At 42.6% G+C, this 72,089-nt stretch overlaps 2 protein-coding genes across 5 annotated transcripts; one reads left to right on the forward strand and one right to left on the reverse strand.

Annotated features, from left to right (window-relative positions):
• The first annotated feature begins 2,381 nt into the window (after nucleotides 1-2,381).
• Nucleotides 2,382-29,191, forward strand: LOC111979659 (receptor-interacting serine/threonine-protein kinase 1). 4 transcript variants are annotated; one of them, XM_024010277.2, is made up of 12 exons: nucleotides 2,382-2,451; nucleotides 2,805-2,999; nucleotides 3,987-4,143; nucleotides 4,375-4,512; nucleotides 7,675-7,918; nucleotides 13,735-13,884; nucleotides 15,576-15,652; nucleotides 15,948-16,023; nucleotides 21,443-22,153; nucleotides 22,325-22,477; nucleotides 23,700-26,797; nucleotides 28,017-29,191. In XM_024010277.2, the coding sequence occupies exons 2-11, from the start codon at nucleotides 2,842-2,844 to the stop codon at nucleotides 23,993-23,995; spliced, it is 2,160 nt and encodes a 719-aa protein (XP_023866045.1). In that variant the 5' UTR covers nucleotides 2,382-2,451; nucleotides 2,805-2,841; the 3' UTR covers nucleotides 23,996-26,797; nucleotides 28,017-29,191. The 4 variants fall into 4 exon arrangements, with proteins under 4 accessions (XP_023866045.1, XP_023866046.1, XP_023866044.1 ...); XM_024010278.2 differs by having other exon boundaries at nucleotides 2,411-2,544; XM_024010276.2 differs by having other exon boundaries at nucleotides 2,411-2,999.
• A 5,429-nt stretch (nucleotides 29,192-34,620) lies between these two features.
• LOC111979610 (opsin-5-like) lies at nucleotides 34,621-57,045 on the reverse strand. The gene is made up of 5 exons (XM_070449089.1): nucleotides 56,952-57,045; nucleotides 44,203-44,365; nucleotides 43,242-43,369; nucleotides 39,614-39,948; nucleotides 34,621-35,334 (listed from the first exon to the last, which is right to left on the reverse strand). The coding sequence occupies exons 1-5, from the start codon at nucleotides 57,043-57,045 to the stop codon at nucleotides 34,621-34,623; spliced, it is 1,434 nt and encodes a 477-aa protein (XP_070305190.1).
• Nucleotides 57,046-72,089: the final 15,044 nt, after the last annotated feature.

Consider the following 72,089-nt stretch of genomic DNA (forward strand, 5'->3'; position numbering starts at 1 on the left):
CATGGCAGATGTGTTGCTAACTACCCTCACCACCTGGGGCGGCCCGTCAGGAAGTCCAGTCCAGGATCCAGTTGCAGAGGGAGGTGTTTAGTCCCAGGATCCTTAGCTTAGTGATGAGCTTTGAGTGTACTATGGTGTTGAACTCTGAGCTGTAGTCAATGAATAGCATTCTCACATAAGTGTTCCTTTTGTCCAGGTGGGAAAGGGCAGTGTGGAGTGCAATAGAGATTGCATCATCTGTTGTATTTGAGGTTGTATTTGCATAGTATTTAMGTTTCAGTAAATCAAATAAGTTAGGAAAAAAATTACGTTTAAGTTTTACAGAGGCAAATTGTTAATTTGATTGTAATCAAATAATACAAGTGTCATTGACCTAATAATTACATTTAATCTAAAYTGTTTATTTGACCTGAAAAAATTCAACTAATTTGCTTGTTACCAGTTGAAGTAATTCAATTAAGTGGATACAACTAATCACTTTTTACAGTGTTGAGACAGGCATTTTTAGTTCTTTATGATAGCTACATTAGCAGGCAATTYGTATTTCATTTTGGGGGGGTAAATACAGGCGACTATATTGATAAAAGTGACCTTGTCCGAGAAAGATTTACATGGTTATCAAAACGTCACGCCAGGGTAAGCCTACACAAAACACAGCCCTTTTTTAAAGTGTTTCTGAAATTCACTATGGYAAAAATGAATGGTGGAAAAACGATTGGAACCATTTCCGTGTTTGACCGCTATAATTTATAGGTATTTTGACTCAAATCKAATTTCATTTGTCACATGTGCCGAATACAACAGGTTCACCTTACAGTMAAATGCTTACTTACAAGTGCTTAACCAACAATGCATTAAGACGTTAAGAAAAGTTAATTAAAATAAGAGTTAAGACTCATACTATGGTASTCTATAGCTGAGCCTGTGTAGGGATGTGTTTTGGATTGGTCTGTGACCAGAGAAGAAGAGCCTAAGTGAGAGGTACTGTACTGTATAATCTGTCCATGAAAATAAGCACACGAAGTGAGGAATTTTTGTACGGAGGGCAATGAGAGGGTGTCGAATTTGGTCAACAAAAAATGTAATTGCTAATTTGCTACATGAGGCTTATTTGATCGAATAGAAGTTTTTAAGTTGGTTAAGTTGTCACGAATGCACCGATATAAGTGGACGAACGTGGCATTTAGGTGTAACGGATGTGAAATGGCTAGCTAGTTAGCGGGTACGCGCTAKTAGCGTTTCAATCAGTMACGTCACTTGCTCTGAAACCTAGAAGTAGTGGTTCCCCTTGCTCTGCAAGGGCCGCGGCTTTTGTASAGCGATGGGTAACGYCGCTTCGTGGGTGACTGTTGTTGATGTGTGCAGAGGGTCCCTGGTTCGCACCCGTGTCGGGGCGAGGGGACGTCTAAAGTTATACTGTTACATAGGCATCTTTGAAAAAACTACTTTACATAGTATAATATGTATATATTAGAGATACTTCATTTTACTAGTTGTAGCAGTAGGTTTCATTAGTTGTAAGCCTATTAGTATCTGTACATCTTTTTTATGCAGTTAATGTACTTTTTTTTAAATTACTATTATTTCATTYTTATTATTAGACAGTAGTTGGCATATTATTGTTACTATGTATTTTTTCATTTGTTTTTTTCATTTGGACACTCTTGAAAACGAGATGGTGCATCTCAAGGGATTTCATCCTGCAAAATGTCAAATAGATATAGACTTGTGCCTGTTGTCATAGAATTAGATAGAGGCCTCATGATGGCTATAACACGTTTTAGCATGGACCTTGCCATTGAGGGCTTCCACCATTTTAAAGTAGTCAACTGGGTGGGGATTCCTATGAGTTGGGAGCAATCAGAGAATGAAGAAAATGTACTACTTTAAAATGGAGAAAGCCTCAATGGCACTGCCTATTCTGTCACAGACTCTAAAATGGCACAGATACAATGATACATTCTCTATCTATCTCAGTGGCCTGTTGTTCACACGTGTATCTGCCCTCACAATGGCTAGAATGGTTACACATCTCACCTCCCATCTTCCTTCCATTTCCGAGGACATGTATTTCCATTGTTAGAGCGGTCAWTTTAATATATTGTAACGACCCTGGGTTTATYAGCYCAGAAATCGACTCTGCCGCATGAGRATGCTRTTGCGGCAGTCGATAGCGCGCCGGACTTCGGGCTAGAAGGTCGAGGGTTCSAGARCTGCTCCCTGCTGTTTCAWTACAATATAATATTTGTTGTGAKTGGATGGGTTTTGTTTATGGATATGTCTATTTTTGTATGTCGTTTTCCACCTTTTTCCATTTTTTTTCTCGTTCACTATCCTTTCCAGTTGGTGGCGGTAATGCACCAACAACATTGYATGCCAACCGCCCTTAAACCCTGTCGAAGAAGAAAAAGCGAGCTTGACAAATCCCGGAACTATGCGTGGATTGTGAAAGTAGGATATTTCTCTATAATTTWAAGTTTTGTCCAACATTTTTTTATCATAGTGCATACATAGGCATAACCAATTTACATCGAATGTTAAACGGTATGCGTMCTTCATTTTGTGTACTTTATAAGTTGACAACATTGTTGGTAAATTTGTTGAAGTTAACGTTACAGTCTATTGGATTTCCGACTAACGTAACGTCTCAYTTCCAGATTCAGTTCTGTATTTCAATTCAACGCCGCTGAATCTCATTAGCCTACTGCTCCTTTCGTTCGGAAATCAACTATTGATACTTTTTCATAATGAGATATTGCGCTTTATTATTAACAATGTATGCGCTGCTCTCATCTCAATGCTAGAGGGATATACCGAGGTCGGACCAGGTAGACAGCCACCATGGCTGCTGTGCAGGACTCTATCTACATGAAATCCTCTGACCTTATCAAAAAGGAGCCGCTGGACTACGGCGGCTTCGGTACCGTGTACCTGTGCTATCACAAAACCCTCGGTCAGGTGGTTCTGAAGACCGTCTACACCGGGCCACCGCGCAATGAGTGAGTAGAGGGCCATGGTGGGGATTCCCCAGTGTCCATGACCAGTGTTGTGACTGTCACGCTCCAAAAGTTTCATATTGTCTTCTAATTTAAAGAAGCAACTTTAAAGTATATTTTTCTATGTGATCCATGAAGTAAAGTTTGTTTCATAATATTTTATTTTTAATTATATTWAAAAWATATATATATATGTTTGAATGGTATGCTACTTACTTGCATGGTTTAACATAACTTTTAGATCAGGGATTCCCCTTCCTGCATTGGGGAACATCCRGCGCCACGTCTATTTCTATGCGCACAGCAMTGTTCATGACACAYACTGTTCACACACCTCTTGTTGMTGGAGAGAATTGTGCAGGTTTAAAGCTTATTTCCTGCAATTCTACACATTTTGTTATGGGGTGCAAAGAAAATGTTGCAGTTTTAAAGCTAATTGTCTTGCAAATCTATACATTTTGTCATGTCTAATGTGTATTTGTGTTATTTTCGTGACTAAAAAGTTACAACAATATGGGCAAAAAAAAACAAAATGAATAAACATTAGCTGACATGGACTAATTGATTTGGACATTTCAGGGATAGTTATAAATAGCTCTCTAAGGTATGTAATGACTAATGTAATGACWAACATGACAAGAGGAACTGATGATGCCCTACCCAATTTCGGGATTGCAACTTCAAGAGTAAGTTTAAAGTCGGACTGAGTTTCTTTAAAAACGAACGGGCGTGCCCCACAGTTTGGTAACCACTGTTTTAGATKATGTTTTATGAGTTCACACAGAAAAAGAACCAGTCCGGTGGGTAGGCTACACTTCTCTTTTCCTGTTACACAAAGGATGATAAAAACAGAGAAAATGGGTGTCTGTAGTGTGTATAGTGCTCAAGTAGCCTACAGTTGGCTTAGTTATTACATAGTAATACATCTCCAAATTAACACATTTTTCGAACTGGTAGTCTTGACTAAGCCTTCCTCCCTGTCTTCCCCAGGGGCAATAAGCAGTCCCTGCTAGAGGAGGGCAGCCTGATGACCAGACTGAACCATGAGCGGGTGGTCAAGCTGCTGGGGGTGATCCTGGAGGATGGGGACTACTCTCTGGTCATGGAGCTCATCCCTAAAGGCAACCTACTGGCCATGCTGGACCAGGTGAGAGGAGATCACAACAAAAACAATGACAACTACATTAACAACAATATCTAACTTAGTCTACAGTGTCACTTTAGGTTAGTTCCTGAACTCACAGGCTAGCCTCCTTCCTCACTGCAGAGGTGGAAGGTCTTCACGGAGACCTCTGCATCACACTTTGGTCTGTGTAATATCAACAAGCTGTTTTCTCTTTGGGAAAACAACTTTTATATATTCCTGTCTTTTCTCCAGGTTTCTGTGCCGATATCTATCAAGGGCAGGATCATATTGGAGATTCTGGAGGGGATGGTGTACCTGATGAAGAACTGTGTCATACACAAGGATCTCAAACCAGAAAACATACTGGTGGACAAGGATTTTCATATTAAGGTACAGCACACACTGTATAATATATGTCGTGACTAGACTTTAACATTAATTTGAAGACTGTTATCTAATTAACTATGTTTAATTGTTACCTGATTTAAATGAATCATGTAACTAACTCATTAGGCTCTGGGGCACCACGAGWGCGGTTCTTTAAAGAGTTACCATCTCCCGAATMAAACTCTAAAAGGTCTTTACCMATCACATCTATAAACAGTCAACGTATTAATCAGATCCTCGTATCATGTCATTCTGAACAGTCGTAACCTCCTTGCATCTGCAAAAACTGGAGTCTTAATTATGATTCAGTACTACACAAATTGGTTTAATTATTTATTTACTAGCTAATTAAGTGGGAACACAGAATAAACATACACACACTGCACCGGTTATTGACTGGAGATGTAATACGCTGAAAACGTATCCCTAGCGGAATGACAACAACATGGATGCTGGTTAAAAAAGAGAGGGAGAGGGACAGAGACACTTAACATCGCGAAATTCAGAAACTACTCTCACCTACAATAACTATATACTTTGTACACGAACCGCCYCCCGCTTTGAGCAAGAAATCAGGAATGTATTTACGTGAAATGCCTGGGTTCGCCGGGGATCTTTCGGTGAACGGAGCAGCCTTGGAAAGGGGGTTGGGCCTTTTCTCGGGACGCTTGTAAGGCTCTGATTGTRCMAAATGGTTCCAACTACTCTTCTACTGTTGTCCTTCTTCGTAGTTATCCCGTATCCGGTGACTTGTCGTGTAGTCCTGAGCAGAACTACTGAGTTCATTTTCCTTCCATTCGCTCTTGAAGATGCTTCTTTTGAAGATAAGCTGCCAGTTGAGGACTTGTGAGGTGTCTGTTTCTCAAACTGAACTCTAATGTACTTGTCCTCTTGCTCAGTTGTGCACCGGCCTTCCCACTCCTTCTTTACTCTGGTTAGAGACAGTTTGCGCTGTTCTGTGAAGGGAGTAGTACACACGTTGTACGAGTTCATCAGTTTCTTGGCAATTTCTTGACATGGAATAGCCTTCTTTTCTCAGAACAAGAAATAGACTGACGAGTTTCAGAAGAAAGTTCTTTGTTTCTGGACAATTTTGAGCCTGTAATCGAACCCACAATGCTGATGCTCCAGATACCTCAACTAGTCTAAAGAAGGCCAGTTTTTTGATTCTTTAATCAGAACAACAGTTTTCAGCTGTGCTAACATAATTGTAAAAGGGTTTTCTAATGATCAATTAGCCTTTTAAAATGATAAACTTGAATTAGCTAACACAACGTGCCATTGGAACACATGAGTGATGGTTGCTGATAATGGGCATCTTGTACACCTACAGTTGAAGTCGGAAGTTTACATACACTTAGGTTGGAGGCATAAAACTAATTTTTCAACCACCCACAAATTTCTTGTTAACAAACTATAGTTTTGGCAAGTCATTTCCAAAATTATTTACAGGCAGATTATTTACTTATAATCACTGTATCACATTCCAGTGGGTCAAAGTTTACATACACTAAGTTGACTGTGCCTTTAATAACTTGGAAATTCCAGAAATGAGTCATGGCTTTAGAAGCTTCGATAGGCTAATTGACATCATTTGAGTCAATTGGAGGTTTACCTGTGGATGTATTTCAAGGCCTACCTTCAAACTAGTGCGCTCTTTGCTTGACATCATGGGAAAATCAAAGAAATCGGCCAATACCTTTTTTTTTTTAACCTCCACAAGTCTGGTTCATCCTTGGGAGTCATTTCCAAATGCCTAAAGGTACCACGTTCATCTGTACAAACAATAGTACGCAAGAATATAAACACCATGGCACACGCAGCCTCATACTGCTCAGAAGGAGACGCCTTCTGTCTCTAGAGATGAACGTAACTTTGGTGCGAGAAGTGCAAATCAATCCCAGAACAACAGCAAAGGACCTTGTGAAGATGCTAGAGGAAACAGGTAAAAAGGTATCTATATCCACAGTAAAAACGAGTCCATATTGACATAACCTGAAAGGCCGCTCAGGGCCATCTGCTCCAATACCGCCATAAAAAAAACAGACTACGGTTTGCAACTGCACATGGGTAACAAAGATCGTACTTTTTGGAGAAATGTCCTCTGGTCTGATGAATCAAAAATTAGAACTGTTTGGCCATAATGTCATCGTCTATGTTTGGGGAGGCTTGCAAGACGAAGAACAGCATCCCAACCGTGAAGCACGGGAGGTGGTGGCAGCATCATGTTGTAGGTGGTGGTTTTGCTGCAGGAGGGACTGGTGCACTTCACAAATAGACGCATCATGAGGGAAGAAAATTATGTCGATTACTATGAAGCAACATCTCAAGAAATCAGTCAAGAAGTTAAAGCTTGGTCGCAAATGGGTCTTCCACAAATGGACAATGACCCCAAGCATACTTTCCAAAGTGTGTTCAAAATGGCTTAAGGACAACAAAGTCAAGGTCATTGGAGTGGCCGTCACAAAGCTCTACCTCAATTCCTAAGAAATTTGTGGGCAGAAACTGAAAAAGGCGTGTGCGAGCAAGGAGGCCTACAAACCTGACTCAGTTACGCCAGCTCTGTCAGGAGGAATGGGCCAAAATTCACCAACATTATGTGTGGGAAGCTTTTGGAAGGCTACCCGAACGTTTGACCCAAGTTAAACAATTTTAAAGCAATGCTACCAAATACTAATGTGAGTGTATGTAAACATTCTGACCCATTGGGAATGTGATGGGAAGGAGTAAAAGCTGAAATAATCATTCTCTCTACTATTATTCTGACATTTCACCATTCTTAAAATAAAATGAGTGATTCCTTAAATGACCAAGACACAGGAATTTTTACTCTGGAGTAAATGTCAGGAATTGTGAAAAACTGAGCTCAAATGTATTTGGCTAAGGTGTACAGTATGTAAACTTCCGACTTCAACTGTATGTAGATAATCCATAAAAAAATAGTCATTAACAACGTTAACAATGTCTACACTGTATTTCTGATCAATTTGATGTTATTTTAATGGACAAAAAATACAATTTTCTTTCAAAAAACAAGGACATTTCTAGGTGACCCCAAACTTTTGAACGGTAGTGTATGAGTATYGATGTGTGTGTGAAATCCATGTATGCGTGTGCGTAATGCATGTAATTGTATGAATATGCATGTCTGTATCTGTGCTCCAGATTGCAGACCTGGGCCTGGCCACCTGTCAGACGTGGAGCAGACTGACTAAGGAGGAGTCTCGCAGGCAGAGCCGGCTAGGACGTATGGGGGCTGGGGGAGGGGGGGCCAGGGCAGCTGGTACTCTGTGCTACATGGCTCCMGAGCACCTTGACAGCATCCATACACGCTCCTCTGAGAAGTCTGACATCTATAGCTTCGCTATTGTCGTCTGGGTCATCCTCACTGCCAGTGAGCCCTTTGAAAGTGAGTGTTGCTCACTCAGTCTACAGAGGCCTGTTGGGGTTATAGTAATCGGATGTGATTTCAGCCATATACTGTGAGCTCCAAAAGTGTTGGGACAGTGACAATTTTGTTGTTGTTTCGGCTCTTCTCCAGCACTTTGGATTTGAAGTGATACAATGACTATGAGGTTAAAGTGCAGACTGTCAGCTTTAATTTGAGGATATTTTCATCATATTGGGTAGTGCTGAGAGCTATTAGTGCTTTTTGAGGTCGGTTGTATTCTAAATCATGGTTTTTAATTTCGGTTTCGATAATCTTTTAAAACTTTATGCACTATGCATTATGTCGGTTGTAAATGCTGTAACAACACAGAATAAAACAGTAAATATCCCTCATCAAGCCGATAGCACGACGGCCCTCAAGGAATTTCACAYGACTTTATGCAACTGGAAACCATATATCCTGAGGTTGCATTTATTGTAGCTGGGGATTTTAACAAAGCAAATTTGAGGAAAAGGCTGCCTAAATTCTATCAGCATATCGACTGCAGTACTCACGCTGCTAAAACACTCAACCACTGTTACTCCAACTTCCGGGATGCATACAAGGCCCTCCCTCTCCCTCKTTTCAGCAAATCTGACCACGATTCCATTTTGCTCCTCCCTTCCTATAGGCAAAAACTCAAACAGGAAGTACCCGTGCTAAGGACTATTCAACGCTGATCTGWTCAAACGGAATCCACACTTTAAGATTCTTTTGATCACGCGTACTGGGATATGTTCCGGGTTGCTTCCGAGAATAATTTTGACWAATACACTGAGACGGTGACTGAGTTTATCAGGAAGTGTCAGGAGATGTTGTACCCACTGTGACTATTAAAACCTACCCTAAACAGAAAACATGTATAGATGGCAGAATTCGCAGAAAACTGAAAGCGCGAACCATTGCATTTAACCATGGCAAGCTGACTGGGAATATGGCAGAATACAAACGGAGTAGTCATTCCCTCCACAATGTAATCAAACAGGCAAAACGTCAGTATAGAGACAAGGTGGAGTTGCAATTCAACGGCTCAGACACGAGACGTATGTGGCAGGGTCTAGACAATCACAGACTACAAAAGGAAAACCAGCCACGTCGCGGTCARACCGACGTCTTGCTTCCGGACAAGCTAAACACCTTCTTTGACCGCTTTGAGGATAACACAGTGCCACCGACGCGGCCCGCTACCAAGGACTGTGGGCTCTCCTTCTTCGTGGCCGACGTGAGTAAGACATTTAAACGTGTTAACCCTCGCAAGGCTGCCAGCCCAGACTCCATCCCTAGCTGCGTCCTCAGAGCATGTGCAGACCAGCTGGCTGGTGTGTTTACGGACATATTCAATCTCTCCCTATCCCAGTCTGCTGTCCCCACATGCTTCAAGATGGCCACCATTGTTCCTGTACCCAAGAATGCAAAGGTAACTGAACTAAATGACTATCGCCCCATTGCACTCACTTCTGTCATCATGAAGTGCTTTGAGAGACTATTCAAGGATCATATCACCCCCACCTTACCTGACACCCTAGACCCGCTTCAATTTGCTTAACGCCCCAATAGGGCCATAGACGATGCAATCGCCATCGCCATCACACTGCACACTGCCCTATCCCATCTGGACAAGAGGAATACCTATGTAAGAATGCTGTTRATTGACTATAGCTCAGCATTCAACACCATAGTACCCTCCAAGCTTGTCATTAAGCTTGAGGCCCTGGGTCTGAACCCCGCCCTGACTGCAATTGGTCCTGGGACTTCCTGGACGGGCCACATCCAGATTAGACGTCGACCGTTTATGATTTTCAACGCCGATACCGATTATGGAGGAACCAAAAAAAGCCGATACCGATTAATCGGACGATTTTTAAAATGTATTTGTAGATATGACAATTACAACAACAATGAATGAACACTTATTTTAACTTAATATAATACATCATAAAATCAATTAGCCTCAAATAAATAATAAACATGTTCAATTTGGGTTAAATAATGCAAAAACAAAGTGTTGGAGAAGAGAGTAAAAGGTGCAATATGTGCCATGTAAGAAAGCTAACGTTAAGTTCCTTGCTCAGAACATGAGAACATATGAAGCTGATGTGTTCCTTTTAACATGAGTCTTCAATATTCCAGGTAAGAAGTTTAGGTTTAGTTTATTATAGAATTAGGACTATTTCTCTCTATACCATTTTTATTTCATTAACCTTTGACTATTGGATGTTCTTTATAGGGCACTTTAGTATTGCCAGTGTAACAGTATAGCTTCCATCCCTCTCCTCGCTCCTACCTGGGCTCGAACCAGGAACACAACGACGACAAGCACCCTCGAAGCAGCGTTACCCATGCAGAGCAAGGGGAATAACTACTCCAACTTCAGAGCGAGTGATGTTTGAAATGCTATTAGCGCGCACCCCGCTAACTAGCTAGCCATTTCACATCGGTTACACCAGCCTAATCTCGGGAGTTGATAGGCTTGAAGCACAGCGAAGAGCTTCTGGCAAAACGCAGGAAAGTGCTGTTTGAATGAATGCTTACGAGCCTGCTGCTGCCTACCACCGCTCAGTCATACTGCTCTATCAAATCATAGACTTAGTTATAACATAATAACACACAAAATACGAGCTAGGTCATTAATATGGTCGAATACGGAAACTATCATCTCGAAAATAAGACGTTTATTCTTTCAGTGAAATACGGAACCGTTCCGTATTTTATCTAACGGGTGGCATCCATAAGTCTAAATATTCCAGTTACATTGCACAACCTTCAATGTTATGTCATAATTATGTAAAATTCTGGCAAATTAGGCTGCCCAAACTGTTGCATATACACTGACTCTGCGTGCAATGAACGCAAGAGAGTGACACAATTTCACCTGGTTAATATTGCCTGCTAACCTGGATTTCTTAGCTAAATATGCAGGTTTAAAAAAATATATACTTCTGTATTGATTTTAAGAAAGGCATTGATGTTTATGGTTAGGTACACATTGGAGCAACGATACGTACCGCGTCGATTATATGCAACACAGGACACGCTAGATAAACTAGTAATATCATCAACCATGTGTAGTTAACTATGATTATGATTGATTGATTGTTTTTTATAAGATAAGTTTAATGCTAGCTAGCAACTTACCTTGGCTTCTACTGCATTCGCGTAACAGGCACACCACCCCCCCGCCCCCCTGGTCCTCGTGGAGTGAAATGTAATCAGGTGGTTAGAGCGTTGGACTAGTTAATTGTAAGGTTGCAAGATTTAATCCCCCGAGCTGACAAGGTAAAAATCTGTCGTTCTGCCCCTGCACGAGGCAGTTAACCCACCGTTCCTAGGCCATCATTGAAAAAAAGAATTTGTTCTTAACTGACTTGCCGAGTTAAATAAAGATTAAATAAAGGTGTAAAAAAAAAATAATAATAATTGAAATCGGCCCTAATTAATCGGCCATTCTGATTAATCGGTCGACCTCTACTCCAGATGGTAAAGGTAGGAAACAACACCTCCACTTTGCTGATCCTCAACACTGGGGCCCCACAAGGGTGCGTGCTCAGCCCCCTCCWGTACTCCTTGTTCACCCATTACTGTGTATCACTGCCTGGTACGGCAACTGCACCGCCCACAACCGCAGGGCTCTCCAGAGGGTGGTGCAGTCTGCGCAACGCATCACTGGAGGGAAAACTACCTGCCCTCCAGAACACCTACAGCACCCGATGTCAAGAASATCATCAAMGACAACAACCACTCGAGCCACTGCCTGTACACGCCGCTATCATCCAGAAAGCAAGGTCAGTACAGGTGCATCAAAGCGGGGACCGAGAAACTGAAAAACAGCTTCTATCTCAAGGCCATCYGACTGTTAAATAGCCATCACCAGCACAGAGAGGCTGCTGCCTAGACACACAGACTTMAAATCATTGCCCACTTTAATAAATGGAACACTAGTCACTTTAATAATGTCACTTTAGTATTGTTTACARATCTTGCATTACTCATCTCATATGTATATACTGCATTCTATACTATTCAACTGTATCTTAGTCTATGCCGCTCTGACATTGCTCGTCCATATATTGATATATTCTAAATGCCATTCCTTTCCTTAGATTTGTGTATGTTGGGTGTATGTTGTTAAATTGTTAGYTATTGCTGCACTGTCGGAACTAGAAGCACAATAATTTCGCTACACCTGCAATAACATCTGCTAAACCAATAAATGTGACCAATAAAATGGGATTTGAATATAAGTATCATGATGGTAGTGACTGCCCATTTACTTCTTATCAATTATTAACCATAATTTATTCACATTACTTTAATTTAATAAAATATTTCAGTTCTGTAGCCTATATTACATTTGMTTTATTTGAAGACTATTATTTCTTTCCAAATCTCATCTCTATAGAGCTGCTTCCTATGCTGTCTGACAAAATCACGATTTTGAAGTTCTTCAAAGTAAATGAGGCATACTTTTGTGACTGCTGAATACTAACTATCAATCACTTAGATCATGTATTTTCAAGTAGAGATACCTTGTGAAGCAACAGCTTCTCTCTATATCACCTCACGATCATGCATTCTTCTGTCTCTTCTGTAGCAGGCGTAAAAGAAACACAGACCGGACAAGTAGATGCGCAATGGATTATGGTCATTGTAGTTAATTACCACATTGTATGCATTAAACTAGAATATTGGTCTGTTGGAAACTACATCTCACAGTTCAGACTGGATCTGATTTATCTCTAGAGAAACTGCATTGAACTCACAGAAAAAACTCTGAATGAAATGGAATTCAAATAATTGAACCGACTTCAGTCTGGAAAAATAACTGAAATGTTGGCTAATCGCTCATGGGTGAACCGTTTAGAAATTACAGCACTTCTTGTACATAGTCCCCCATTTTAGGGGACCAAAAGTGTTGAGACAAATTAACTTATGTGTATTAAAGTAGTACAAAGTTAWGTATTTGGTACCATATTCATAGCACGCAATGACTACACAAAGTTTGTGACTACAAATTTGCTGGATGCATTTTCTGGTTGTTTTGGTTGTGTTTCAGATTATTTTGTTCCAAATAGAAATGAATGAATGGAAATGAATGGTAAATAATGTATAATCCTGAATGGACCGTGAATAATGATGAGTGAGAAAGTTAGAGACACACAAATATCATACCCCCAAGACATGCTAACCATTACAATAACGGGAGGTTAGAATGTTTTTGGGGGGGATGYTATTTGTGCATCGGTAACTTTCTCACTCTAGAAACATTATATTCTTATTTACAATATGTAATTACACAATACATTATTTACCATTCATTTCTATTGGGCACAAAATAATCTGAAACACAACCAAAACAAACAGCATATGCATCCAACAAATGTGTAGAGTCACAAGCTTGATGTAGTCATTGCATGCTATGAATATGGGACCAAATACTTAACTTTTTACTACTTTAATACACATAACTTAATTTGTCCCAATTTTGGTCCCCTAAAATTTTGGTCTTCTAAAATGGGGGGAATATGTTCAAAAAGTGCAGTAATTTCACCTGATATGGATGAAAATACCCTCATATTAAAGCTGACAGTCTGCACTTTATAACCCCATAGTCATTTTATCATATCAAATCCAAAGTGCTGGAGTACAGATCCAAAATAACAAAAACTGTGTCGCTGGCTCAATACTTTTGGAGACCACTGTATTTTATAGTAAACATTTTATGAATAGATAAGGTTTTCAGTTTTCAAATGCCTGTACAGATGCACTGAATTCATTTTGGACTACTGTATTTTCAGATGCTCGGAGTGAGGACCATATCTGCCAGTGTGTCCGTAAAGGCGATCGTCCGGATGAATACCTCATCCCTGATTATACTCCTGTAGAGATCATAGAGCTAATGAAGAGATGCTGGCATCAGGATCCACAACTACGGCCAACATTCGGAGGTGTGTGTGCATATGTGTGGTGAGATTGAGGTACAGGAATTTCAAATAATGTATTACAGTATACGCACAATGGCAATCAATCAAATTGTAMTTGTATAGCAAGTAATATCACAGCACAATTCACGAAACCCAGACCTAAATAGCAAGTTCAGGGCAACAGGAGCTTGATATAACTATTTAGGGGGGTGAAGAAGAAATCTTGAGAGGAACCAGACCCTTCAGGGGTCTCCATACACCTGTGACTAACTGGATATACACTACCGTTCAAAAGTTTGGGGTCACTTAGAAATGTCCTTGTTTTTGAAAGAAAAGRATTTTTTTGTCCATTAAAATAACATCAAAATMATCAGAAATACAGTGTAGACATTGTTAATGTTGTAAATGACTATTGTAGCTGGAAARMGCAGATTTTTTATGGAATATCTACATAGGCGTACAGAGGCCCATTATCAGAAACCATCACTCCTGTGTTCCAATGGCACGTTGTGTTAGCTAATTCAAGTTTATCATTTTAAAAGGCTAATTGATCATTAGAAAACCCTTTTACAATTATGTTAGCAAGGCTGAAAACTGTTGTTCTAATTAAAGAAGCAACAAAACTGTCCTTCTTTAGACTAGTTGAGTATCTGGAGCATCAGCATTTGTGGGTTCAATTACAGGCTCAAAATGGCCAGTAACAAAGAACTTTCTTCTGAACCTCATCAGTCTATTCTTGTTCTGAGAAATGAAGGCTATTCCATGCAAGAAACTGAAGATCTCGTACAACACTGTGTACTACTCCCTTCACAGAACAGAAGAGCAAACTGTCTCTAACCAGAATAGAAAGAGGAGTGGAAGGCCCCGGTGCACCACTGAGCAAGAGGACAATTACATTAGTGTCTAGTTTGAGAAACAGACTCCTCACAAGTCCTCAACTGGCAGCTTCATTAAATAGTACCCGCAAAACACCAGTCTCAATGTCAGCAGTGAAGAGGCGACTCCTGGATGTTCCTCTATCCAGTATCTGTGTTCTTTTGCTCATCTTAATCTTTTATTTTTATTGGCCAGTCTGAGATATGGCTTTTTCTTTGCAACTCTGCCTAGCAGGCCAGCATCCCGGAGTTGCCTCTTCACTGCTGTTTCCAGCTACAATAGTAATTTACAGCATTACCAATGTATACACTGTATTTCTGATCAATTTGATGTTATTTTAATGGACAAAAAAAATTGTGTTGGAATGTACAAGTTGTAAATGCTCTGTAATACACCATTTAATACCATGTCTGTACATGTGTGTGTATATATATATACACACACGTGTACAGACATATATATGTTGACTTGTGATGATGACACAGCATATTGGTTAAATATTGCACTTGTTTTGCACTCGTGTTGGAATGTACAAGTTGTAAATGCTCTGTAATACACCATTTAATACCATGTCTGTATGTCTGGTGTATTACTGGTGTATTACAGAGCATTTACAACTTGTACATTCCAACACCAGTGCAAAACAAGTACAATATTTAACCAATATGCTGTGTCATCATCACAAGTCAACATTGGACCTAATGGATAAATGAGTACTTCAACGAGCATCAATWCAAGTGATCCCTTGGTATTCATGAGTAATACACACTCTTATGTGGCTATGTTAGTAATATGACTGCTCTAATTGCTTTCTCTTTCTCTCTCTTTTTCTCGACAAGAGGGCTACAACTTCTTCCTGCCCGTCTACAGGGAGAAGTTGGAGCCAGATGTAGAAAGGGACTCACTTGGTCTCAGAGTAAGTTAAATGCGTGAACAAAGTGATAGCATTGTCATGAGTACATAATTTAATTAATCAAGTGTGCCACAAAACATTMTCGAAACAAATACAGTAACTTAGTGAAAGATATTGATGGGTGCATTGTTTGTGGCGATTCACTAAGTTGTAGATGACTCTTGAAAACACTATCACCTCTGCGAGTGTGTGATTACCTCATTATATTACCACAATATTACCTCATCTGTCATAAAAGGTCCACAACACATTTTTGAACTATGTTATGCGTCCTGTGTTCTGTTTCATTGGCATGTAGGACTTGTACGAGGGGCCTGAGGAGATGGTGGAGAAGATGAAGTCTTTATCGATGCCTCCTGAGAGCCTTACAGCAGGTGAGTGGTCTGAGCACCACGGGAGGCGGGCTTCAAGGCCCTGACCCTTTATAGCTCTCCGCCTTACAACTCCAGACTGCTCGCTTCCTCTTTATACTTGTTAGACTTCAGTGCAGCTTTTGACATTATCAATCATAGTCTGCTGCTGGAAAAACACAAGTGTTATAGCTTTACARCCCCTGCTATAATGTGGATAAATAGTTACTTGTCTAACAGAACACAGAGGGTGATCTTTAATGGAAGCCTCTCAAACATAATTCAGGTAGAATCAGGAATTCCCCAGGGAAGCTTTTTAGGCCCCTTGCTTTTTTCAATCTTTACTAATGACATGCCACTGGTTTTGAGTAAGGCCAGTGTGTATATGTATGCAGATGACTCAACACTATACACGTCAGCTACTACAGCGACTGAAATAACTGCAACACTTAACAAATAGTTCAGACAGCCATGCATACCCCACAAGCCACCAGAGGTCTCTTCACAGTCCCCAAGTCCAGAACAGACTATGGGAGGCGCACAGTACTACATAGAGCCATGACTACATGGGACTCTATTCCACATCAGGTAACTAATGCAAGCAGTAGAATCAGATTTAAAAAGCAGGTAAAAATACACCTTATGGAACAAAGGGGACTGTGAAGAGACACACAAAGGTACAGACACATGCATACGCACACATTGTGATATTGTTGTATGGTGGTATTGAATATTTTGTGTTGTGGATATGTGGTGGAGTAGGGATGTTATATGATGTACTGTTTTCTCTTTAGCTCATTCAGTACAAACATAGTTCACTGTTTTATCTTTTGTTTTATATGGGCTTAGACTGAGTAATGTAATGTGGCCGCTTTGGTGTGGTCCGACCTCAGGAAGAGTAGTTGATGCCCTGGCCGTATACCTCCAGACCACTCACAGCCTTATGTCTTACAACTCTACACCGCACACTGTCTACAGTCTCAGCATGGTGTAGACTTGTGTCAAGTTTAATATTTGATATACTCAGCCTAAGCCCACTGATCCAAAAGTTTGGTCAAAGRCCACTGAACTATTTGGCATGACAGAAGAATATTGTTTTTCAAATCTAACGAGACGGGATGCACTAAGACTAGAGCTGTGGCGGTCATGACATTTAAATCAAGTCAAATAAATCCAAGAAATATAGCCTACACCATCACAATAAATCCATTATTTATTTTAAGACAGGTCTGAAGAAACATGAAATGAAGAAAATGTAGTCTATTTCAGAAGAACAGAATAGCATACTCTGAGTTGTCCTTATGTTAGGCCCTGATCTGACTATGCCATATGGCTGTGGGCTACACTAGTTAATTTAGCAGACAAGGTTTGCTTAGAAGTCTGTGGCATTATTTTATAGTATTAAGAATACAGTTGAACATAACTGAATAAAATAGAAAGGATATTTTCTCCAAACGATTTGAAGGAGTGCGCACATGCGGCTATTCTGGGGTGAGCGGTTAAGAAACAGGTATTCCTATATGCTTAATTTACAGTTATTTATGTAACTTTAGTTGTGATACAAATGTTGGGCTATATATTTAGATTRTTAATACATTCTAAGGCTGCATGATGCGACTAATGTTGCATGAAAGGCATGAGCTCTGCTTTGATTTTTGTGCAGTCTGTACATACTTCATCAGTCTCTCATTCACAATTTGACAAGCATTTGATAATACCTTGAATTTCCCAGCTGCATCCCCTTTGTGTGGCTGTAATACCCCCTAAAAACATCCATGCCTTTTACGGCCAGTGGCTATTGTGCCCTTGGGCTGAATATAATAATTATAAATCCCTTCTCCCAGCTGRGTGCCGAAGCACCTCTCACTCACTTGGCTCTTTGTCACGTGATTGGGTCTTTCTCACAGGCTACAAGCGAAGACAGACACATCGGGGACGTAACTGCCTGGATCCTTATCCAAGGCGCATATTGAAGATTTTGGAAGAACTGTCCACATTTACAGATACTTTTCGTCAGCCACCAAGATGAGTAGTCTTAACGAACAGCAAAAGCACTAGTCTATGTCAATTTACTATCCCCCATAGTACAAAAGTCAACCTATTCTATTCTGTGTGAGAAATAAATATTCCAAACATAGTCTGGGACAGTTGTGGGATGCGATAGATCCCAAATTAATACAACCAATAGCATCTGTACATTTAGCTTAAAACTGTACYTTTAGCTTAAAATGTTAATAAACTATTATGCTATTTCTTCATATTATAAGCGTAGCAATGCGCACACGGCAGTAGGCTATAAGCGCAAATGTCCCATTAGCACAAATGCAATTATGCTTTAATTATAAAGGTGCATTTTTATGGTGAAAATTATCTTCCCCAAACTTGAAACTCGCATGTATGCCAGTTAGGCTCTACACCAGTTGTAAATGTGCGGATTAATGTGCTTAATTTTAAGAAGTTATTTGACCACTTTAGTTTTGATGCAAGCCTTATCAAAACATATAGGCCTATGGGCTAGGCTACATGAGGTGTGTGACTATGATTTCTTGCCTTAAGCTGGGGATCATTCACAAGTGATAGGCTAATATTGTCACACTATTCTTGATTTTAATCTTGTCTTTACATATTCTAAATAATATGTGAAATTTGTTTTGATTTAGAATGGAATATGTTTTGATTTAGAATGGACCATTATCATGCACCTGTCTCGAAACATGCAGCAGAAAAAATGCTTGTAATCTATGCACTTAAATAGCGAATGGAAGACACTTTTCCCATGGTTCATTTTCATGCCAGCCAGGTAGGCTATACTCCATTTGTAAAGAGAAGCAATGTGCTTAATATTAGCAATGTTGAGAGAAATAAATAGTAGGCCTAGCCTATAGAAAGCTGATGGGARCCTCCTCTTTTTAATAGAGGCCATCACTCCTTTTTCTCAAGCATATTGCAGAGCCTATAGAAATGTTGCTCAACATGAGCTCATGGACTCTCATGAAGTGTTTGATTAGATTTTGGATTAGATTTGCATTGATGTCAGATTGATTAGAGCAGTGGGTCCCAAACTTTTTTTATAGTCCCGTACCCCTTAAAACATTCAACCTCCAGCTGCGTATCCCCTCAAGCACCAGGGTCAGCGCACTCTCAAATGTTGTTTTTTGCCATCATTGTAAGCCTGCCACACACACACTATACGATACATTTATTAAACATAAGAATGAGTTGAGTTTTTGTTACAACCCAGCTCGTGGGAAGTGACAAAGAGCTCTTCTTATAGGACCAGGGCACAAATAATAATATAATAATAATCAATAATTGTGCTTTTTATTTAGCTATCTTACATATAAAACTTTATTTGGTCATCAAAAATTGTGACTTAACTCACTGCAGGTTAATGAGAAGGGTGTGCTTGCACATAACTCTGTTATGGTGGGTTGTATTGGAGAGAGTCTGTCTTAAATCATTTTCCACACACAGTCTGTGCCTGTATTTAGTTTTCATGCTAGTGAGGGCCAAGAATCCCCTCTCACATAGGTACGTGGTTGCAAAGGGCATCGGTGTCTTAACAGCGCGAATTGCCAAGGCAGGATACTCTGAGTGCAGGCCAATCCAGATATCTGGCAGTGGCTTCTGATAAAATTCCATTTTCAGAGAACCGTTTGTTACAATCTCAATGAGGCTCTCTTGTTCAAATATCGATAAGTGGACTGTAGYCAGGGCATGAAAGGGATAATGAATCCAGTTGTTTGTCTTATCCGTTTTGGGAAAGTACCTGCATAATTCCGCACCCAACTCACTCAGGTGCTTCGCTATATCACATTTGACATTGTCCGTAAACTTGAGTTCATTTGCACACAGAAAATCATACAATGATGGAAAGACCTGTGTGTTGTCCTTGTTATTGCAGACAGAGAAGAGCTCCAACTTCTTAATCATAGCCTCAATTTTGTCCAGCACATTGAATATAGTTGCGGAGAGTCCCTGTAATCCTAGATTCAGATCATTCAGTTGAGAAAAAACATTACCCAGAAAGGCCAGTCGTGTGAGAACTCGTCATCATGCAAGCGGTCGAGACAAGTGAAAATGATGGTCAGTAAACAGAACTTTAAGCTCGTCTCTCAATTTAAAAAAACAACAACATGTCAATACTTTGCCCATTGATAACCAGCGCACTTCTGTATGTTGTAAAAGCGTTACATGGTCGCTGCACATATTGTTGCACAGTGCAGAAAATACACAAGAGTTCAGGGACCTTGCTTTAACAAAGTTAAGCATTTTCACTGTCGTGTCCAAAACGTCTTTCAAGCTGTCAGGCATTCCCTTGGCAGCAAGAGCCTCTCGGTGGATGCTGCAGTGTACCCAAGTGGCGTCGGGGGCAACTGCTTGCACACGCGTTACCACTCCACTATGTCTCCCTGTCATGGCTTTTGCGGAATCAGTACAGACACCAACACATCTTGACCACCAAAGTCCATTTGATGTCACAAAGCTGTCCAGTACTTTAAAAATATCCTCTCCTGTTGTCCTGTGTTTCTAGTGGTTTGCAGAAGAGGATTTATTATTTAATTGACCCCCCATAAACGTAACAGACATATACCAGGAGCTGTGCCAGTCCCACCACGTCTGTTGACTCACCCAGCTGTAACGCATAGAATTCACCGTCTTGTATGCGAAGCAGTAATTGTTTCAAAACATCTACTTCCATGTCACTGATGCWTCGTGAAACAGTGTTGTTTGTTAAAGGCATTGTCTACATAGTTTTTTGGGGGTTTTCCCCCAGCATTGGCCCAGCCATATCTGTGGCAGCAGGAATAATTAAGTCCTCCACAATAGTATGGGGCTTGCCTGTCCTAGCCACTCCGTAGCTCACCATATAATACTTTTCTAGCCCCTTCTTATTAATGGTATCTGTTGCTTTTATATACGTTTTACTACACAAAAGTCATCTTAATTCTCGCTCAAAAAAACTCCCGTGGCTTATTTTTCAAATTGGCATGTTTTGTTTCTAAATGACTGTGCAGGAATGAATGTTTAATTGAGTTGTGAGATAGTACTTTTGCACATATAACACACTGTGGCTGAGGAAAGGCACTATTCCCAATATATGTGTAGCTCTCATCATATTTGTGCCTCTTCGATGGTCCAACGTCCCTGTCTTTTGTTCGGTGCTTTCCCGGGTAAGGGGGCAGAAATATGAAGAAAAAAAATGTATGGATGGAATTCGACTGCAGTCATGACTCGTAACCGCCAGTGTTGCGGTAATACGGTCACCGTAACAGCCCTAACTAAGACCCGAACTTGAGATCTTTGCCCATATTTAGGTTTTTCGTTCAAATCTCTCATTCTCACCAGTAAACCATTTATACGAAGTTAACAAGTAATGCACATGGATCTCAATTTAGAATTCATCTTTTAAAAATGAACACTCTCCCTCTTCTCACTATAGACCGGCCAGCTCCCTTGCTGAGCTCAGACAGTGCTGGGGCTGTCCGTATAGAAGCTGGTCCAGTGGAGGCCAGCATTGAGGACCTTAACCTCTTCCTTCCCTGTGAGCCTTCCCTAATCCAGCCAGATGCCCGGGCCCTCGGCCCCATCAGCACCCCCTCGGGTATGGAGCTCAACCTGGTCAGTAGTTGGAGGTCAAACCTGGATGTCAAATTAGCCCAGGAGTTGGAGTACCACAAATTCGGCAGCTACTGCCGGATGGACCAGCCTGACTTCAGCCCCTACCCTCACCATGCCACCCCACAGCGCCTCTCCTCACAGGACCTCACTACCACCAGAGGCCTCCCAGACCTCAGGCCCTCTCAGCCCCCAGTGTCCTCTGTCCAGTCTTGGACCAAAACCCAGGCCGTCCAGCCCAGCAGCGTGGAGGTGGACCCCTTCCTCAATCTCTCTGACCTAGGCCTGTACGAGTCAGCGGCCCCCTCCGGTACTACCACACCAAGACACCAGCTGTCAAGCCACATCCCTGAGTCCACCAGCAGCCCATCTCTGAGCCAGGGCAAGTACTCCCCCCAGCAGCAATATCCCTATGCCCAGTATGACCGCCTCCAGTCCTGGCCAGCCTACCCAGTGCCAGAGTCAGCTGCCCCAGACCTCACTGCAGGGCTGCGCCTGAACTCGGGTGCCAAGGTTGGACCTTCACAAGACCCAGGTAGGGATGATGCACAAAGATTACAGTGCTGATAGCAGTATCACCATTACTACAGCTAGTCTACAGCTGATGTACATTCCACAGTCAACATGACAGCTATCTAGCAATTCAATCAGGAAGCCATTTATGAGAAACGTTGTATTTGTGTGTACATGTGCGTGTGTGTTGCAGCAGGCCTGTTTATCCAGAACGCCAGTGGGATCCAGATAGGCAGCAACAACACACTCAGCATCAGGGGTCATGAGTCCTACAGCAGCTTAGCCAGCTCTCTCTCCAACGGAGCCAACTCACTCTCTCTGCTCAAAGAAAACCTGCCGATGTACGGTAAGAGTAGACTACATCCTGCAAAGAGGAGCCTACTTCCTGAAAATAGACATCAGCTTCCTATTTGTCTATGTCATGTTTTCTACTAGTCACAGATTTTGCATTTGGCCACAATAGAGGGGTTCTATGCTCATCTGGTTAAGGAAGGGAACCACAAAATGTACCATAAAACCATTAATTTATGCATTGTTTGTTTACAAATTTACACTGAACAAAATTATTAACGCAACATGTAAAGTCTGAGTCCCATGTTTCATGAGCTGAAATAAAAGATCCCAGAAATGTTCCATATGCACAAAAAGTGTATTTCTCTCAAATGTTGTGCACAAATTTGTTTACATCCCTGTTAGTGAACATTTCTCCTTTGCCAAAATAATCCATCCACCTGACAGGTGTGGCATATCAAGAAGCTGATTAAACAGCATGATCATTACACAGGTGCATCTCGTGCTGGCCACGATAAAAGGCCACTCTAAAATGTGCAGTTTTGTCACACAACCACAATGCCACAGATGTCTCAAGTTTTGAGGAAGTGTGCAATTGGCATGCTGACTGCAGGAATGTCCACCAGAACTATTCCCAGAGAATGTAATGTTTATTTCTCAACCATAAGCCGCCTTAGAGAATTTGGCAGTATGTCCAACCGGCCTCACAACCGCCGACCATGTGCATGGTGTCGTGTGGCCGAGCGGTTTGCTAATATCAACGTTGTGAATAGAGTGCCCCATGGTGGCGGTGGGGTTATGGTATGGGCAGGCATAAGCTACGGACAACGAACACAATTGCATTTTATCGATMGCAATTTGAATGCGCAAAAAATACAGTGATGAGATCCTGTTGCCAATTAAAGAGGCCCATTTTTTATAAGGTATCTGTGACCAACAGATGCATATCTGTATTCCCAGTCGTGAAATCCATAGATTAGTGCCGAATGAATTTATTTCAATTGACTGATTTCCTKATTTGAACTGTAACTCAGTAAAATCTTTGAAATTGTTGTATGTTCCGTTTATATTTTTGTTCAGTATATATTTGGGGTTATAATTTGGTTGGATTGTTAAACTATGACCATGGGGAATTTATAAATTATATTATTCAACAGTCAATGGGTATGTATCATTAATTGACAGTAAATTATCAAAAACCCTTGTTAATATCACAGAAAAGGGCTTTAACTTTCATGTTATACAATATGTTCTGTTGTGTCCTTTCCCGTGTTCAGAGGACCAGGCTGTGACTGAGGAGCACCTGGATCTCCTGAGAGATAACATCGGGAAAGACTGGAAGCGCTGCGCCCGTCGTCTGGGCCTGAGCGAGGTGGAGGTGGAGACCATCGACCATGACTACCAACGTGACGGGCTGCCTGAAAAGGTGCACCAGATGCTGGAGCGCTGGAGGATGAAGGAGGGCTGTGTGGGCTGCACCGTGGGCCGGCTCTGCAGAGCCCTGGAGAACTGTGTTAAAGTCGACCTGTTGAAGAGGCTTCTGCACTCCAGCGGGACCAACAGTTCTCTGTAGGTACAGTAGCCTGTATCAACTGTATTCAATTCCCCCTACACCAGAGGAATTGCTATTGACTCCAGCCCCCCACCCTCACCCTTACATTCCTACCAACCAATCTAACATCTAATGATTGTGGGTTGAGTTGTTAGTATTGACTTTGAACCACTTACAGTAAGTAAGGTATTTTCTTGCCATATGATACGGATATGAGTGTAGTAGCCCAAATACACCATTCCAATCTGGGGGAAATCTGCAGTTGCTACAACCATTTTTGGGCTTAAGTTAACAATATATACCCATTTGATTCTTGAAGAAAGAACTTATAAATGCCTCATGAGTTTAGTTCAATTGTTGTGCCACTTCAGAGCCCTATACTACAAATCAGGTTTGAGGAGTTGGCGAGGTAACCTTGGTCAAATCCTCGGGATAATCGGCAACAAATTATATCCTGAATGAAGTGTCTGAGCCAAAAGTTGGCCAAAAGTTGGAGGAAGCCGACTGATTTAAATATTTGTATTAATCAAATGTTTTTTTTTGTGTGTAATTTTTTACTTTTTTAAATACCTATCATATTACACATACAGTAGTAATGACAGCATTCGCTTTGCAAACTTGGGATTGTATTTTCACATTTGCAACAGCCGCAACCATAGACGTACAGTGCATTCGGAATGTATTCAGAACCCTTGACTTTTTTCACATTTTGTTACGTTACAGCCTTATTCTAATATAGGAATGTATCCTCACCAATCTACACACAATACCCCATAATGACAAAGCAKATTTTTAAGTAAAAATATCACATTTACATAAGTATTCAGACCCTTTACTGAGTATTTTGTTGAAGCACCTTCGCCAGCGATTACAGCCTTGAGTCTTGTTGGGTATGACGCTACTCAAGGACATTCAGAGACTTGTCCCGAAGCCACCTCTGCATTGTCTTGGCTTTGTGCTTAGGGTCGTTGTCRTGTTGGAAGGTGAACCTTCACCCCAGTCTGAGGTCCTGAGCACTCTGGAGCAGGTTTTCATCAAGGATCTCTTTGCTCCGTTCATTTTTCACACAATCCTGACTGGTCTCCCASTCCCTGCCGCTGAAAAACATCCCCACGGCATGATGCTGCCACCACCATGCTTCACAGTAAGGATGGTGCCAAGTTTCCTCCAGACGTGACGCTTGGCATTCAGGCCAAATAGTTCAATATTGGTTACATCAGACTAGATGATCTTGTTTCTCATGGTCTAAGTCCTTTAGGTACCTTTTGGCAAATTCCAAGCGGGCCGTCGTGTGCCTTTTACTGAGGAGTGGCTTCCGTCTAGCCACCTTACCATAAAGGCCTGATTGGTGGAATGCTGGATGGTTGTCCTTCTGGAAGGTTCTCCCATCTCCACAATCGGGTTCTTGTTCACCTCCCTGACCAAGGCCCTTCTTCCACGATTGCTCAGTTTGGCCGGGCGACCAGCTCTAGGAAGAGTCTTGGTGGTTCCAAACTTCTTCCATTTAAGAATGATAGAGGCCACTGTGTTCTTGGGGACCTTCAATGCTGCAGACATATTTTGGTASCCTTCCCCAGATCTGTGCCTCGACACAATCTTGTCTCGGAGCTGTGCGGACAATTCCTTTGACATCATAGCTTGGTTTTTGCTCTGACATGAACCGTCAATGGTGGGAACTTATATAGACAGGTGTGTGCCTTTCCAATTGATTTAACCACAGGTGGACTCCAATCAAGTTGCGGAAACATCTCAAGGATGATCATTGGAAACAGGATGCACCTGAGCTCAATTTCGAGTACCATAGCAAAGGGTCTGAATACTWAAGGTATTAAGGTATTTCTGTTTTTTATTTTGATTAAATTTGCTAAAATATTTTTTTTAAACGTTTCACTTTGTCATTATGGGGTATGATGAGGAACATTTTTATTTAATACATTTTAGAATAAGGCTGTAATGTAACAAAATGTGGAAAAAGGGAAGGGTCTGAATACTTTCCAAATACAGTGTATATATTCATATTTATAATAAAATAATGATTAATAATAACAGTCAGGATTTTGTGTCCAATGGGATAAATGCAGATGGAGAAACCAGAATGTCCTTTTAAAAAGTTACCAGAACTGAGCTTTTATTCCTTCTACATAAAAATGATCCCAGGGAGGACTCCCAATCCCCTAAGCAAGGGGACTGGAATTGGTTAAACTCGCAGTTTACTAAATGTACCAAATGATCCTCTTTCCATAAAAGCATGATGGTCATGACTTTCTAACATGAAAGGGGAAGTTAGACAATCGATCCGAGATCGACGTAAGTTTCAGTCATGGAATTTATACCTTTTTTTTTTACCCCTGGATAAGCACACGAAAGACGACATTAACGATACGAAATAAAATAAAGACTGCACTTCTAAAAGCCTATTTCACACCATAGCCTGTTGAATTTGCTAAATAACTTTTCTTTCATTTAGATTTCCTCACAAATTAAAATATGGCGCTGATTCGCATGGATTAATGTTTCAGCATTGTCTCAGTGAAGAGTTCGGCCTTTGACTAGACATGTGTGACATGCACACGCAGTTAAAGCCTGCTAGAGTTAGCAGCAGGCAGACAAGCAATATCCACCATCGTAGTACAGATGAAGGCTGAGCTGGAATGTGAAGTTGGCTAGCTTTATAAAAGTCTAGCTTGCTTCGTAATATACCACTCAGAACTCTAAATATTAGTTTGTTTTACTCCAATGTTTGTAAACAAAATAAATGTAAGCAAACACTATATAGCCTCAAAACATGGTTAAAACTATAATTTTGATATTGTGGATGCAGTGGTGGGCCGTCAGGGCCTGCAAGGCCTTCTCTGCTGGCCTAAACATCAGAATATTAAAAAAATAWATAWATATATTTTCCCACAAATATGTATTKAATTATTCCCCAGAGTAAGAGTTATACTCTTKATTTCATAGCTTTCCTCTTGGTTGCACTGATTCCAGCCCCAGGTTGAGATTTGGAGGGCTGGTCTTTATGTTAGATCTTTTATCCAATCATATTCAGCCATCATGTGTTGCCAGGGTTCTAAAATCTGCCCTCAGGCCTTCAGAATCAACAGTGCGGGCGCTTGTAGCTTATAGTGAATGGAAATGAAAATTTAGTGTCAACCAATCAGCTTTAGAGTTGGCTATTGTACGCCTGCTAGCTGGCTCCAGTGTTACACAGGAGCCAGTTAGCAGGCGTAGTGCGTGCACGTCTTTTGATTGGATTACCAATATTGAGAGGCAGGTCCTATGGGCAGGTCTATGCAGATCTAGGAAACTGAATTTGATAAACGAATTAATTCGCGTAATACTAAGCTGTTTTTTCAACCCACAATGGCGGAAGGAGGAGAAGATATCGATTTGGTCGAGGATATAATTATAACGCCATTCTCAAGACAAACTTTTCAAGAAAAGTTAGACATTGTAAGGAGAGGTCGCCCGAAGCCACAAAGCCTGTCACAGGCGGGAAAGCCACTTTCAAAGTTTCAACTACGAGCGCTGTCAATGGCTCACAGGCTCCGAGAAGCACTGCAAACTGTACTGCTGGGAATGCCTATTATTTGCAAGTGATCGATTTGGTGTTTGGAGCCACACTGGCTTTGCAAACTTGAGTTGTCTAACCAAGGCAGCAACGAGACTCCAAAGTACGGCTGGGCACTTACAAGCAATTGTGCTTTTGAAAACTTTTGGGGACACCGGAGTGGATCTACAGCTCAAAAAACAAGCGCGCAGGGCAACGGAGCTGCACAATGAAAAGGTGAAGGGAAATATTGAAAAGACTCATTGATTGTGTCATGTTTTTGGGTAAACACTGTTTACCCAAAAATGTCAATTTGTCAATTTCAAGGTGACGCAACGCCTGGTTATACTGCGTTTCTGTCTAAATGTATAGTGTCTAGAGCCATGGCATCATAATGATGGTAATAAGAGGTGGATTAATTCGGGTGGGACTGTGTAGTACCTCACTGAAGGCCCAGGCCCCAGGCCCACGGCACGCCACTGTGTGGATGGTCAGTCCTTACATCCATAAGAACACATTCCAAACCTGTCACTACACCCTCGTAAACTCCCAATTTAATTGACAGTGTCATCTTCTTCACTTCCACTACCTGTCAGTCTTTCAAAAGGTTAATCACTTGGATAAAACAAGCTTTTGGACTGGAAACATCTGCTGTGAACTCAGAGACTAATTTAATGTGTCACAGTACGTTCTAAAATCCAGTACACCCACAATCAGAAAGATGTTTTTATTAATGTTTTATTTTGGTTGATTTTTATATTTTTATCAGCACCAAAGAAAAACGGAAGTGAACATTTAAAAATAATAATAATAATAAATCCTTCCAGTATAACGAACCTTGGTCTAGGCGAGCTACATGGTGTGCAGTCAGTGCACATAGAAATATAATGAACTCATTCTAATTCTATGGCTGTGCAGCACCAACATACCCTGACTCTAACCAATCATTCAATCATCAACATTCGAGACCTTGATTATTTAGGTCAGCAGTAGTACAAAAGCACACCATGTACAGTAGCTTCCAAGAACAGAACAGAGATACATGTTTCCTGTGGACAACAAACATGTGACTTGACCAACATAGACGTTGTTGCTCACCTGCTCTCCGCTAGAGGGCAGCAGAATGTATGTATTCCTTGTCAGGTTCGTCTCATAATCATGGGGAACCAGCCTCTTCGAAGGGCTCTAACCTTACACTATTTATCCCGTACAGCTGCCAGTCAGGAATTTCCTCCTCCATGCATGACAATTAGTTACCCCAGTGTACGGCAAATGAAACATGAATGCATATGAATGTGTTTGAGGCAATTACCTATTTGACAGATTAGAGGTCCGCTGATATTGAAACTTCTTGTCTCTAGGCTAGTTTAAATGAASTATTGTAGTGTTTTGTGATACAGAACAGCAGTCATGCACTGCAAGTCTATTTTCCGTCATAATGTCTGCTCTTGGACATGACCCTGATTGTACGTCAATGAATGTGCTTTGGTGCGTGCTTGTATGTTATTTTGACTCTTGGCAATAGCAGTTAGTAGTGTGTGTGCGTGCATGTGTGTGTGCACGCTTAAATGTGTGTGTGTGTGTGCTCATATGTGGGTGAGAGAGGCATCTCAAAATTAGCTGGTGTTGTCACTTCACTGTGTTTTTAAATAAAGTCTGTTTCAAGAAAAGTGAATTTTGTCATAATTGTTGAGAAGCGATCTAATTGTTTGTAGTCAATGACTCACTAGGTGCATAGTCATGCTAGGTGCATAGCCGAAAAGGGGCAATCGGATTGATTCTAGTCCATACAAATCTTCTGAATGTGGATATACCATTCTCCGTTGAAGCACCAAGAAACATTACATGGGGCCAATAGTGTTGTTCCCATAGAGATCCTATTAAATTAATGATTAGTCTTCTTAATTCCAATTCTATGGTTTTTCCTGACCAGGACAAACTCCTGGCCCGGCCCCAGATGGTGTACTAGTGTACCCAGACAGCAACAACAGGACTTGGGTACTCACTTGTCATCATGAAGTGCTTTGAGAGGCTAAGGATCATATCACCTCCACCTTACCTGACACCCTGGACCTACTACAATTTGCATACCGCCCCAACATCCACAGATGACGCAATCGCCATTGCACTGCACACTGCCTTATCCCAACTGGACAAGAGGAATACCTATATAAGAATGCTGTTCGTTGACTACAGCTCAGCCTTCAACACCATGGTGCCCTCCAAGCTCATCACTAAACCCGGGGCCCTGGGTCGGAACTCCGCCGATGCAACTGGGTTCTGGACTTCCTGACAGGCCGACCCCAGGTGGTGAAGGTAGGCAACAATACCTGACACGGTCGCCAGGTGTATGGTGTTTCCTCCGACACATTGGTGTGGCTGGCTTCCAGGTTAAGTGGGCATTGTGGCTTGGTTGGGTCGTGTTTCGTATGGCTCTCGACCTTCGCCTCTCCTGAGTCCGTACAGGAGTTGCAGCGATGAGACAAGACTGTAACTACCAATTGGATACAACGAAATTGGGGAGAAAAAGGGGTAAAAGTAAATAAATAAAAGTTTGCAAATGACACAACAGTAGTAGGCCTGATTACCAACAACGATGAGACAGCTTACCGGGAGGAGGTGAGGGCCCTGGCAGAGTGGTGCCAGGAAACTAACCTCTGCCTCAACGTCAACAAAACAAATGAGCTGATCGTGGACTTCAGGAGAGAGAGGGAGCACACTCCCATCCACATCGACCGGGCCACAGTGACTAGGATGAAAAGCTTCAAGGTCCTTTGTGTGCACATCACTGACAAATGGTCCATCCACACAGACATTGTGGTGAAGAAGGCACAACAGCGCCTCTTCAACCTCAGGAGGCTGAAGAAATGTGGCTTGGCCCCTAATACTCTCACAAACTTCTACAGATGCACCATTGTGAGCATCCTATCGGGCTATATCACTGCCTGGTACGGCAACTGCACCCGTTGTTACCGGAAGGCCAAGAAGATCAAGGACCTCAGCCACCCGAGACACAGCCTGTTCACCCCACTACTATCTAAAAGGCAGATACAGTACAGGTGCATCAAAGCGACAAAAAAAAAAGCTTTGATCTCCAGGCCATCGCTGTTAAAAAGTCACCACTAGTTGGCCTCTGCCCAGTACCCTGCCCTGAACTTTAGTCACTGTTACTAGCCGGCTACCACCCGGTACTCAACGCTGCACCTTAGAGACTGCTGCCCTATGTACATAGTCATTGAACACTGGTCTACAGTTGAAGTCAGAAGTTTACATACACCTTAGCCAAAGACATTTAAACTCAGTTTTTCACAATTCCTGACATCCTAGTAAATATTCCCTGTCTTAGGTCAGTTAGGATCACCACTTCACTTTAAGATTGTGAAATGTCAGAATAATAGTAGAGAGAATGATTTATTTCAGCTTTTATTTCTTTCATCACATTACCAGTGGGTCAGAAGTTTACATACACTCAATTAGTATTTGGTAGCATTGCCTTTAAATTGTTTAACTTGGGTCAAACGTTTTGGGTAGCCTTCCACAAGCTTCCCACAATACGTAGGTGAATTCTGTCCCCTTCCTCCTGACAGAGCTGGTGTAACTGAAGTCAGGTTTGTAGGCCTCCTTGCTCGCACACGCTTTTTCATTTTCTGCCCACAAATTTTCTATAGGATTGAGGTCAGGGATTTGTGATGGCCACTCCAATACCTTGACTTGTCCTTAAGCCATTTTGCCACAACTTTGGAAGTATGCTTGGGGTCATTGTCCATTTGAAGACCCATTTGCGACCAAGCTTCAACTTCCTGACTGATGTCTTGAGTTGTTGCTTCAATATATCCACATAATTTTACTTCCTCAAGGACCTACAAACCTGACTCAGTTACACCAGCTCTGTCAGGAGGAAGGGGACAAAATTCACCCTACTTATTGTGGGAAGCTTGTGGAAGGTACCAAAGTTTGACCCAAGTTAAACAATTTAAAGGCAATGCTACCAAATACTAATTGATGTATGTAAACTTCTGACCCACTGGTAATGTGATGAAAGAAATAAAAGCTGAAATAAATCATCTCTCTACTATTATTCTGACATTTCACATTCTAAAGTGAAGTGGTGATCCTAACTGACCTAAGACAGGGAATATTTTACTAGGATGTCAGGAATTGTGAAAAACTGAGTTTAAATGTCTTTGGCTAAGGTTATGTAAACTTCCACTTCAACTGTATACAGTGGGGCAAAAAGTATTTAGTCAGCCACCAATTGTGCAAGTTCTCCCACTTAAAAAGATGAGAGAGGCCTGTAATTTTCATCATAGGTACACTTCAACTTATGACAGAAAAATGACGGGGAAAAAATCCAGAAAATCACATTTTTAATGAATTTATTTGCAAATTATTGGTGGAAAATAAGTATTTGGTCACCTACAAACAAGCAAGATTTCTGGCTCTCACAGACCTGTAACTTCTTCTTTAAGAGGCTCCTCTGTCCTCCACTCGTTACCTGTAATAATGGCACCTGTTTGAACTTGTTATCAGTATAAAAGACACCTGTCCACCCTCAAACAGTCACACTCCAAACTCCACTATGGCCAAGACCAAAGAGCTGTCAAAGGACACCAGAAACAAAATTTTAGACCTGCACCAGGCTGGAAGACTGAATCTGCAATAGGTAAGCAGCTTGGTTTGAAGAAATCAACTGTGGAGGGCAATTATTAGAAATGGAAGACATACAACACCACCTGATAATCTCCCTTGATCTGGGGCTCCACGCAAGATCTCACCCCATGGGGTCAAAATGATCACAAGAACGGTGAGCAAAAATCCCAGAACCACACGGGGGGACCTAGTGAATGACCTGCAGAGAGCTGGACCAAAGTAACAAAGCCTACCATCAGCAAGGGCATTGAAGATGAAACGTGGCTGGGTCTTTCAGCATGACAATGATCCCAAACACACTGCCCGGGCAATGAAGGAGTGGCTTCGTAAGAAGCATTTCAAGGTCCTGGAGTGGCCTAGCCAGTCTCCAGATCTCAACCCCATAGAAAATCTTTGGAGGGAGTTGAAAAGTCCGTGTTGCCCAGCAACAGCCCCAAAACATCACTGCTCTAGAGAGATCTGCATGGAGGAATGGGCCAAAATACCAGCAACAGTGTGTGGAAAACCTTGTGAAGACTTACAGAAAACGTTTGACTCTGTCATTGCCAACAAAAGGGTATATAACAAAGTATTGAGATAAACTTTGTTATTGACCAAATACTTATTTTCACCATAAATAAATTCATAAAAATTCCTACAATGTGATTGTTCTGGATTTTTTTTTTCCATATTTTGTCTGTCATAGTTGAAGTGTACCTATGATGAAAATTACAGGCCTCTCTCATCTTTTTAAGTGGGAGAACTTGCACAATTGGTGGCTGACTAAATACTTTTTTGCCCCACTGTATGAGCCATATATTCCATACTCTGACATTGCTCGTTCTAATATTTCTTAATTCCTTTTTATTTTGGGGATTTGTGTGTATTGTTAGGTATTACTGCACTGTTGGAGCTAGGAACATAAGCATTTCTCTACACCCATGATAACATCTGCAAGATATGTGTACATGACCAATTCAATTTAATTTGGCTGGTGCCCAGATTTCATTTGGCCAGGCAGTAGGCAATAACTTCTCCTCGGAGTGGGACCCATCCGATCCCAGATCCAACCCCAGCGGTCCATCTCTATCTGACTACCACACGGCTGATGGGCTGCTGCGAAACACTGTTTTAATTGCCTGTTTTAAAAAGGATCAGGGATGAAGAAGAGATAAGCTCGACATTTTTTAAAGGCATTGATTCATGTTTTTTGCGAACCTTCCCATATCGTGATACTAACATTCTTATCAAGGCTGGAGCCTGTTAATCCCCTTCGCAAACAGGAGAAAATGTATCTGCATGTATGATTAATGAATAAATCAGCGAGTGCAAATGTTGATTAGCYTCTGTTTTCCACACAATAATTACATTATATCAGATTTATGGATGTTTAAATTAACTTTGTTCCAATTGACTCCCCATAATTCAATCTAATTAAGTACCAATATTTACTTTAACCAAGACTACAAAAAAATCTTTGCTCATTAGTTTCTCATATAGGCAGTTGGTATTTAAATGAATGATTAAATCAACAGATTTCAATACTGCTACCCAGAGAGAGAAGGTGCATGGCAAAGTGCTACAGTGCTGTTAGTTCAGCTGTGGAAAACAGGAGGAAGATTTAATGGCTTGTAACATGATTGGAAGGAATCAACAGTTTGTAGATTTGGTCAAATCATTTTTTGAACCTTGCAACGGAGGACATTCCATGCCGATGACTGCCATGCATATTTTACACAGTTTTCACACACAAAACGGTTCACAATGTGTCAATACCACACAACACAAATCTGTTTTGTCTTGTTGTTTTTTTAACCCTTTCTTCTCTCTCACTCTCTGAATTTGACTATCTACAGTTGCTCAATTTATACTTGGTTATTTGCCTTGCTCGCCCTTTCTCCTCTCCCTGTTGCGCTTATATACACAGTATACTGTAGTGCTTATTGTTGAGTGAATATCAGTATCTTCAGCTGTTTGATTATGACTTTGGTTGATTCTATCGCTGTCTCTCTCATCGATCTCCTTTATACATAAAGTCAACAGTTTCATGTTGAGTTAAACCATGCTGTACTGAACCAACAAAACAATCCAGCACCTACTGTATATGTACCTATATTAGACAACTGTAAACACTGGATGGAAATGGGATTGTAGAGGAAGCGGAACTGATGTCAAAGTGGGTTTCCCTTTCCATCGTCCATGTGTCAAACTGTTTATTGCCGCAAACAGTATTGTACCTTGGTTTCTGTCCCGATCCTTCCGAGGATGATGGGYTTCCATTTTGTTCCACTGTGTTCTCCTCCAGCCCACACGAATCCCTGAAGGACAACCTAGGTTTTTACTAAGCGCATTTTAACAAAGTCACTGTCTATCTTGACAGATAAATAAATAAAGTCATTTTAAATATCAACTGAAAAATATATATCAGAGATGTAAAAAATATAAAACCAGAGAATGCATATATCACATTCTATGGCCAGGCAAATTTAGCGTGTCCCGGCACCATCTCCAAGGTGATCTGTAGGTTGTCGATCTCCGAGGTCCTTTTGCTGCTCATGGTGGCTCGCAGGGACTTCTTGTGACAGGCCTCCTGTTTTTTATGCTTCTGCCTCTGCTTCCATGTTGGTTTCTGTGTCAGTGGCTGCAGCTTGGGCTGGGGCTCTGTTGAGAGCTGATRCTGAGGTGCGTTAGTGTTGATTGAGGAGCTGGGGGGGTTGGTGCCACCATGGCAATCTCTGGGGTAGTGTCTGAAGCACTCGAAGGCGTCGCTGCACTTCTCGCAGGTGCTGCTACAACCTCTGTACCCGGCGAGGGCTTGGTTGGCAGATGAGTTGGTGGAACAGGACTGGTCGTGTCCTGGTGGTCTGCGGAGCGACCGGAGGCTAACCTGGACCACAGAGCCGGAGCGGCACTTCCCCACAGCGCCTTGGGAGCAGGAGCACAGGCAGCCCTTCAGACAGGCCCTGTGAAAGCTCACCAGGTCCCGGTACATCACCCTGCGGAAGTTGGGCCTGAGCAGCAGGTAGATGATGGGGTTGTATATGGTGGAGGACTTGGCAAACATTGCGAGTATGGCGAACGTCAACGGTGGGATGTTCTCCATGTGTCCAAACGCTGCCCACATCGACACCACGGCATAAGGGCTCCACGCTGTGAAGAAACCGATACAGACAGCAACACTCAGCTGGAGGAGAAAAATAAACAATAGGACAGAAAAGGGGGGAAGGAAAGAGTGCGAGAGAGAGAGAGCAAATGTTATTTAACAGTTTAACAAGATCTATTGGCAGATGGCGTTTTAGTGCACTAGGCACTCCATTCATAACTGACTGACTACCGAGGATTGAATGATTGAAATAGGCCATTGAGGTTCTTTTAACAACACGGTTAGAGCGAGGGACATTAGAGCCTATCTGACTGCCTCTGATTGGATGAAGAGAGTAAAAAGGTATAGGTGAAGCGTTCTCGTATGGATCATGAGCCAAACTTATAGCAGGGAAGACTGTGGCTGATGATGCCCACTAAGCTGCGGGTGCAGCAGGCCCCCGACTCCACATCCATCATAATGTATTCCTGTATAACTAGCCAAATCCCTCTGAGAACCTCCCATCACTAGGGGATTTATTGAGGTCACTTCCAATCTCAGGGAGAGAGACGGATGAAGAGAGAGAGAGATGGAGCTGAGCTTTAGAGAGTCACCTGTCTCTGAAGCGAGGCCTTTGATATAAAAATATATATATTTCACCCGTCGCTTCGTTCCTCTCAATTCGTTTAATTCTGACCCCCAGGCCCTCTCTTTTCAATATGGCGGATGACATTGGAATCACACCTCAGAGAAGAGTCCCCAACCAGAGTGGGTTTCCTGATAATAAGATTTGCATCAATCTCAGGTATGAGTGGGGGAGGGGGGACCATCACCCCTGGATTGGGGCTGGTAGCAGGGAGAGATGTGTGTGTTTGTTGCGTTGCGTTCACGCACATACTGTACTGTACATGACTGGGAGAGGATGAGTGCTTTAATAAAGCCCCTATACAGGAACAGTAATAAAGGAGAGCGAGTGAAAGAGAGAGACCGGAAGAGAGCAAAAGGGAAGGTCTACATAAAGCAAAGAAATGGAGACAGGTATTTACTAATCCTAATCTATTTCCTGCACTGATCTTGCCTGACGACTCAAACTGAATTCTTCTCGCTGGTCTATGTTCGCTATATACAGTACTTCAGTCTGAGACTGCCATCGTTGAAGCCGTTTGTGGGGATGTCAAAATGACGGGTGTTGTACAAAACAAAGTCATCAGCGATTGGATCATCTCTAACCAATCAGAGTATCAAAGCCAATGACGAATTTTCAAAACGCCGTTTTACCTATGTGGATGTGTTCTGGATCTGGCCCAACCCATAGGTTTCTGGGACCAGTCAATGTGGTTGCGTTCTAGAACTCGTCGGGGAAGTACTCAAATCCAGACTCATTGCGGAGAAGAAACTAATGTCCGTGGGTGGTGCGTAGCGTTTGGCCGGAGCAAGGACTTTGGGTAGCCAGGCAAGCTCTGAGCATCCTGTTCATGACATTAAACTATACAAACCCCCTATTATGTGAAGTGGCCTTAGTAGTGACTATACAATACTCAATTGAATTTTGAATTAACGAATCATCCAATCAAATACAGTACCAGTCAAAAGTTTGGACACACCTACTCATTCCAGGGTTTTTCTTTATTTTTATTAATTTCTACAGTACATTGTTGAATAATAGTGAAGACATCAAAACTATGAAATAACACATATGGAATCATGTAGTAACCAAAAAAGTGTTAAACAAATCAAAATATATTTTATATTTGAGTTTCTTCATAGGAACCACCCTTTTTGCCTTGATGACAGCTTTGCACACTCTTGGCATTCTCTCAACCGGCCTTATGAGGTAGTCACCTGTAATGCATTTCAATGAACAGGTGTGCCTTGTCAAAAGTAAATTTTTGACTCACCACCTGGATTCGGTCTTATGTAGCAAAATGTGAAATGGTGTTTTTTACATTGGATAAAAGTAGAGACTCAGAACTACGAAATGGTATATCATACACTGTATTTGAGGAACAATGGGAAAGTCGTTCTGCTTTGAAAGTTGATCAACTTGTAAACTCACTTTTGAGAAAATCGCCTTTGAATGCTTTGGTATCTAGTGAAGAGCTCTGCTTTGTCTACACCCATTCAGCATCGTTCACACCCTCTTAAGCTTTAGCACCACCCATCTCATTTCGCTCTCTGAGTGCACACTCTGGCCAATGATTTGTTTACCTCTGGATAACATGAAAACAGCCTAACCAGCTCTGCTGGCAACAATTTCATTACCATTTTTTACAGACGTTTACTGACACCGGCCATATTCAACGGGTGTTCTACACACATCACTTAACGTTAGCTAACGAGCCAGCCAACTAACGTTAGCTAGTTAAACAACAATGAACAAAGTGCCAACAATGCCTAACATTAGGCTCTAACTAGAAAAGCAAACTGCCCTAGGAAACTAATAATAACGTCCACTAGGGAGCCAGCTAACATTAGCTATCTAGCTAACAGAACACTTTAGCTTGAAATTAAACCACTTTCTGTCAAAATTAGAAATGTGTAATATCTGAAAATGGAGCTAGCTAATGCTAGACTATCTTACCATCAACATGCATGATGGATGCGTCTCCCTGTCAGGAATGCCATAGCACGGTTGCCCTTAGTTTGAAGATGTAATCTGGAGACAGGTGTTTTCTCCATCTCTTTATCTATCATACTCTAATTCCACTGATTTCAAAACTTGATCCTCCAGAAAGTGGAGAGCAACACTTATGCAGCTCCACTACAGAATACATTTTTTTTAAAGCCGTGTTTGACAGGATTACCGACACAGACTGACGAGCTCAAATAGACAGACGCCTTCAATATGGCAGACCAATCCGAACTTCTCTCTGGGCATGTCCAACCCACTCATTATCTCAGCCAATCATGGCTAGTGGGAAGGTTAATATATTTTTTCTGTGGCTTAACCAACAAGGCTTGTAATTGAACAATTGTATTCGTATTTACAGATGGCATACAAGTTTGTTATTAAGGCATATGAAAGTTCACATGGTCCAGAAGGCATTTCTGCCCAAAAAAACACATTTCTATAAAAAWAAAAAAAAWTTGAATTGAAACGGCTCTCCTGTGAAGTCGTGTCAGTTTGAGCCAATCGATTGTGCTGTGACAAGGTAGGGTTGGTAAACAAAAGATGGCCCTATTTGGTAAAAGACGAAGTCCATATTATGGCAAGAACAGCTCAAATAAGCAAAGAGAAACTAAATCTGTCATTACTTTAAGACATGAAGGTCCGTCAATCCGGAAAATGTCAAGAACTTTGAATGTTTCTTCAAGTGCAGTCGCAAAAACCATCAAGCGCTATGTTGAAACTGGCTCTCATGAGGACCACCACAGGAAAGTAAGATCCAGAGTTACCTCTGTTGCAGAGGATACGTTCATTAGAGTTACCAGCTTCAGAAATTGCAGCCCAAATAAATGCTTCACATAGTTCAAGTAACAGACACATCTCAACATCAACTATTTAGAGGAGACTGCGTGAATCAGGCCTTCATGGTCGAATTGCTGCAAAGAAACCACTACTGAAGGACACCAATAATAAGAAGAGACTTGCTTGGGGCAAGAAACACTAGCAAATCACATTAGACTGGTGGAAATCCACATTTGTGAGACGCAGAGTAGGAGAACAGATGATCTCCGCATGTGTGGTTCCCACCATGGAGGTGTGATTATGTGGGGGTGCTTTCCTGGTGACACTGTCAGTGATTTATTTAGAATTCAAGGCATATTTAACCAGCATGGCTACCCCAGCATTCTGCAGCGATACGTCATCCCATCTGGTTTGTGAGTAGTGGGACTATCATTTGTTTTTCAACAGGACAATGACCCACCACCCCTCCAGGCTGTGTAAGTGCTATTTGACCAAGAAGGAGAGTGATGGAGTGCTGCATCAAATGACCTGGCCTCCACAAACACCGGACCTCAACCCAATTGAGATGGCTTGGGATGAGTCGGACCGCAGAGTGAAGGAAAAGCAGCCAACAAGTGCTCAGCATATGTGGGAACTCCTTCAAGACTGTTGGAAAAGCATTCCAGGTGAAGCCAAGAGTGTGCAAAGCTGTCAACAAGGCAAAGGGGGGCTACTTTGAAGAATATAAAATATATTTTGATTTGATTTGTTTATCACTTTTTTGGTTACTACATGATTCCATATGTGTTATTTCATTGTTTTGATGTATTCACTGTTATTCTACAATATAGTATATATAAAGAAAAACCCTTGAATGAGTAGGTGTGTCCAGACTTTTGACTACTACTGTATATTTATACTTTTTTTAAATCAACAGTTGTCAGAACATGCTTTACGGTACAGTACCCCTGTTAGACTCTGTTCAGTGCTCACCTTCACAATAACAGTATGGATGTTGCTCATCTTGGCCGGCCGGGCCTCATGATGTTCCATGGCCTTACGAGAGGCTCGAACCTTCATCAGAATGCCCGTGTAGGATACTGTGATGATGCAGCAGGGCACGATGTAGCACAAGATAAAGAGCGCCATTGTGTAGGAGCGGGCCACGGGGTGCAGGTTGGACAGGCGCCAGTCGATGCAGCAGGCTGTGCCATATGGCTCTGGACCATACTCACCCCAGTGGGCCAGAGGGGAGAAGGCGAACACCAGGGCCCAGACCCACGCACAGGCTATCAGCAGACGGCCATGCCCCGGGTTGAATCGGTTACCTGAATGGACGAATGGATGAGTGGAGAGATGGATGGGGGATGCATGGGGAGGTGGATGGATGGAGAGAAGGATGGATGGATGAATGGATGGATGGATGGATGGATGGATGGATGGATGGATGGATGGATGGATGGATGGATGGTCAGTTTAATAGGATAGCATGGTCATCATTAAAGATTCTGATAAGCACAGGTGGGGATTTCTAAAACTGAAAATGCCATAGGGGATTATTTTGACAGGTTGTCACGCCCAGACCATAGAGAGCCTTTTTATTCTCTATTTTGGTTAGGTCGGGGTGTGACTAGGGTGGGTAATCTAGGTGGTGGGTAATCTAGGTTGTTTTATTTCTATGGTGGCCTGGTATGGTTCCCAATCAGAGGCAGCTGTTTATCGTTGTCTCTGATTGGGGATCATATTTAGGCAGCCATTTCCCCACTGTGTTTTGTGGGATCTTGTTTTTGTGTTGTTGCCTGTGAGCACTCCAGAGCTTCACGTATCGTTTGCTGTTTTTTTAATTGTTTTGTGCGTTTCACGAATAAAAAGATGTGGAACCCATATCACGCTGCGCCTGTTCCGAATGTTATTTCGACGATCATGACAGAAGATCCCACCACACCAGGACCAAGCAGCGTGCCCAGGAGGAGAAGGTATCCTGGACWTGGGAGGAGATCTTGGATGGGAAGGGATCCTGGACTTGGGAGGAAATCGATCGCCTTCCTTGGCGGCAGATGCAAGGAGAGAAGGCGCCGGGGTTTGCGGCCACAACGGAAGCCCAAAGGACAGCCCCCCCCAWKAATGGGGGGGGGGGGGCACACGGGTGGTCGGAGCCAACCAGAGCCCATCTGGGAGAAGATGGAGAAATTGGAGGAGAGTGAACGGAGAAAGCCAGAGACCACCTGGCAGGAGATAGAGAGGTGGCCGGTCGACCCAAGGAGAGTACCAGAGCCCACCTGGGATTCGTTGGAACAGTGTGAGGAGGGATACCGGAGAATGGAGTTGGCTAGGAGTATGCGGAAACGCAGGCGTTTTGGAGGAACGTGTCATCAGTCCGGTGAAACCTGGGCCGGCTCCACGTATCTGGCCTCCAGTGCGCCTCCCCAGTCCGGTACGTCCTGTGTCTCCTCCTTGCACTTGCCCTGAAGTGTGTGTCACCAGTCCGGTACCACCTGTGCCGGCTCCACGCACTAGGCCTCCAGTGCGCCTCCCCAGTCCGGTACGTCCTGTGCCTGCTCCTCGCACGCGCCCTGAAGTGCGTGTCACCAGTCCAGAGCTTCCGGCGACGGTCCCTGGTCCGGAGCTTCCGGCGACGGTCAACGGTCCGGAGCTACCGGCGACGGTCCACGGTCCAGAACCTCCTGCGACGGTCCACGGTCCGGAACCTCCTGCGACGGTCCACGGTCCGGAACCTCCTTCTGCGCCGGTGCCCAGTCCAGGCACGGTGTCCAGTCCTGCTCCATGGCAGGAGCCTTCATCTGCGCCGGTGCCCAGTCCAGGCACGGCTTCCAGTCCAGCTCCAAGGCCAGAGCCTTCCTCTGCGCCGATGTCCAGTCCAGGCACGGTGTCCAGTCCCGCGCKAAGGCCGGAGCCTTCCTCTGCGCCAGTGCCCAGTCCAGGCACGGCGTCCAGTCCCGCTTCATGGCAGGAGCCTTCCTCTGCGCCGGTGCCCAGTCCAGGCACGGCGTCCAGTCCCGCTCCAAGGCCGGAGCCTTGTTCGGCGCCGATGTCCAGGCACGGCGTCCAGTCCCGCTTAAAGGCCATAGCCTTCCTCTGCGCCGATGTCCAGGCACAGCGTCCAGTCCTGCTCCATGGCCGGAGCCTTCTTCTGCGCCGGTGCCCAGTCCAGGCATGGCGTCAAGTCCCGCTCCATGGCAGGAGTCTTCCTCTGCACCGGTGCCCAATCCAGGCACGGCGCCCAGTCCCGCTCCATGGCAGGAGCCTTCCTCTGTGCCGGTGCCCAGTCCAGCATCCAGTCCTGCTTCATGGCAGGAGCCTTCCTCTGCGCCGATGTCCAGTCCAGGCACGGCTTCCAGTCCCGCCCCAAGGCTGGAGTCTTCCTCTGCGCCGGMGCCCAGTCCAGGCACGGCGGCCAAKTCAGCTCCATGGCCAGAGCCTTCCTCGGCACCGAGGCCCAGTCCGGGTAGAACGCGGACTCCATGGCCGGACCCGTGGTCTGGGCGGGGGCAAAGTCCCGCACCAGAGCCGCCACCAATGCTGGCGGATCCGCGAGCGGAGTGGGTACTTCACCCCGCACCGGAGCCGCCACCGACGCTAGATGCCCACACGGACCCTCCCCTATAGAGTCAGGTTTTGCGGCCAGAGTCCGCACCTTTGGGGGGGGGGGGGGGGGGGGACATCTGTGCCATTTTTGTATTGGTGGACTATATGATTAAACACGCTTCTCAGACATCCCTGCTCTCCTGCGCCTGACTCCTACACCTCTCACCGAGACTCACGTTATCACAGAATCCCGCACCAAAAATCTATGAAGTCAGCAGGAGCGGAGCATACAGGAGCGTACGATGTACGATGGGACGGCGGCCGGGGGCCAGGGGGGGGGGGCTTTTTATTCTCTATTTTGGTTAGGTCGGAGTGTGACTAGGGTGGGTAATCTAGGTTGTTTAATTTCTATGTTGGCCTGGTATGGTTCCCAATCAGAGGCAGCTGTTTATCGTTGGGATCTTGTTTTTGTGTTGTTGCCTGTGAGAACTCCAGAGCTTCACGTATCGTTTGCTGTTTTTTTTTATTGTTTTGTGCGTTTCACGAATAAAAGGATGTGGAACCCATATCACGCTGCGCCTTGGTCCGAATGTTATTTTGACGATCGTGACACAGGTACACATTTTTCGGGACTGTTTTGAATGCTCCCAGAGTTATTTTCTCAATTTACAGCCCTGGGTATGTTATGGCGCACATACTAAATACATGGATAACTGATCCATTATGTACTAGACCACATTTAAAAAGAACAGCAATAAGAGAATAGACTAATAACTAATTTGTTTAAGTTGGTAGAGCGTGCCTCAGCTGGATGGCACAATTTTTGCCAACATCACAAGCCATACTAATTGAGTGTTGGTTAGTCAGTTGCAAGTGAACTTGTCAGCCATCAAAGCAGTGGCTGATGTTTGTTCGGTCACTGAGGATTTATCTACTTCTTTTGATTATCTAGTTCCTTTGAACTGTAGATTTTCGCCCCATCAATAAATCAACAGTCAACTACTTAGTGTCGACTTTTACTAATCCTCTGTCAATTCCATGGGCAAGACTAGGGCCAGGCTCTTTGATGACTTACCGTAGAGAGGATAACATACTTTCACAAAACACACCATGCTCAACAGGGTGAGAGTGGTCAGACTGCAGATCCCAAACAACACGCTACAGAACGCGTAGATCAAACACACCGTTTTCCCAAACAGCCACCTGAGGGAGAGGGGGAGGAACAGAAAGAGAGGGAACAAGAGAGAGAGGGAGAGCGGGAGGGTTCAGAAAGGCCGTAGAGGGAGAGAGAAAGAGAGAATTAGAGGGATAAATAGAGCGGGAGAGAGAAATACTGAAAGAAAGAGAGAGTGAGAACACACTGACCATTCAYTGTACAATATAAAGCAGGACCTGTCACCACACAACCAAACTAGAAAGGTAATTGAACCATGACAATTGGAGGGGATAGTTTTTAATCCAAACCCAACACGTTTACTAATCTGCATTTACACAGTGTGGTGGCATAAGGCCAACGTTAGACATCAATACCTTTAGTCAAAACACTACAGTTTCCTGCACTGTAAAAAAAAAAAATCCTTTTGGTTTTTACATTAACTTAATATACCTTTATTTACAGTAATGTACAGGCAATTGGCTGCCAGTAAGTTACTGTAACAAAACTACAGGATTTCTTTACAGTGTGTCTGTGAAGTATAGGAGCCAGTCACATGTGAGGTGAAGCATTTCCTCTCCTCTCCAATGGGCTGCTACTGTGGCTTGGGAAGTCTGTATGGMGTCTTTCATACTATCCTGCTGAACCGAACTGCACTGTGCTGGCCTGGAAATGTCCTTTTCACATGATCCTTTCCAGGAGGATCCAGTGGATGAGTAACCAGGTCAGACAGCACAGTACAGCTTGGCTTGGCACTGTAAAATAGTATACAGTGCCAGACCTGGGTACTCCCTTATTTCACTATTATTTGATGGTTTGTACAGCTCCTGTGGTAGATATTTGCTAGGCTTGGCTCTGTGGTGTAAACCTGGGTGTACAGTACTTGTGGTAGATGCTGGAGGTGATGGCCATGGGGTAGAGGGACAGAGTCAGACCCATGTCGCTGATGGCCAGGTTGATAATGAACATCTCAGCTGGTTTGAGCAGGTGCTTCTTCTTGTAGGAGACGTAGAGCAGTGTGCTGTTGCCAAACAGAGAGCACACACCTGCAGACCAGAGAGAGAGACAGAGACACCACTCAGTACTCTGCTGTGATAATTACCACAGAGACAGACACACCTCAGGACAACAACTGGAGGGGTATATAAATATGCAGAAATATAAACACTAGAACGGGCACGGCTGTACTGTCGAATGGCCGTGTTCTGTTGGGTATGTCCGTTCTAGTAATTCTACGTCTATGCCTGTAATCAGCATAGTTAAAGAACATGTTTGAAATAAATTACGTCCCAATGGGGCTGTGTCCCAAAGGAATATTAAGGGCAGTGTTGAGTCAATGAATATGGTATATTATTTCCCCAGACCTTTCCTATCAATGGAGCGTAATTACACATTGATGTAACTAATGAACAAGGACACTCCATAAATCTACACTGAACAAAAATATAAATTCAACATGCAACAATTTCAAAGATGTTACTGTTCATATAAGGAAAATTGATTAGGCCCTAATCTATGGATTTCACATGACTAGGAATACAGATATGCATCTGTTGGTCACAGTAGTGGCGTGGATCAGAAAACTAGTCAGTATCTGGTGTGACCACCATTTGCCTCATGCAGAGCGACATCTCCTTTGCATATAATATATTTAACTCATTGATCAGGCTGTTGATTGTGGCCTGTGGAATGTTGTCCCACTGCTCTTCAATGGCTGTGCCAAGTTGCTGGAAATTGTGTTTGTTGTCCATAGCTCATGCATGACCATACCATAACCCCATGGGGCACTCTGTTACCCAATGTTGACAACAGCAAACCGCTCACCCACYCGACGCCAAACACYTTGTCTGCCATCTACCCAGTACATTTGACACTGGGATTCATCRGTAAAGAGCACACTTCTCCAACATGCCAGTGGCCATCGAAGGTGAGCATTTGCCCACTGAAATTGGTTACGATGCTGAAATGCAGTCAGGTCAAGACCCTGGTGTGGATGACGAGCACGCAGATGAGCTTCCCTGAGACGGTTTCTGACAGTTTGTGCAGAAATTATTCAGTTGTGCAAACCCACCCATCAGCTGTCCGGGTGGCATGTCTCAGACGATCACGCAGGTGAAGAAACCGGATGTGACATTCCTGGGCTGGCATGGTTTCATGTGATCTACGGTTATGAGGCTGGTTGAACGTACTGCCAAATTCTCTAAAACAACGTTGGAGGCGGCTTATGGTAGAGAAATTAACATTAAATTATCTTGCAACAGCTCTGGTGGACATTCCTGCAGTCAGCATTCCAATTGCACGCTCCCTCAACTTGAGACATCTGTGGTATTGTGTTGTGTGACAAAACAACATTTTAGAGTGGCCTTTTATGTCCCCAGCACAAGGTGCACCTGTGTAATGATCATGCTGTTTAATCAGCTTCTTGATATGCCAAATCTGTCAGGTGGATGGATTATGTTGGCAAAGGAGAAATGCTCACTAACAGGGATGTAAACAAATTTGTGCWCAGAATTTGAGAGAATCTGTGCGTGTGGAACATTTCTGGCATCTTTTATTTCAGCTCTTGAAACAAGGGACCAACACCTTACATGTTGCGTTTATATTTTTGTTCAGTATAGAAGTACAAAGAAAGTTATAAAATATTGCGTTGTTTAGGAGTGCAAGGGCGAATTTAGTTATTGTACTTCACAGAGCGCGTGTGTCCCAAACGGAAATATGCGAATACATGCTAGAACACGCCAATTTTTCCCCGTGTCACTTGCTCACAGTACACCGCAAGACGCCTCCTCCACCCAGGGATGCCAGGTCTAACTAAAATTTCAAAGACAATGACCACTCAAAACCAGCCCAAAATGACTGAAACTAGCCCACTTTTTTTCTCTKGCAAGAGAGTAATTGCCACATTTATACAATAAACTCCTTTTCCATAATGTTATCGAGTATATTAAAACTTCTTAAGAATCGGTGTCCTGCTATCGGGACAACTTCCGGTGAAACTGGAGGACGGGCAATTCAAATAAATAATCATAAATATTATGGATTTTAAACATTTAGGTACATATAAGTATCTTATATCGGCTGAAAACTTAAATTATTGTTAATCTAACTGCACTGTCCAATTCACAGTAGCCATTACAGTGAAAACATGCCATGCGATTGTTTGAGGACGGTGCCCCACATCAAAATATTTTTCCACCAGCACAGGTTTCATACATTCACATATAACGATTAAATATTCACTTACTTTTTGAAAATCTTCCTCTGATATGTCATCCAAAGGGTCCCAGCTATAGCATGTAGTGTTGTTTTGTTAGATAAAATCTTTCTTTATATCCCAAAAAGTATGTTTAGTTGGCGCCATCYATTTGAGTAATCCACTCGTTCAACTTGCAGAGAAAGGAATCCGAAAATCTACCTCTAAACTTGGTTTCAACAAGTCAAAATACGTTTCTATTTCATCCTCAGATGTCCTAAAATATAATCAAACTATAACATTTATTTCGGAAAGAAGTATGTTCAATAGGAAACCGATTTTAGCAGGTGCGTAATGTCTTCATGGCACACGCAAACACGAATTTCCAAGACTGTGTCCTTCTACTAAAACTGATATTTCTTATTCGTTTTTGAAGTTACAAGCCTGAAACCTTGAACATAGACTGCTGACACCCTGTGGAAGCCATAGTAATTGCATCCAGGGAGCTAATTTCCAATATGACCTTTCTCTTGCATTTCTAAGAGGATGGTCTCTCTCAACAAAAATAATTCAGGTTGGTTTGTCTTTGGATTTTCTCCTACCATATCTATTGTGTTATATTCTCATACATTATTTTAACATTTCTACAAACTTCAAAGTGTTTTCTTTCCAATGGTACCAATTATATGCATATCCTGACTTCAGAGCCTGAGCTACAGGCAGTTTACTTTGGGCACATCATTCAGGCAGGAAGAGGAGAAAAAAGGGGTCTAGCCCTAAAATTAAGAAGGAATATCCTAGTAACTTGTTACGACGTTAGAAGAAAAATTCAGTTGTCATCAAAATAACAATTATTGTAAGCTAGGACATGACATAATAAAGGAATTTGAATATGTCTCAAGATTAAAGATAATTTGCCCTTAAACTCGTCAGATCAATTTCCATCAATGGACGTCAATTTAACTCATTTGACTCCTATGGTTAAGCAATAAGGCACCAGGGGGTGTGGTATATGGCTAATATACCACGGCAGAGGGCTGTTCTTAAGCATGACCCAAAGCGGAATGCCTGGATACAACCATATACCACAAACCCCAGGGGTGTCTTATTGCTATTATAAACTGGTTACCAATGTAATTAAAACAGCAAAAATACGTTTTTTGTCATACCCCTGGTAAAGAGTCTGAAACTTTCAGCCAAATCGGCATTCAGGGCTCGAACCCAGTTTATAATTAAGCAATAAGGTGTTGCGTCGTGCATAAGAACAGCCCTTAGCCGTGCTATATTGGCCATATATCACAAACCCCCGAGCTGCCTCATTGGTATTATAAACAGGTTACCAACGTAATTACAGGAGTAGTAAAAATAAATGTTTTGTCATGCCAGCTGTCAGCCAATCAGCATTCAGGGCTCGAACCACCCAGTTTATATTTGTACATAAATCTCTTTTGCGCATCTGCTTAACTACAGATCAATCCGACAGGAGAGTGTGAGTGATGAAAGTTGGACCAAAAAAGCAAAAAAACAAGAAAAATATTTTCTGGCAATTATTATTAAATCAAATTGTATTTGTCACATGCCCCGAATACAACAGGTGTAGACCTTACAGTGAAATGCTTACTTACAAGCCCTTAACCAACAATGCAGTTTTAAGAAAATACAAAAAAGTAAGAGATGAGAATAGCAAATAAGAGCAGAAGTAAATAACAATAGCGGCGCTATATACAGGGGGTAACGGTACAGAGTCAATGTGCGGGGCACCGGTGTCGAGGTAATTGCATAGATAATAACAGATAGTAGCAGCATCGTAAAGGAGGGGAGCAATGCAAACAGTCTGGGTAGCCATTTGATTAGCTGTTCAGGAGTCTTATGGCTTGGTAGTAGAAGCTGTTTAGAAGGCCTCTTGGACCTAGACTTGACTCCGGTACCGCTTGCCGTGCGGTAGCAGAGAGAACAGTCTATGACTAGGTGGCTGGAGTCTTTGACAATTTTTAGGGCCTTCCTCTGACACCACCTGTTATAGACGTCCTGGATGAGCAGAAAGCTTGCCGGTGATGTTACTGGGCCGTACGCACTACCCTTTGTAGTCTTGCAGTCGGAGGCGAGCAGTTGCCATACCAGGCAGTGATGAAACCCGTCAGGATGCTCTCGATGGTGCAGCTGTAAAACCTTTTGAGGATCTGAGGACCCATGCCAAATCTTTTCAGTCTCCTGAGGGGGAATAGGTTTTGTCGTGCCCTCTTCACAACTGTCTTGGTGTGCTTGGACCATGTTAGTTTGTTGGTGATGTGGATGCCAAGGAACTTGAAGCTCTCAACCTGCTCCACTACAGCCCTGTCGATGAGAATGGGGGCGTGTTCGGTCCTCCTTTCCTGTAGTGCACAATCCTCTCCTATGTGCCAGCTATTAAGACTACAACCCGTTATAAATGGCATATTTGACAGATTGACATGTCATTTTAATAAGCATATACTACTGACTAAAATCTGAGTTTATGATTGTAATTCAACTTTGCCATGGTTTGCTTAGCAAGATGCAGGTAGCCTATAGCCCCTGATAGGCTTACATCTAATTTCCGATGGGCTACAGTAGACTAGGCAAGATGTAAACTGAACGATTTAGCAGCTTGCTTAGTTCAAATTGACAGACTAATTGATTCAACATGAATAGCAAGGCGATTTCGAGGTAAGAAGTGCTTGTGTTTCCCAATAGCCTGCTGGAATAGACTACTGAGGATGTGGTCGTAATTTCAATCATATTAATAATGTGTATATGAACTGAATATGCTTGTCAACAACAGCCAGTGTTTATTTTATTTACCTGTAGACTAATCTGACTGCCTGTTACCGTAAATGTTATGCGTACTAACAATAGAATGGCAATTGCGATAGAGTTTTGATAACTTCCAATTGAATGAACTAAACATGGCCATTAATAATGGCATAATAACACAAGGCTACAACAACAATAAGCTGTTATAGGCTATTTATTACATCTGTTTACCAGATCCCGGTAGGCTACACAAGAGYCACAAATTAATGTGCGATGACTTTCAACATATTTATTGTATCAAATGGTAGCCTACAATGGCATATACATTAATAGGCTACTTGATGGCCAACAGATGCAAATGTATCATTATCCACATCTAAGTTTCATTGAGGACTTTTCCCCATAACAGAAGCACACGAGGGAGTTCCATAACTTACATTTGAAATTTCCACTCATGCAGCCCCCGAGACCCAAGAACTGAGCATCCCTAAAACACATCAGTTCTAGCTGTTAATATGTTTTATGGGAAAAAGGTTTGAAAAAAGGTGTCTATATAATGAGAATCTAAATAGCCTACCAACGTGCGCGCGTGCTGCTCTGTCTCCTCTCACTCACATGACTCAGCCAGTAGTGGACTAAGCCCTCCCCAGGCCCCCACTCACTCACTCAGCACAGGGGCGCCGCCAGGGATTTTGGGCCCCATGGAAAGATATCACATTGGGCCGCACCACCACAGGCCACACCAACCCTGCACAATTGCTGTAACCACACACCTCCAGAACCCAATCGACCCATTCAAAGCTTTAAATAACTCTACCTTTGCAGGCTTGCAACTCACTTGTAGTCCAATATTTACTGTACGATATTTACTGACAGTGAGCTGTGAAAATATAACTCAGACATGCATGCAACTCAGACATGTGCAGACATGCATGCAACATTCTGCGTACAGTGGAATTCACTGTTTGATGCAAGACTGATACCCTCTATAAGAAATTTGCTAAAGGCGATCTTTTACAGTCTAAATGTAATTTTAATGGTCAAATTCTTGAATGGAAAATTCTCTTAACATTAATGAATAACTTAAAATAAAAACTTAAATATACATTGACCTCTTCAATTAAAATAAATMAACATTATCATCTATAGAATGATATAAAAAACAAAATAATAAAATCAGCAGCAGATTTTTGAACTATGTTTACATAACAACTAGAAAATATGCAGCTGTGAAAGTGGAAATAGAAAACAACATGGAAATGAAAAGGCCTGATGGTGGCGCTAGAGGAAAGGTCAAGTGGTCACCAAATCAATAGGTTTCTTCCACTTGGGGTCTTGATTGTGCACAACAAATTCTATGGCAATCCAGCCAWTACTTTGKGATATATCTTGTTCTCYGWCTGTTCTCAGTCTTGTTCTCAGCCTGTGGGCATCATGTGTGTTGTGATCCAACATCCATAGCCATGTCATTTAACAGTTGTCACTGGCCCTTGCTCAGCCTTACTCACCAAGAGCCCAGCACCGAGCCTTCTTGCTAGCAAAGTCACTGATCAAGTCTTTGAAGTCCAGCTTTCTNTCACTGGCCCTTGCTCAGCCTTACTCACCAAGAGCCCAGCACCGAGCCTTCTTGCTAGCAAAGTCACTGATCAAGTCTTTGAAGTCCAGCTTTCTAGTTAACTGACTTTCAATGGACGGCATGGCAAGACTGCAAAGCCTGTCCTGGGACATAGTGGACCTCAAATAGTTTTTTATCCATTTTAGCTTACTGAAAGCGCTCTCGCCACCAGCAACAGTCACAGGCAGTGTGCAAAATATACGTAAAGCAATACACACTTCACCAAAAATGCTTTGCAGCTGCATCTTACAAATTGCATTCAGGAGGGGGGACAAGAGGGGACAAGTTAGGGGGGAAGTAGCAGCATATACAGTGTTCATGTGTCTTACTTCATTTTGAACCTCAGGTGTAAGATCTCTGGAATACTTCATGATCAGTGGATGGCACACAGAAGAGACTTTATCATCACTATTCTGCCCAACTTTCAGAACAGCAGAAAATGATTCTAAAATGTTTGCAGTGGTATGGAACCTAGTGTKCAAGTCACTTGTTAYCAGTAAAAAAAAACACTGTGTTCCAAAACACCGTTGCTGCACTGTCCTGAGCTGTCTGTTGAGAGGTCTCATCATGGAATCTCTTCCTTTTCCTCTGGCGGCTGTGTTCCTTGCTAAATTGAGGTGCAACATCCATTTGCGTAGCAATCAGTGTTGCCTCAGAAAGGACGGACTCCCATCCATCTCTAAGAGCCTGCATCTCTTCCTTTAAGGCTCTGATATTGGCTGCCTCTGTGTCAAGTGAGATTTTTCCTGACTGGAGAACCACATTCCTGTCCTCAATGCATTGCACTACCTGCAATTATGCCAACTGACATGTCATTCAACACAATGCTGCTCACCTCCTTCTTCAGTTGGGAGCTGAAGCTGCATCTGTTGGGTCTGGCACCAGGCAGGGGCAGGGACAACTGATTTAGTATGAATAGCTTGCTAAAAGTTTGCCCGCATTGATTAAATGTTGGCCAAAAGAGGAACGAATTGTAAACACTCTTTTCTGTGAATATAATATCAAGTAACTAATGTTAGGAGAGCAAAAGTAGCCTATTTCACTATGGACTAAGCTAACAGGTTCATTTCCACCACTCARGGACAACACCCACCTTCCTTTGTGAAAAATTGGATGACATACTGTCGCCCTTCCTTTTCTCTCTCCTGTCTTTCTTTTCTTTCTTTTCGTTTTTGGAAGCTATATTTTCCTTTAGGAAGCTGAGACATGATGCTCCACCGGCACTCCTCACTCTCAATTCACTGCTAGTAGTGATGGGTCATTCACGAACAAGTCGGCTCTAAGAGCTATCTATTTATAGAAATATTTAAAAAATGAAGATATGAATAATCAAAAGATTTAAATGAATAGAATTAACTAATTCAAAAAAAGAAAAAAGAAATAAAATAATATAGGCCTAAATGCTCAAGCGCACACACATTCTTTCTGWCTGTCTGCTCAGAATAACAGCCTCACCTGTTGTTCCTGTCAATCAGACACGCAGTGTCAACCAATGAACCAAAGATGCGTGAGGGAGGGCCGAGCCAACTCACTCACAGTCACACACTTAGCAGCCGAGGAGAGAGAGGAAGGACAGCTGTGAAAACAACAGCTGGAAAATGAGTCGGAAGCACAGTAGCATTTGGATGCATTTTTATAATGTAGACAATGTTAGAGCACAGTGTAGAATTTGCCAAAACAAAATCTCATATAAAGCCGGTTCTATGCCCAACTTATACCGGCATATGCGAACTGTGCACCCAATTGTGAAGCTAGCTGTAGCTGAGCTTCGAGAAACTAGAGGGCCTGCTAGTGATAGTGGTAGAGCCAGCACCTCCACACGTGGAGATGTATCCACTCAGTCAAGTAGGCCTACTAGTGATAGTGGTGGAGCCAGCACCGCCACACATGGAGATGTATCCACTCAGTCAAGTAGGCCTACTCCGCGACCCACAGCAACGCAGTCTTCTATGGACCAGTTTATGTCGAAGTCTATGTCTGTAGCATAACAAGGCCAAAATTGATATTGCATTGGCTAAAATGATTTCTACCGATTTCCATCCATTTTCGATCATGGAGGACAGAGGTTTTAGAAATTATAGCAATAGTCTAAATCCAATGTACACAATTCCAAGCAGAAAAACCCTTTCAAAATCACTTATTCCACAACTGTACGAGAGCACAAAGGCTTCAGTGCGGGAAAAAGTCCATAAAGCGACTGCAGTTTGCCTTACCAATGACTGCTGGACATTATTTATTTATTTATTTATTTTATTTCACCTTTATTTAACCAGGTAGGCCAGTTGAGAACAAGTTCTCATTTACAACTGCGACCTGGCRAAGATAAAGCATAGCAGTGCGACAAGAACAACAACACGGAGTTACACTTAAACAAACGTACAGTCAATAACACAAAAGAAAAGAAAAATAGAAAGATCTATGCACAGTGTGAGTAAATGTAGAAGAGTAGGGAGGTAAAGCCAATAAATAGGCCATAGAGGCTAAAATAATTACAATTTAGCATTAATACTGGAGTGATAGATGTGCAGATGAGGATGTGCAAGTAGAGATACTGAGGTGCAAAAGAGCAAGAGCGTAAGTAATAATATGGGGATGAGGTAGTCGGGTGTGCTATTTACAGATTGGCTGTGTAAAGGTACAGTGATGGGTAAGCTGCTCTGACAGCTGATGCTTAAAGTTAGAGAGGGAGATATAAGACTCCAGCTTCAGAGATTTTTGCAATTCGTTCCAGTCATTGGCAGCAGAGAACTGGAAGGAAAGGTGGCCAAAGTGGCTTTGGTGATAAAACGGACGGCACTGTGGTAGACTACATCCAGTTTGCTGAGTAGAGTGTTGGAGGCTATTTTGTTAAAGACATCGGCGAAGTCAAGGATCGGTAGGATAGTTAGTTTTACGAGGGTYTGTTTGGTGGCATGAATGAAGGTGGCTTTGTTGCAAAAAAGGAAGCCGATTCTAGATTTAATTTTGGATAGGAGATGCTTATTGTGAGTCTGGAAGGAGAGGTTACAGTCTAACCAGACACCTAGGTATTTGTAGTTATCCACATATTCTAGGTCAGAACCATCCAGAGTAGTGATACTAGTCGGGTGGGAGGGTGTGGGCAGCAATCGGTTGAAGAGCATGCACTTAGTTTTACTAGCATTTAAAAGCAGTTGGAGGCAGCGGGAGGAGTGTTGTATGGCGTTGAAGCTCATTTGGAGGTTTGTTAGCACAGTGTCSAAAGAATGGCCAGATGTATACAGAATGGTGTRGTCTGCGTAGAGGTGGATCAGACAATCACCAGCAGCAAGAGCAACATCATTGATATATACAGAGAAAAGAGTCGCCCGAGAATTGAACCCTGTGGCTCCCCCATAGAGACTGCCAGAGGTCCAGACAGCAGGCCCTCCGATTTGACACACTGAACTCTATCTGAGAAGTAGTTGGTGAACCAGGGGAGGCAGTCATTTGAGAAGCCAAGGCTAATGAGTCTGCCAATAAGAATGCGGTGATTGACAGAGTCGAAAGCCTTGGCCAGGTCGATGTAGACGGCTGCACAGTACTGTATTTTATCGATGGTGGTTGTGATATCGTTTAGGACCTTGAGCGTGGCGAGGTGCAACCATGACCAGCTCGGAAACCAGATTGCATAGTGGAGAAGGTACAGTGGGATTCGAAATGGTCGGGTATCAAGGGTAACCACTTCTTACATGTCGGTTACATGTCACTTCATTGAAGATTTTTCGATGTCTAGCTGTCTTCTGGACTGCTTTGAGTTCAGCGACAGACACACCTCAGAGAACTTGGCAGAGGAACTGTTGAGAGTGGCCAGAGAATGGCAAGTAGTGGTCTGTTGTGTTAGCGACAATGCAGCTAACATAACCAAAGCCATGAACATTTTCAGAATTTCCATCATCCATGTCTTGCCCACACAATCAACCTGGTTGTAAGAGATGCTCTGAAGGTGATGAAGCCCACTGTGGACGAAGTGAAAGCAGTTGTGGAATACTTCCACAGGAGCACAGTAGGTGCTAAAAAACYTCTACACAACACCAGATGGGGATGCCTGAGCTGAGGCCTAAACAAGACCGCACTTCAAGGGGAAATTCAWCATTTTATATGTTGAAGCTGTTTCTTGAGTCAAAGGATGCCATCATCTCTACCCTGGCCATTGTCAATGCACCTGTTGATGCTCTGCCCCAAGAGGAATGGGAGGTGGTGGAGGAGGTGTGCAGAGTACTGGAACCCTTTGAGCAGGTCACTGTGGAGATCAGTGGAGAGAGGTACCGTAAGCAGTTATTACTACATCATTATTTAATCCAGTATTATATATGTATATGAGCAGTAGATGAGAATGTAGTATCAGTAGACAAAACATGAACCTGAACTAATAAGTTACTGTTAACTCTTTTCAGCTATGTGACAMCCTCAAAAATTATACTGTGTAAYGGTCTGCAGCGAATCACAGCCAGCCGCCAGAGAGAAGCATATGTAACCACAGGACATGTGACAGAGTTGATGTACACCCTATGTTCATCAATGGACAGAAAGTTCCACAGAATGGAATATAATTACGTGCTATCAGAAACCGCTGCACTTGATTGATGAGGCTCTTCAAAGAATAACCTCAGCAGCAGGGAGGGCCAGCCCCAGCAGTCAGCTGGCTCAGGCACCAGGGCAACAGGAAGAAGAGGGATCAGATGGAGCAGAAGCACCAGCAGTAGTGCCTCAAAACGTCTTCTGTTTGGATGCTGTTTGACGAGAGAGCAACTGGGGATGCGGCACGAAGGAATCCCTCAGCAGATGCCATAATGGAGGTCCGATCCRATTTGGAGGAGCTCCTCCTCCAAAGATCTGCAGATCCTCTGAGCTGGTGGAAGAACAAGGCCTCTGTCTACCCACGGCTTACTAAAGTCATGACAGGGAGACTCTGCATAGTGGCCACATCCGTTCCCTCTAAGAGGGTCTTCTCGAAAACGAGAGGCTCTCTGGATGTTAACTTTTTACCAAAAACAAGAAAAGAAAATGTAACCGTTGGTTTTATTTGTACATTGCAAATAAAATATTCTATTAATGATGATAGGTTAATAATTTAATGTTGAACATTTTTTACCTAATGTTCTAATAATTTTTTAGMGGCCCTGTCAGTCACAGGCCCTTAGAATTGTCTTAACTTTTCCACCCCATACGGCACCCCTGACTCAGCAACAGCTTGCCTCAGTGCCTGATAGTCAGCGGCAGGTCACAGTGAATTCGATTTTTGTTTTTTTAAAGAGAAATGTCACGGCTGGCGGTGTGCAACTTAGAAGTAGCCCAAAAAAAACAACCAGCGACCAATACATTTTCATCCGTGACATCGTTTTCAAAGTTGCTCGATATGGTTAGAAAGTGATGGACATGGCAACCCTGCCTACTGCTAGATARTGATACTGGCAACCCTGCCTACTCCTGCTAGACACTAATACTGACAACCTAGCCTACTCCTGCTAGATACTGATACTGGCAACCCTGCCTACTCCTGCTAGATACTGATACTGCACAACTTAAACACTTGCCACCCAATCCCCTCTTCCCCAAAACATGTGTAAATATTATTCTGTAAATTGTGCCTTCCTGTATTAGATGTATGCTAACATGTTTATTCTGTTCTACTGAGCCATTTACTTTATGTTTGTGTTCTTATCTGTTCTACTGAGCCATTTACTTTATGTTTGTGTTCTTATCTGTTCTACTGAGCCATTTACTTTATGTTTGTGTTCTTATCTTTTATTGTTTCTTCTTGTTGCATTGTAGAAAAGGAACCTGCAAATCAGCATTTCGTTGGAKGGTATATACCATGTGTATCCTCTACATTCGACTAATAAAACTTGAAACAGACACACACATGWGAACACACARACACTCCCAGGTTAAGTCCCAGTGTGTAGTCTGGCATCATGCCGAGAACTGACTGATAGAGTTGGTCATCATGTTACAGTTCAGCAACATGCTTCATCCGCTCCTCTCTGCCTACATTCACATGTGGCTGACTGGGGGTGTAAGTCAATCCTTTTTGAAGAGAGAGCTCACTTACCAAACACAGCATACACTATGGCTACAGTTATGTCCGCCGCCACAGGTATGTTTGAATGGAATGCAATGTCCTCATTGTTGGCAATCGCCCTCATCTGAAATGGAAGAGAATAGAAAGAGATACAGTTACATATGTGTACTAAACATGATCAATGTTTATCGCCTCTCTCTCTCATTTAAGTGAACATTGCAAATACATTCAGTTGATGACATGTTGGTTTCAACAAATAAAGAAGTCTATCAACTTCCATTCATCCTCCATGAAAGGTTGAATACCTCTCACATGTCCGTTCTGTTTTCACCTTGGTGTACTTGGAGGTTTACCTTTTTTTCTGTGTTGCATGTCAGTAAATCAGATAACATCCAAGCCCCTAAGTCCACACAACCCATCACCAAAGTGTTTTTAAGTTGCATTGTTAACAGAAAGATGAGTAAGAACTATTTTCTGCTCCAAGGCATAAAGAGGGATGGGAGCTGAGAGTACGCTTGATTTTTTGTGTGTATGTGTGTGAGTGCGTGCGTGCGTGCGTGCGTGTGTGTTTGTGTGTGTGTGTGTGTGGTGGGATATCAGAGAGAAATTAATGGGATTATACCTTATGGTAGTATATGATCCTTTCGGCTGCTCACAGCAATGATTTATGTGGTGCTTAGCACTGCAGGGTCATGTTAGCTCAGTATGAGTCTGTTTGAGTGTATGTGGTCACACATTTAAACCAATGCATGGCGCTGGGACCATCGGTGGTAGTATGAAATGGATTTCTGCATGGATATTGGCATTGCAAAACTGCAATCTTTATGCATGCATCATTTACTGTAGGTTACTCTAAAGAAGATGGTGTGTGTGTGTGTGTGTATGAGCGAGAGACAGAAACAGATGGAGAGATGGGGGGGAATGAGTGGACTTACAGCGCAGAAGGTTAGTGACACCTTAATTGGGGAGGGTGGGATCGTGGTAATGGCTAGAGAGCAATGAGTGGAATGGTATTAAAACCATCAAACACATAGTTTCCATGTGTTGGATACCATTTAACTCACTCTGTTCCAGCCATTATTATGAGCCATCCTCCCCTCAGCAGCCTCCTGTGACTTATCCATCAACTCTRAGCCTGTTGTTGGTTCAATGTTATTCTCCCAAAGATGAAACATCAATCATTATATGAGATGCTTTTTTCCATTTTCACTTGAAAAGTATTACAGAAATAGGATATCAAATCTGCATTGAAACTAGCAGCCTGAACTAATTACATAATAACTAAGCTGTTAAAACAATAAAGGCTGTATCTAAACTATCCTTTACAGGTGATCCATCTTAATCACCTATTTTCTTTCAGGGGATCAAGTAAAGATCTGTTAGACATCTGATACACCAATGATGTCACCAGACACAGGGGTCACAGGGGTCAATTGCTTTGAGTTGCCTAGAAAGACCAGATATTGAGCAATGGCATAACTAACATCTCCAACCAGATATGAAATCCCAATTAAAATGTCAATGTATCATCTAGTTAGAACTCTTATTATCATTAGTCCAAGACAAGACAATGATTAGACAAGAGTATCAATATGTTCCAAAACCACTTGTATTGACTTTGAACACTGTGTTGCGAGCTCTGTTTTAAACAACCACCACAACTGTTAAATGAGAGTTCGATTGACTCATTTGACAGAAGTAGGCTACACTATCCAATTGGATAGTAAATGTGAAGTGCAGGGTTTCCACTTACCTGTGTGGATGACAAGACAATGACATACACTTTAGAACACCACTGCTTTAATCAAAAGTCACCCTGGGGGTTAGCAAACTAAATTCAACTCCATGCTGACTGGAGGAATGTTAAATTGAAATGACTTTTCTTACGGTTGGCCAAATTCAGTAATGGATTTGCCGTGAGCTCCGTTTCGAAAGCAGAACACGTCATCAACTCTGAAAGGTAATTAATTACCAGGTATGCGCTGACTCTGATTTCATGTATCTTCAGTTGATGTTTTTGCAGCTGAGTTTTCTGTCACACCAATTCCACATCTTTGGTGAGTAACTTTAAATCTAGCCTAGACTATACCGTCTAGATTTTTTCAGTTCAGTGGAATTGAGATGGATTATGGAGTGATTTTTTATCATGTGTGAGTTCTCTCCATTTTTTATTATTGGATATCCTAACAAAACAAAGCTCTGTGGTTGTGAAAAATGTTGTACATGTTTTGTAGAATCCCAGCCTGGTTTAGACTAGACATAACAAATCAGGGACACTCATATTAGTATATGTTGCATTTGGCATGGTTACATAAGACAGAAGCTAACTGAAGACAACATTGAATTGAGGATGGTTGGTCAGGGTGGATGGGTGGGTGTATAACGAGAATGTCTAGCAATCCAAAGGTTGAGCTTTCTTTGCTCATCACGGACAACTATATCATTTTAGCAACTTGGGAACTACTTACTACTTTTTCGGTACTTTTCAAACTACTTAGCATGTTAGCTAACCCTTTCCCTAACCTTAACCCCTAACCTTAACCCCTAACCTTWACCCCTAACCCAGGGATCATCAACTAGATTCAGCCACGGGACCATTTTTTCTTGAGCGGATGGTCACATAATTACAAATCATTTGTAGACTGCAAAATGACCTCAAGAAGCCCAAACATACATCATATTTGACTAAAACATAATAATTTCAAACRTTGCTTACATTAGTATACGATKACATTAGTGGTGGACATAAAGTATTGTAAAAACACCAGCAAATCAGCTCCAAGTGATTATAATTTTGGAAATCTGTATTCCCACGCATAAGAGAGATACTGTATATTATATATATATAATTGAGAGATACTGTATATTATACATATACAGTATCTCTCTATTATGCATGGGAATACTTTGGAACAGATTTCTAAAATTAAAATCACCTAGAACTGATTTGCTGCTGACTTTACAGTCTTTTATGTCCAACAATAATTCCCCAAAAGCATCACCAGTGGTGCTTAAATAACAGCAATAAACAGTGTTCTATTGTTATGTAAAATGAGAACTGTAAAAAAATCTAATTATGATACATATTTGATACCAACTCTTGCAGGCAAAGCTTTTATAAAAGTGTTGATAGTAGGCTACATATTGAATCCCATTCCAAAAGCCTAATTGTGCATTCAAAATGAAAAAAAGTCAGGCTAATTCAGTTTCTTACCTTGTCAGAGCGTGCTGCTGGATTCCAGGTATGTTGCTTGTCAATTTCTAGAAAGCCCCAGGAAGTTACCTGAAGATGCCCTCCAATCCACATTGGTCATGTCCAGCCTTGGTTATTCAATGAGTTGTGTGTCGGAAATATGCACACAAAACAATCAGCTCCCCCGGTCTCCAAAATGAACGCTGAGGATCCTGGTGAAAGGTGGCATAGTGCATCTGTGAGAGAATCGTCTGTGTGTGAATTGGGCTTCTGATAGAAATCTGACCACGTGTTCTGAAGCCTACTACACTGGCTTTGTCAAAACACTACCGAATGAATTCAACAGCATGACGCTTCTGTTAATGACTGACATCAGGTGGAAATTTGTAGAATTCTGGAGCCAATTGGAGCCCGGGGCTTTTACGCACACCGATACACGTATTTATTTTGTCAGCATTCACTCATGTATAACTTAGATATTTTACACGCGCATGGTATTCAAACAATTATTCATACATGACAACATTACCTGACTGCACATGATTACACTTATCTAAAATGTTATTTTAGATAAAATCTAAAACTTCCTCAACTTAACAAGTTATACATTGTATTGGACTAGACTCGTCTAAATATGATAATAGTTCCCTTTAATTTAGTGGGATGAGTAACCTACATGAAATGCATKATTTACTTTGTGGATTTGTGTGATGGCATTCCATGGATCAATAGCCTCTCCACTTTGTAGCTTGTGTGAGTAGGATCAGTATATGCTGAAGATAAAATAAAAAAAATAGCCTTTAATTGTGGACAATACCCCATTATCTAAATATCTCTGTGTGAAATTGTTGCCTGTATTCTGTGTGTGCATTCCCTGTGATATATTATGGTACACATGTCTAATTATTCCTTGGCCATGTGACTCACCCAACCCTAAGGGTCTTTAGAGGTCTCATAACCTTCCAAAGTACAGTATGTACTGATCTATCACCATTTAATTGGATGTACTGTATCTGTACATAATTGTATTCCAAATGTATTTTCACATTCAAAAAGTATAGTGGACATTGAACAACATTCTAGAGGGTTTAATAGGTCAACAACTAGAGTGTTCAATACAAGCTCAACACAACTTTTTAAACAAACTTTATTATTATTAGGGACTCTACATGATTGGCTGACAGAACAGCCCCTACAGTGGAACTGTATGTCATTGGCATGTCAGATCTCATTAATAATGAATTTTAGGACAAACGTGTGCTTAACAAGTCACATAATAAATTGCATGGACTCACATATGAAACCTTAATTTACAATATACAGTAAGTGACTCCAAAATGACACAAAATATTATTTTACCATTGATTTCTATTGGTCACAAAATAATCTCAAACACAACCAAAACAAATGGCAAAGGCATCCAACAAGGTTGTAGAGTCACAAGCTTGATGTAATCATTGTGTGCCAGGAATACGGAACCAACCATACTAAACTGTTTTAACTAAACTACTTTTGGTCCCCTAAAATGGGGGGACTATGTACAAAAAGTGCTTTAAATTTCTAAACGGTTCACCTGATATGGAAATACCCTCAAATTAGAGCTGACAGTCTGTACTTCAATCATTGTACAGCTGAAGTCAGAAGTTTACATYCACTTAGGTTGGAGTCATGTAAGCTAGTTTATCAACCACTCCACAAATTTCTTGATTAACAAACTATAATTTTGGCAAGTCGGTTAGGACATCTACTTTGTGCATGACAAGTAATTTTTACCAACAATTGTTGACAGACAGATCATTTCACTTATAATTCACTGTATCACAATTCCAGTGGGTCAGAAGCTTACATACAGTAAGTTGATTGTGCCTTTAAACAGCTTGGAAWTTTTCAGAAAACGATGTCATGGCTTTAGAAGCTTCTGATAGGCTAATTGACATAATTTGAGTCAATTGGAGGTGTACCTGTGGATGTATTTCAAGGCCTACCTTCAAACTCAGTGTCTCTTTGCTTGACATCATGGGAAAATCAAAAGAAATCAGCCAAGACCTCAGAGAAAAAAATTGTATAGCTCGACAAGTCTGGTTCTGAAGGTACCACGTTCATCTGTACAAACAATAGTACACAGGTATAAACACCATGTGACCACGCAGCCGCCATACCGCTCAGGAAGGAGACGTGTTCTGTCTCCTAGAGATGAACGTACTTTGGTGCGAAAAGTGCAAATCAATCCCAGAAAAACAGCAAAGGACCTTGTGAAGATGCTGYAGGAAACAGGTACAAAATGATCTATATCCACAGTAAAACGAGTCCTATATCGACATAACCTGAAAGGCCGCTCAGCAAGGAAGAAGCCACTGCTCCAAAACCACCATAAAAAAAGCTAGACTACGGTTTGCAACTGCACATGGGGACAAAGATTGTACTTTTTGGAGAAATGTCCTCTGGTCTGATGAAAGAAAAATAGAACTGTTTGGCCATAATGACCATCGTTATGTTTGGAGGAAAAAGGGAATGCTTGCAAGCCGAAGAACACACATCCCAACCGTGAAGCACGGGGTGGCAGCATCATGTGTGTGGGGGTGCTTTTCTGCAGGGGACTGGTGCCTTCACAAAATAGATGGCATCATGAGGTAGTAAATTATGTGGATATATTGAAGCAACATCTCAAGACATCAGTCAGGAAGTTAAAGCTTGGTCGCAAATGGGTCTTCCAAATGGACAATGACCCCAAGCATACTTCGCATTGTGACAAATGGCTTAAGGACAACAAAGTCAAGTATTGGAGTGGCCATCACAAAGCCTGACCTAATCCTATAGAACATTTGTGGGCAGAACTGAAAAAGCGTGTGCGAGCAAGGAGGCCTACAAACCTGACTCAGTTACACCAGCTCTGTCAGGAGCTGGTGTAGGAGGAATGGGCCAAAATTCCCTCAACTTATTGTGGGAAGCTTGTGGAAGGCTACCTGAACATTTGACCAAAGTTAAACAATTTAAAGGCAATGCTACCATAATAATTGAGTGTCACGCCCTGGCCTTAGTATTCTTTGTTTTCTTTATTATTTTAGTTAGATCAGGGTGTGACATGGGGTATGTTTGTGTTTTGGGTGTTTATTATGCCTTACGCATGGTGTCCCCGGTTCGCCTACATAGCCCGGTGCGGGTTATTCCACTCCCCGCACTGGTCGGGCGACGGGAGCATTCAACCAGGTAAGGTTGGGCAGGCTCGGTGCTCAAGGGAGCCAGTACGCCTGCACGGTCCGGTATTCCGGCGCCACCTCCCCGCCAGTCCAGTTCCACCAGTGCCTACACCACGCACCAGGTTCCAGTGTGTCTCCAGAGCCCTGTTCCTCCTCCACGCACTCGTCCAATGGTGCGTGTCTCCAGCCCATTACCACCAGTGCCTACACCACGCACCAAGCCTCCTGTGCGTCTCCGAGTCCTGTGATCCTGTTGCTGCTCCCGCACTCGCTTGAAGTGCGTGTCCCCAGCCCGGTACCACCAGTGCCGGCACCACGCACTAGGCCTAATGTGCGTATCAGGGTCAGTATGCCCTGTTCCTTCTCCCGCACTAGCCTGAAGGTGCGTGTCCTTAGCCCGGTGCTCCAGTCCGGCACCACGCACCAGGTCTAACAGTGCGCTTATCCGGCAGAGCCATCCGTTCTTCTCCCAGCGCCATCTGAGCCATCCGTCTCCCAGCGCCATCTGAGCCATCCGTCTGCCAGTGCCATTAGAGCCGCCCGTCTGTCCCGAGCCGTCAGAGCCGATCGTCAGTCAGGAGCGCTAGAGCATTCGTCAGTCAGTCTGCCAGAGCCGCTCAACCAGACAGGATCTGCCAGAGCCGCCAACAGACCAGGATTGCCAGAGCCGCCAACCAGCACAGGATTGCAGAGCCGCACAAAAACAGCCATGACGTCCAGAGCGCCAGCCAGCCATGAGCTCAGAGCGCAGCCTGCCATGAGCGCAGAGCGTCACGCCAGCCATGAGCGTCCAGAGCGTCAGCCAGCCATGAGCCGTCAGAGCCGCAGCCAGCCATGAGGTCCAGAGCCGTCAGCGCAGCATGCGCGTCCAGAGCCGTCAGCCAGCCATGACGTCCAGAGCCCGTAGCCAGCCATGAGCGTCCAGAGCCGTCAGCCACGCCATCGCAGACGTCCAGAGCCGCACAACGCCTCGAGCCCAGAGCCTCGCCAGCATGAGCGTCCCAGAGCCGTCAGCCAGCCAGAGCAGCCAGATCCGTCCAGCCGATGAGCAGCCGAGTCCGTCAGCCAGCCATGAGCAGCCAGGATCCGCCAGAGCCGTCCAGCCAGGTCCGTTCCTCAGTCCGGAGCTGCCCCTTAGTCGGAGCTGCCCTTAGTCCGGTGCTGCCCCTTAGTCGGTGCTGCCCTTAGTCCGGTGCTGCTGCCGGTGCCTTCCCGCCCTTAGTCGGTGCTGCCCTTAGTCGGTGCTGCCCTTATCCGGTTGCTGCCCTTATCCTGTGTGCCCCTTGTCCGGTTGTGGGCCCTTAGTCGGTGCTGCCCCTTAGTCCGGTGCTGCCCTTAGTCCGGTGCTGCCCTTAGTCCGGTGCTGCCCCTTAATCCAGTGGGTTAATGTGGAGGGTGCCATTTGGAGGAGCTACGTAAGCGGTAGTGACTATGGTGGGGTGGGACGACAGACCAGTGCGGAGCCGCCGCCGTGGAAGGACGCCCACCCAGACTCACATAGTGCTGGTGGCGGCGGGAGATCAGTACCTTAAGGGGGGGGTTATGTCACGCCCTGGCCTTAGTATTCTTTGTTTTCTTTATTATTTTAGTTAGGTCAGGGTGTGACATGGGGTATGTTTGTGTTTTGGGTGTTTATTATGGTAAAGGGGGTGTTGGTTTTAGTGTATGGGTTTGTGTTGAGTGTATGTGTCTAGGATTGTCTATGGTTGAGTGTAGGTGTTTAGGAAAGTCTATGGTTGCCTGATTAGGTTCTCAATCAGAGACAGCTGGTTATTGTTGTCTCTGATTGGGGGCCATATTTAAGGTAGCCATAGGCTTTAGGTGTTTGTGGGTAATTGTCTATGTTTGAACGTTTGTAGCCTGTGTGTGTGTGCACAACGTTTATAGCTTCACGGTCGTTTGTTTAGTTTATGTATAGTGTTCGTTTCATGTTTTCTCTCTTCTGAATAAAAGAAGATGTTCTTTTCACGCGCTGCGCCTTGGTCCTCACTCTCTTCAGTAGACGATCGTGACATTGAGTGTATGTAAACTTCTGACCCACTGGGAATGTGATGGAAGAAATAAAAGCTGAAATAAATCATTCTCTCTACTATTATTTTGACATTTCACACTCTTAAAATAAAGTGGTGATCCTAACTGACCTAAGACAGGGAATTTTTACTTGGATTAAATGTCAGGAATTGTGAAAAATTTAGTTTAAATGTATTTGGCTAAAGTGTATGTAAACTTCTGACTTCAACTGTAGCTCATAAATCTATATAGGCAAAAAAAATACAATCCACACGAATAACTATATTATAAGGCAGGGGGTGCAACTTTGGTTTAGATGTGGGGGGGACATAACCTGGCGGGGGGTCTGGTGGAGGACCTTTTTTTACCATCTATGTAACGGCTGTCAATGTCGTTCTCCTCCTCAGACGAGGAGGAGCATGGATCGGACCAAGATGCGGAGTAGGAGGTATTCATGATTTTAATGGCAAACCAACAAACACTACAAATAAACAAAACAACAAACGTGACTAACCTGCYACAGTCCTGTGTGGCCCAAACGCTAYCACAGGAAACAAACACCCACAAAACACCAGTGAAACCCTTGCTGCCTTAGTATGACTCTCAATCAGAGACAAACGATACACACCTGTCTCTAATTGAGAATCATACCAGGCCGAACACAAAACCCAACATAGACATAGAAAACATAGACTGCCCACCCAACACTCACGCCCTGACCAATAAAGACATACAAAACAAGAGAAAACAGGTCAGGAACGTGACAATCTAAAGCTAATTTCCTGAATTTCAACACAATCCAATATGTCATGTCTATTTAGAAAAGTCAGCAAAATTTCCCACAGTTGTCACTGATGCCCCCGGTACTGCTGCTCATTCCGCTCACCAGCTCCGGAGGTCTACGTCACCGGCCTTCTAAGCGTTCACTGAACTGGATTCATTACCGCCATCCCCAGACTGTCTTGTCTCATTACGCACACCTGGTTCCCATTCCCCCTGATTAGCATGTTATATATGTGCCTCGGAGTTCGCTCTGGAGTTCCGGACCATCGTGGCCTCCACCGGATGGAACGTGTCGGCTCTGGTCACCGTGATCCGCAGCGGACTGCGGGAGAAGGTACAGATAGAGATAGCCTGCCGTGATGGCAACCTGTGACTCGACCAGCTCATCAGCATGGCGATTTGTTTGGACAACCTCCTGCGGTCCCGACGAAGACCTGTGCAGAATCCGGAGTCCATGGCTACACATGCCCAGTYGCCAGAGCCGATGGAGATGGGCTCTGCACGTTTGTCCAAGGCAGAGCGTAGGAGGAGGTGACAAACCAGGGAATTCCCCTGCTCCAACCAAGGTAGGATGCAAGATCTCCCGTCCTTTTCTGTCAACTCAAGCAGTGTGTTTTCCCATTAAATTCCCTGAATACCCTAGCCTCTCACTCCCATTAGCTCTGATTGATTCCGGAGCTGCCAGGAATCTTTCAGATAGTGCACTGTCCTTGTTTGCAACACTCACTACCGAGTTCCAAACTGCCTCTGGAAGCAACGTCAGCACAAGAACTGTTTGTCGGGAGCGTCATGAAATGGGTTTCCAAGCAAGTGAGATCTATACAGAAATCGTTTGTCGAGATCGATGTGGAAGAACTTGACTGGCCTGCACAGAGCCCTTAKCTCAARCCCATCAAACACCTTTGGGATGAATTGGAACGCCGACTGTGAGCCAGGCCTAATTGCCCAACATCACTAATGCTCTTGTGGATGAATGGAAGCAAGTCCCCGCAACAATGTTCCAACATCTAGTGGAAAGCCTTCCCAGAAGAGTGGAGGCTGTTTTAGCAGCAAAGAGGGGACCAACTRCATATTAATGACCATGATATTGGAATGAGATGTTTGAAGAGCAGGTGTCCACATACTCTTGGTCATGTAGTCTATTATATTAAATGCAGTCCATCTTACTTGAGAATCTATTTTAACAGATCGCACCTCAAGATCTAGATGCTTTTTTTAATAGGATCATAACACCTTGTGAAGGCGTTAGCACATGACATATATTTTACCATAGCAATGTTTTTCCCAGAATATATTGAATGAGTCTCCTGTAAGCAATACCTATGGTAATCCTTCTTCTTTAGCCATGTAAAAACTGTTCTTCTTTTGCTATTGTCAGCCAAACCATTTGAATTATAGCTACCTATACTCAAGTCACCAGGATGGGTTATATTTTGATATACTTACCCTTATTTTGAGATGTTTATTCATACCTACCAGTACCACCAGAATAAATGCCTGTCTGTTATCTACGTAGCTGTACCACGATAGATGCCCTGGTAAACATACTGTAGCTCCAACTGACTCTAAGTAGACCTCCAGTTGTCCTCTCCCTCAAAAACCACCCCCCATCCCAGGTAGGGTTGTCGTCCCTGTGACTGGCAGACCACCCCTGAACACATGGATCCTATGGCCCTTAAGAKGTTGGGAACCATCCCTTGAAAAGAGCACAAAGTGCCACTTGCACAACAAAACCAGGTTTGCAGCCATAAGCATTTATAACCCTTTTGCCTCGGTTGTACTATATATAATTATTTCATTTTTATCCACATACATTCAAAATACCATTCATTCAACAATTGACTAATAAGATGCATAATACTGTAGGCACTTCCTGCAAAGGATTGTTTATATGGTTAAAATGCGCATATGGTTACCTCTCGAAAATGTAATTTGCCACAGAAAATGAAAAAAGGGTGAAACATTCACATTTGTCATACCGTGAAAGCTGAGAGGAATTATCCTCAAACAAATTGCATCTGCAGAGGAAGAGTTACCCGTCTTGCATGTTTAAACTATCTCCATTGGCCCCTGGATAGCCACATGCCTTTCTCTCCCCTCCACCACAGAGCTGCGTTGGCACGCAGAACAGTGAATCATGCTAGAATTCTGCTAAGCTAGTTTATCTCAGAGATGTAAAGGTAGTGACCATGAATTAATTGTCTACACAGAAATCCACAGCGGTTAGAATTAATGTAATCTTGATGATGAGATTAAAACCAGCATTACCTGAGGAGAGTTCTGCCRACCAGGAATGAAAAGGCATTGTTTGGCAGGAACTTTTTGTTCCTTAGTTCTTGTTTACTATAGCTAGAAAGACCTGGGATATAAACATGGGCTAAACATTGATCCCTTTACATTCCTTTAACCACAGGTTGTTGTTATTGTACCATTACTTGGTGGCGCAGTTAAATATTGTTTATTAAAAGTAACATGAACTGTATGTGACCTGGCAAAGGTCTATTTTGCATCTGTGTTTCCCAAGGGACATTCAATTAGTGGTACTGCTATAATTGGTCTAATGAAGCACAAAGCTTATCTGACAGATTATAATGTAGTGTCCTTGAAGCACCCAGACATCCATGAGGGTTAGAATTAATTTAATGTTGATGATAATACTGAACACAGCCTCAGACATGAAAATTCATGTCTCACAGTTGTTAGCACTTGTTTGCAGTTCAATCAAGGATAAAAAGCCTTAACTGAAGTTTGGCTTCATGTTGATACAATTTATTTCCTTTATCTACAAGCTGTTGTTTATTGTCATTTTACTATGTTGTATTATAAAGTGGAGAACTTCATCATGCAAAAGATCTATGGATTGAAAACTCAATGCTTATTAGGACCCAAGTCACACTCCCATTTTTACCACATTCTTGCTGGGATAAGGCTTTTATATCTCCGTTGCTCATGCCGGCAAGTTTAGAAGTGGGCATGGGCGTGGACTGGTTTACCGAGAACTTTACCACAATTATGAGTATGTCGATTTGAGGAAAAAAACGCTTAGGCTTTCATACCAGCAACACCTTTCAGAAAAATTTGACGGGAAGCTGAATTTAGCAAAAAAAAATGTCTTGGTTTGATAGGTGTATATGATTGAAGTCTTCATCATCATTTAAAATTACACATATGCCTCCTCAAAATTTCTTCAAGAGTCCAGGCACTAATTATAACATGTTTTATTTAGTATGTATTGACTGAAAAGATCCACTGGGCAGAAACTGGTTGAATCAGCGTTGTTTCCACGTCATTTCAACCAGAAATCAATGTGATGACGTTGAATCAACGAGGAAAAATCATTGAATTTGCAAAAAGTCATCAACGTAAAGACGTTCTGTTAATTTTTCACCTACTTTTGAACCTAAATCCAAAGACATGGTGAAATGTTTTGTTGATTTCACGTTGAATTCACAATAGTTGACAACTCAACCAAATGTAAATCAAAACTAAACGTTAAACTTACGTCTCTGCCCAGTTGGAAATTGTCTGTCAACAATTGTTGGTAATAGCGTTTCAATCGGTGACGTCACTCGCTCTGAGACCTTGAAGTAGTTGTTCCCCTTGCTCTGAGACCTTGAAGTAGTTGTTCCCCTTGCTCTGTGGAGCAGAAATGACTTTCTGACAAAAAATTTGGAAAGTATAATATCTAAAACGTTTGTAGTTCTCGATGGCTAACGTTATATCTTTCAAAAATGGCACAGTAGAAAGGACTACCAACACATACTCAGCAGCTCAAGTTATAGACAGAAGCAATCTGCATGGCAGACCAATCCAAACACATCTCCCGGCATGTCCAGACCACTCATTATCTCAGCCAATCATGGCTAGAGGGAAGGTTCGCTTTTTATTTTTCCATGGCTAACCAACTAGGCTCAAGTTCCTTAATAGGCACATTGAAGTTKAGATGTTGCAGAAGGCATTTCTGCCCAAAACAGAATTTTTATTAAAAAAATAATAAAGAACGTTCAAATGCCTCTCCTGTGAAGTAGTGACGTGCAACATATGCCTAACTTCTTGAAACGGATGACAAATATTGAATTTGGCCTTTACTACTATAGTCCACAGAAATGCATTAACTAAAACATTCATAAATGGCAAACCACAGTAAAAATAATTATCATAAGGAATAAGGTTGTGAATTGTCTGTCTTACATCTAGGAGATATAAGAAAGCTCATGAAATATTTACGTTTTTTGGACACATATTTAACCCATATTGGCACAAAACTACCTCTATACTTAATTTTTTTAACTGGTATGATATTACATTCAGACAAGTTCCACGACACTTGTGGGGGTTGTAGGAAAACACCATCTTGTTCGTGAGATTCTCCCCATTCCATAGTGGGGCCACATTAGTTTGTAGCCCAAACAATTGGGACAGAAGTTGGCACATTGGCGGTACAGACTTCAGACGAGCTCCGTGGGGCTTGTTTGTGAGATTCTCAAAGAGGATGGTATAGAGTGGTCATATTAGTTAGTAGGCCAAACCAGAGACCTGGTCTGACAACAGCACTGTAGCTTTACCATTTGTAAGGAAACAATTTGAAGTTTGTAGAAATGGGAAATGAATGTAGGAGAATATAACACATTAGATCTGGTAAAAGATCATCTTTGAAGTGMCCACAATGTATTTTTGCAGTTTAGGCACAATATAGATTTTGGAGGCTAGATGGCAGCAGTGTATGCGCAAAGTTTTAGACTGATCCAATGAACCGTTGCATTAAACATGTTGTATCAAGTCTGCTGAAATTTTCCTAACTGGTGTGTTGATACATTTTCAAGTACATAACTGTGCACTCTCCTCAAACAATAGCATGGTATTCTTTCACTGTAATAGCTACTGTAAATTGGACAGAAATTAACAAGAATATAAGCTTTCTGACCATGTCAGATAGGTCTATGTCCTGGGAAATTTTCTTGTTACTTAAAACGTCATGCTAATCACATCAGCACTCGTTAGCTCAACCGTCCCGTGGGGGACACACCGATCCCGTCTGCAGGATTGGACCTTTTTTTCCAATTTCCGCCTAAAATGACATACCCAAATCTAACAGCCTGTCTCTCAGGCTCTGAAGCAAGGATATGCATATTCTTGGTATCATTTGAAAGGAAACACTTTGAAGTTTGTGGAAATGTGAAAGGATGTAGGAGAATATAACACAAAAGATCTGGTAAAAAAATATAAAAATAAAAAACCAACCGTTCTTTTGTATTTTTTTGTACCGTATTTGAAATGCAAGAGAAAGGCCATCATGTATTATTCCAGCCCAGCTGCAATTTAGATTGACCACTAGATGGCAGCAGTGCATGTGCAAAGTTTTAGACTGATCCAATGAACCATTGCATTTCTGTTGAAAATGTTGTATTAAGACTGCCCAAATGTGCCTAATTGGTTTCTTAAAACTTTTCATGTTCAAAACTGTGCACTCTCCTCAAACAACAGCATGGTATTATTTCACTGTAACAGCTACTGTAAATTGGACAGTGCAGTTAGATGAACAAGAATTTAAGATTTCTGCCAATATCAGATATATCTATGTTGTAACGGCAGATTTCCTCCTCTTCGTCTGAAGAGGAGTGGTAGGGATCGGACCAAGACGCATAGTGGAAAGTGTCCATAATTTATTATAAAATAAACTGAACACTACAATGAAACAAATTAACAAATAGAATCCAACCGAAAACAGTCCCGTGTGGCNAGCAGTGCATGTGCAAAGTTTTAGACTGATCCAATGAACCATTGCATTTCTGTTGAAAATGTTGTATTAAGACTGCCCAAATGTGCCTAATTGGTGTTCATTCACAATAAACTGAACACTACACGAAACAAAATAACAAAAGATAATCTAACCGAACAACAGTCCCGTGTGGCACGAACACTGACACGAAATACAAACACCCACAAACACACACGTGAACCCCGGCTGCCTAAGTATGATTCTCA

This window comes from Salvelinus sp. IW2-2015, linkage group LG19, assembly GCF_002910315.2.
Source record: "Salvelinus sp. IW2-2015 linkage group LG19, ASM291031v2, whole genome shotgun sequence".
NCBI classification, from domain to species: Eukaryota; Metazoa; Chordata; class Actinopteri; order Salmoniformes; family Salmonidae; genus Salvelinus; species Salvelinus sp. IW2-2015.